At 60.2% G+C, this 62849-nt stretch overlaps 1 protein-coding gene and 1 pseudogene across 1 annotated transcript; one reads left to right on the plus strand and one right to left on the minus strand.

Annotated features, from left to right (window-relative positions):
• Nucleotides 1–31809: 31809 nt before the first annotated feature.
• On the plus strand, nt 31810–44911 carry LOC128136637 (endoplasmic reticulum aminopeptidase 1-like; annotated as a pseudogene).
• A 6872-nt stretch (nt 44912–51783) lies between these two features.
• LOC128136638 (uncharacterized) lies at nt 51784–53923 on the minus strand. Its single transcript, XM_052776560.1, has 5 exons — nt 53849–53923; nt 53392–53577; nt 52929–53031; nt 52516–52575; nt 51784–52183 (listed from the first exon to the last, which is right to left on the minus strand). The coding sequence occupies exons 1-5, from the start codon at nt 53921–53923 to the stop codon at nt 51978–51980; spliced, it is 630 nt and encodes a 209-aa protein (XP_052632520.1). The 3' UTR covers nt 51784–51977.
• Nucleotides 53924–62849: the final 8926 nt, after the last annotated feature.

Genomic DNA, 62849 nt, shown 5'->3' on the forward strand with positions numbered 1-62849 from the left:
CAGGGTTTCTCCAGAACCTCTCAGGGGCACTCGTAGGGCCAAGCAGACCCTCCAGAGAAGGCCAGGGTTTCTCACAGCCTTTATAGGAGTACGCGTGGGGCCAAGCAGACCCTCGAGAGAAGCCCGTGGTTTCTCACAGCCTTTATAGGTGGACATGTGGGGCCAAGCAGACCCTCGAGAGAAGCCCAAGGGTTCTCACAGCCCTCGCAATGGCAAGTGTGGGGCCAAGCAGACCCTCCAGAGAAGCCTATGGTTTCTCCAAACCTACTCAGGGCTACACGTAGAGCCAAGCAGACCCTCCAGAGAAGGCCAGGGTTTCTCACAGCCTTTATAGGTGTACACGTAGGGCCAATCAGACCCTCCAAAGAAGCCTGTGGTTTCTCACAGCCTTTATAGCTGTACGCGTGCGGCCAAGCAGACCCTCCAGAGAGGGCCAGGGCCTCTCACAGCCCTCGCAGGGATAAATCTTGAGCGAAGCAGATCCTCCAAAAGTCCCAGGGCCTGTGCAGCACCTCTCAGGGGCACGCGTGATGCCAAGCAGACCCTCCAGAGATGACCTGCATTTCACCAAGCCCTGTCAAAGGCACACGTAGGGAGAAGCAGACCCTCCAGAAAAGGGCAGGGCCTCTCACAGCCCTTTCAGGGACATGCTTGGGGCCAAGCAGACCCTCCAGAGAAGCCAGCGCCTCTCACAGCCCTCGGAGGGGCACGCATGGGGCAAAGTAGACCCTCCAGAGAAACCCAGGGATTCTGCAGAACCTCTCACGGGCAGACATAGGGCCAAGCAGACCCTCCAAGAGAAGCTCAGGCCCTCTCCAAGACCTCAGAGGGGCACGCGTGGGGCCAAGGAGACCCTCCAAGAGAAGTTCAGGCCCTCTCCAAGACCTCAGAGGGGCATGCGTGGGTCCAAGCAGACGCTCCAGAGAAAGCCAGGGCCTCTCACAGCCCTGGCAGGGATAAATCTTGAGCGAAGCAGATCCTCCAAAAATCCCAGGGCCTGTGCAGCCCCTCTCAGGGGCATGCGTGGGGCCAAGCAGACCCTCGACAGAAGCCCAGGGTTTCTCCAGAACATCTCAGGGGCACACACAGGGCCAAGCAGACCCTCCAGAGAAGGCCAGGGTTTCTCAAAGCCTTTATAGGTGTACGCGTGGGGCCAAGCAGACCCTCCAGAGAAGCCCGTGGTTTCTCACAGCCTTTATAGGTGGACATGTGGGGCCAAGCAGACCCTCGAGAGAAGCCCAAGGGTTCTCACAGCCCTCGCAATGGCAAGTGTGGGGCCAAGCAGACCCTCCAGAGAAGCCTATGGTTTCTCCAAACCTACTCAGGGCTACACGTAGAGCCAAGCAGACCCTCCAGAGAAGGCCAGGGTTTCTCACAGCCTTTATAGGTGTACACGTAGGGCCAAGCAGACCCTCCAAAGAAGCCTGTGGTTTCTCACAGCCTTTATAGCTGTACGCGTGCGGCCAAGCAGACCCTCCAGAGAGGGCCAGGGCCTCTCACAGCCCTCGCAGGGATAAATCTTGAGCGAAGCAGATCCTCCAAAAGTCCCAGGGCCTGTGCAGCACCTCTCAGGGGCACGCGTGGGGCCAAGCAGACCCTCCAGAGATGCTCTGCATTTCACCAAGCCCTGTCAAAGGCACACGTAGGGAGAAGCAGACCCTCCAGAGAAGCCCAGGGTTTCTCCAGAACCTCTCCGGGGCAAACATAGGGCCAAGCAGACCCTCCAGAGAGGACCAGAGCCTCTCACAGCCCTCAGAGGGGCACTCGTAGGGCCAAGCAGAACCTCGAGGGAAGCCCGTGGTTTCTCACAGCCTTTATAGGTGTACGTGTTGGGCCAAGCAGACCCTCCAGAGAAGGCCAGGGTTTCTGCAGAACCTCTCAGGGGCACACACAGGGCCAAGCAGACCCTCCAGAAAAGCCCAGGGTTTCTGCAGAACCTGTCAAGGGCACACGTAGGGAGAAGCAGACCCTCCAGAAAAGGCCAGGGCCTCTCACAGCCCTCTCAGGGGCACGCATGGGGCCAAGCAGACCCTTCAGGGAAGCGGCAGAGTTTTCCAGAACCACTCATGGGCACACGTAGGGCCAAGCAGACCCTCCAGAGGAGCCCAGGGCCTCTCACAGCCCTAGCAGGGGCATGCGTGGGGCCAAGCAGACCCTCCAAGAGAAGCTCAGGCCCTCTCCAAGACCTCAGAGGGGCACGTGTGGGGCCAAGGAGACCCTCCAAGAGAAGTTCAGGCCCTCTCCAAGACCTCAGAGGGGCATGCGTGGGTCCAAGCAGACGCTCCAGAGAAAGCCAGGGCCTCTCACAGCCCTGGCAGGGATAAATCTTGAGCGAAGCAGATCCTCCAAAAATCCCAGGGCCTGTGCAGCCCCTCTCAGGGGCATGCGTGGGGCCAAGCAGACCCTCGACAGAAGCCCAGGGTTTCTCCAGAACCTCTCAGGGGCACACACAGGGCCAAGCAGACCCTCCAGAGAAGGCCAGGGTTTCTCACAGCCTTTATAGGTGTACGCGTGGGGCCAGTCAGACCCTCCAGAGAAGCCCGTGGTTTCTCACAGCCTTTAGAGGTGGACATGTGGGGCCAAGCAGACCCTCGAGAGAAGCCCAAGGGTTCTCACAGCCCTCGCAATGGCACGCGTGGGGCCAAGCAGACCCTCCAGAGAAGCCTATGCTTTCTCCAAACCTACTCAGGGCTACACGTAGGGCCAAGCAGACCCTCCAGAGGAGCCCAGGGCCTCTCACAGCCCTAGCAGGGGCATGCGTGGGGCCAAGCAGACCCTCCAGAGAAGCTCTGCATTGCTGCAAGCCCTCTCGAGGTCGCGCATGGGGCCAAGCAGCCCTCCAGAGAAGCCCAGGGTTTCTGCAGAACCTGTCAAGGGCACACGTAGGGAGAAGCAGACCCTCCAGAAAAGGCCACAGGGCCTCTCACAACCCTCTCAGGGGCCCGCACGGGGCCAAGCAGACCCTCCAGAGAAGGCCAGGGTTTCTCAAATCCCTCGTAAGGGTACGAGTCAGGGCAAACAGGCCCTCCAGAAAAGGCCAGGACCTCCCACAGCCCTTGTACGGGCACGTGTGGGGCCAAGCAGACCCTCCAGAAAAGCCCAGGGTTTCTCCAGAACCTCTCAGGGGCACTCGTAGGGCCAAGCAGACCCTCCAGAGAAGGCCAGGGTTTCTCACAGCCTTTATAGGTGTACGCGTGGGGCCAAGCAGACCCTCCAGAGAAGCCCGTGGTTTCTCACAGCCTTTATAGGTGGACATGTGGGGCCAAGCAGACCCTCGAGAGAAGCCCAAGGGTTCTCACAGCCCTCGCAATGGCAAGTGTGGGGCCAAGCAGACCCTCCAGAGAAGCCTATGGTTTCTCCAAACCTACTCAGGGCTACACGTAGAGCCAAGCAGACCCTCCAGAGAAGGCCAGGGTTTCTCACAGCCTTTATAGGTGTACACGTAGGGCCAAGCAGACCCTCCAAAGAAGCCTGTGGTTTCTCACAGCCTTTATAGCTGTACGCGTGCGGCCAAGCAGACCCTCCAGAGAGGGCCAGGGCCTCTCACAGCCCTCGCAGGGATAAATCTTGAGCGAAGCAGATCCTCCAAAAGTCCCAGGGCCTGTGCAGCACCTCTCAGGGGCACGCGTGGGGCCAAGCAGACCCTCCAGAGATGCTCTGCATTTCACCAAGCCCTGTCAAAGGCACACGTAGGGAGAAGCAGACCCTCCAGAGAAGCCCAGGGTTTCTCCAGAACCTCTCCGGGGCAAACATAGGGCCAAGCAGACCCTCCAGAGAGGACCAGAGCCTCTCACAGCCCTCAGAGGGGCACTCGTAGGGCCAAGCAGAACCTCGAGGGAAGCCCGTGGTTTCTCACAGCCTTTATAGGTGTACGTGTTGGGCCAAGCAGACCCTCCAGAGAAGGCCAGGGTTTCTGCAGAACCTCTCAGGGGCACACACAGGGCCAAGCAGACCCTCCAGAAAAGCCCTGGGTTTCTGCAGAACCTGTCAAGGGCACACGTAGGGAGAAGCAGACCCTCCAGAAAAGGCCAGGGCCTCTCACAGCCCTCTCAGGGGCACGCATGGGGCCAAGCAGACCCTTCAGGGAAGCGGCAGAGTTTTCCAGAACCACTCATGGGCACACGTAGGGCCAAGCAGACCCTCCAGAGGAGCCCAGGGCCTCTCACAGCCCTAGCAGGGGCATGCGTGGGGCCAAGCAGACCCTCCAGAGAAGCTCTGCATTGCTCCAAGCCCTCTCGAGGTCGCGCATGGGGCCAAGCAGCCCTCCAGAGAAGCCCAGGGTTTCTGCAGAACCTGTCAAGGGCACACGTAGGGAGAAGCAGACCCTCCAGAAAAGGCCACAGGGCCTCTCACAACCCTCTCAGGGGCCCGCACGGGGCCAAGCAGACCCTCCAGAGAAGGCCAGGGTTTCTCAAATCCCTCGTAAGGGTACGAGTCAGGGCAAGCACGCCCTCCAGAAAAGGCCAGGACCTCCCACAGCCCTTGTACGGGCACGTGTGGGGCCAAGCAGACCCTCCAGAAAAGCCCAGGGTTTCTCCAGAACCTCTCAGGGGCACTCGTAGGGCCAAGCAGACCCTCCAGAGAAGGCCAGGGTTTCTCACAGCCTTTATAGGTGTACGCGTGGGGCCAAGCAGACCCTCCAGAGAAGCCCGTGGTTTCTCACAGCCTTTATAGGTGGACATGTGGGGCCAAGCAGACCCTCGAGAGAAGCCCAAGGGTTCTCACAGCCCTCGCAATGGCAAGTGTGGGGCCAAGCAGACCCTCCAGAGAAGCCTATGGTTTCTCCAAACCTACTCAGGGCTACACGTAGAGCCAAGCAGACCCTCCAGAGAAGGCCAGGGTTTCTCACAGCCTTTATAGGTGTACACGTAGGGCCAAGCAGACCCTCCAAAGAAGCCTGTGGTTTCTCACAGCCTTTATAGCTGTACGCGTGCGGCCAAGCAGACCCTCCAGAGAGGGCCAGGGCCTCTCACAGCCCTCGCAGGGATAAATCTTGAGCGAAGCAGATCCTCCAAAAGTCCCAGGGCCTGTGCAGCACCTCTCAGGGGCACGCGTGGGGCCAAGCAGACCCTCCAGAGATGCCCTGCATTTCACCAAGCCCTGTCAAAGGCACACGTAGGGAGAAGCAGACCCTCCAGAGAAGCCCAGGGTTTCTCCAGAACCTCTCCGGGGCAAACATAGGGCCAAGCAGACCCTCCAGAGAGGACCAGAGCCTCTCACAGCCCTCAGAGGGGCACTCGTAGGGCCAAGCAGAACCTCGAGGGAAGCCCGTGGTTTCTCACAGCCTTTATAGGTGTACGTGTTGGGCCAAGCAGACCCTCCAGAGAAGGCCAGGGTTTCTGCAGAACCTCTCAGGGGCACACACAGGGCCAAGCAGACCCTCCAGAAAAGCCCAGGGTTTCTGCAGAACCTGTCAAGGGCACACGTAGGGAGAAGCAGACCCTCCAGAAAAGGCCAGGGCCTCTCACAGCCCTCTCAGGGGCACGCATGGGGCCAAGCAGACCCTTCAGGGAAGCGGCAGAGTTTTCCAGAACCACTCATGGGCACACGTAGGGCCAAGCAGACCCTCCAGAGGAGCCCAGGGCCTCTCACAGCCCTAGCAGGGGCATGCGTGGGGCCAAGCAGACCCTCCAGAGAAGCTCTGCATTGCTGCAAGCCCTCTCGAGGTCGCGCATGGGGCCAAGCAGCCCTCCAGAGAAGCCCAGGGTTTCTGCAGAACCTGTCAAGGGCACACGTAGGGAGAAGCAGACCCTCCAGAAAAGGGCAGGGCCTCTCACAGCCCTTTCAGGGACATGCTTGGGGCCAAGCAGACCCTCCAGAGAAGCCAGCGCCTCTCACAGCCCTCGGAGGGGCACGCATGGGGCAAAGCAGACCCTCCAGAGAAGCCCAGGGATTCTGCAGAACCTCTCACGGGCAGACATAGGGCCAAGCAGACCCTCCAAGAGAAGCTCAGGCCCTCTCCAAGACCTCAGAGGGGCACGCATGGGGCCAAGGAGACCCTCCAAGAGAAGTTCAGGCCCTCTCCAAGACCTCAGAGGGGCATGCGTGGGGCCAAGCAGACGCTCCAGAGAAAGCCAGGGCCTCTCACAGCCCTGGCAGGGATAAATCTTGAGCGAAGCAGATCCTCCAAAAATCCCAGGGCCTGTGCAGCCCCTCTCAGGGGCATGCGTGGGGCCAAGCAGACCCTCGACAGAAGCCCAGGGTTTCTCCAGAACCTCTCAGGGGCACACACAGGGCCAAGCAGACCCTCCAGAGAAGGCCAGGGTTTCTCACAGCCTTTATAGGTGTACGCGTGGGGCCAGTCAGACCCTCCAGAGAAGCCCGTGGTTTCTCACAGCCTTTATAGGTGGACATGTGGGGCCAAGCAGACCCTCGAGAGAAGCCCGTGGTTTCTCACAGCCTTTATAGGTGTACGCGTGGGGCCAAGCAGACCCTCCAGAGAAGGCCAGGGTTTCTCACAGCCTTTATAGGTGTACGCGTGCGGCCAAGCAGACCCTCCAGAGAAGCCTATGGTTTCTCCAAACCTACTCAGGGCTACACGTAGAGCCAAGCAGACCCTCCAGAGAAGGCCAGGGTTTCTCACAGCCTTTATAGGTGTACACGTAGGGCCAAGCAGACCCTCCAAAGAAGCCTGTGGTTTCTCACAGCCTTTATAGCTGTACGCGTGCGGCCAAGCAGACCCTCCAGAGAGGGCCAGGGCCTCTCACAGCCCTCGCAGGGATAAATCTTGAGCGAAGCAGATCCTCCAAAAGTCCCAGGGCCTGTGCAGCACCTCTCAGGGGCACGCGTGGGGCCAAGCAGACCCTCCAGAGATGCCCTGCATTTCACCAAGCCCTGTCAAAGGCACACGTAGGGAGAAGCAGACCCTCCAGAGAAGCCCAGGGTTTCTCCAGAACCTCTCCGGGGCAAACATAGGGCCAAGCAGACCCTCCAGAGAGGACCAGAGCCTCTCACAGCCCTCAGAGGGGCACTCGTAGGGCCAAGCAGAACCTCGAGGGAAGCCCGTGGTTTCTCACAGCCTTTATAGGTGTACGTGTTGGGCCAAGCAGACCCTCCAGAGAAGGCCAGGGTTTCTGCAGAACCTCTCAGGGGCACACACAGGGCCAAGCAGACCCTCCAGAAAAGCCCAGGGTTTCTGCAGAACCTGTCAAGGGCACACGTAGGGAGAAGCAGACCCTCCAGAAAAGGCCAGGGCCTCTCACAGCCCTCTCAGGGGCACGCATGGGGCCAAGCAGACCCTTCAGGGAAGCGGCAGAGTTTTCCAGAACCACTCATGGGCACACGTAGGGCCAAGCAGACCCTCCAGAGGAGCCCAGGGCCTCTCACAGCCCTAGCAGGGGCATGCGTGGGGCCAAGCAGACCCTCCAGAGAAGCTCTGCATTGCTCCAAGCCCTCTCGAGGTCGCGCATGGGGCCAAGCAGCCCTCCAGAGAAGCCCAGGGTTTCTGCAGAACCTGTCAAGGGCACACGTAGGGAGAAGCAGACCCTCCAGAAAAGGCCACAGGGCCTCTCACAACCCTCTCAGGGGCCCGCACGGGGCCAAGCAGACCCTCCAGAGAAGGCCAGGGTTTCTCAAATCCCTCGTAAGGGTACGAGTCAGGGCAAGCAGGCCCTCCAGAAAAGGCCAGGACCTCCCACAGCCCTTGTACGGGCACGTGTGGGGCCAAGCAGACCCTCCAGAAAAGCCCAGGGTTTCTCCAGAACCTCTCAGGGGCACTCGTAGGGCCAAGCAGACCCTCCAGAGAAGGCCAGGGTTTCTCACAGCCTTTATAGGTGTACGCGTGGGGCCAAGCAGACCCTCCAGAGAAGCCCGTGGTTTCTCACAGCCTTTATAGGTGGACATGTGGGGCCAAGCAGACCCTCGAGAGAAGCCCAAGGGTTCTCACAGCCCTCGCAATGGCAAGTGTGGGGCCAAGCAGACCCTCCAGAGAAGCCTATGGTTTCTCCAAACCTACTCAGGGCTACACGTAGAGCCAAGCAGACCCTCCAGAGAAGGCCAGGGTTTCTCACAGCCTTTATAGGTGTACACGTAGGGCCAAGCAGACCCTCCAAAGAAGCCTGTGGTTTCTCACAGCCTTTATAGCTGTACGCGTGCGGCCAAGCAGACCCTCCAGAGAGGGCCAGGGCCTCTCACAGCCCTCGCAGGGGTAAATCTTGAGCGAAGCAGATCCTCCAAAAGTCCCAGGGCCTGTGCAGCACCTCTCAGGGGCACGCATGGGGCCAAGCAGACCCTCCAGAGATGCTCTGCATTTCACCAAGCCCTGTCAAAGGCACACGTAGGGAGAAGCAGACCCTCCAGAGAAGCCCAGGGTTTCTCCAGAACCTCTCCGGGGCAAACATAGGGCCAAGCAGACCCTCCAGAGAGGACCAGAGCCTCTCACAGCCCTCAGAGGGGCACTCGTAGGGCCAAGCAGAACCTCGAGGGAAGCCTGTGGTTTCTCACAGCCTTTATAGGTGTACGTGTTGGGCCAAGCAGACCCTCCAGAGAAGGCCAGGGTTTCTGCAGAACCTCTCAGGGGCACACACAGGGCCAAGCAGACCCTCCAGAAAAGCCCAGGGTTTCTGCAGAACCTGTCAAGGGCACACGTAGGGAGAAGCAGACCCTCCAGAAAAGGCCAGGGCCTCTCACAGCCCTCTCAGGGGCACGCATGGGGCCAAGCAGACCCTTCAGGGAAGCGGCAGAGTTTTCCAGAACCACTCATGGGCACACGTAGGGCCAAGCAGACCCTCCAGAGGAGCCCAGGGCCTCTCACAGCCCTAGCAGGGGCATGCGTGGGGCCAAGCAGACCCTCCAGAGAAGCTCTGCATTGCTGCAAGCCCTCTCGAGGTCGCGCATGGGGCCAAGCAGCCCTCCAGAGAAGCCCAGGGTTTCTGCAGAACCTGTCAAGGGCACACGTAGGGAGAAGCAGACCCTCCAGAAAAGGGCAGGGCCTCTCACAGCCCTTTCAGGGACATGCTTGGGGCCAAGCAGACCCTCCAGAGAAGCCAGCGCCTCTCACAGCCCTCGGAGGGGCACGCATGGGGCAAAGCAGACCCTCCAGAGAAGCCCAGGGATTCTGCAGAACCTCTCACGGGCAGACATATGGCCAAGCAGACCCTCCAAGAGAAGCTCAGGCCCTCTCCAAGACCTCAGAGGGGCACGCGTGGGGCCAAGGAGACCCTCCAAGAGAAGTTCAGGCCCTCTCCAAGACCTCAGAGGGGCATGCGTGGGTCCAAGCAGACGCTCCAGAGAAAGCCAGGGCCTCTCACAGCCCTGGCAGGGATAAATCTTGAGCGAAGCAGATCCTCCAAAAATCCCAGGGCCTGTGCAGCCCCTCTCAGGGGCATGCGTGGGGCCAAGCAGACCCTCGACAGAAGCCCAGGGTTTCTCCAGAACCTCTCAGGGGCACACACAGGGCCAAGCAGACCCTCCAGAGAAGGCCAGGGTTTCTCACAGCCTTTATAGGTGTACGCGTGGGGCCAGTCAGACCCTCCAGAGAAGCCCGTGGTTTCTCACAGCCTTTATAGGTGTACGTGTGGGGCCAAGCAGACCCTCCAGAGAAGCCCGTGGTTTCTCACAGCCTTTATAGGTGTACGTGTGGGGCCAAGCAGACCCTCGAGAGAAGCCCGTGGTTTCTCACAGCCTTTATAGGTGTACGCGTGGGGCCAAGCAGACCCTCCAGAGAAGGCCAGGGTTTCTCACAGCCTTTATAGGTGTACGCGTGCGGCCAAGCAGACCCTCCAGAGAAGCCTATGGTTTCTCCAAACCTACTCAGGGCTACACGTAGAGCCAAGCAGACCCTCCAGAGAAGGCCAGGGTTTCTCACAGCCTTTATAGGTGTACACGTAGGGCCAAGCAGACCCTCCAAAGAAGCCTGTGGTTTCTCACAGCCTTTATAGCTGTACGCGTGCGGCCAAGCAGACCCTCCAGAGAGGGCCAGGGCCTCTCACAGCCCTCGCAGGGATAAATCTTGAGCGAAGCAGATCCTCCAAAAGTCCCAGGGCCTGTGCAGCACCTCTCAGGGGCACGCGTGGGGCCAAGCAGACCCTCCAGAGATGCCCTGCATTTCACCAAGCCCTGTCAAAGGCACACGTAGGGAGAAGCAGACCCTCCAGAGAAGCCCAGGGTTTCTCCAGAACCTCTCCGGGGCAAACATAGGGCCAAGCAGACCCTCCAGAGAGGACCAGAGCCTCTCACAGCCCTCAGAGGGGCACTCGTAGGGCCAAGCAGAACCTCGAGGGAAGCCCGTGGTTTCTCACAGCCTTTATAGGTGTACGCGTGGGGCCAAGCAGACCCTCCAGAGAAGGCCAGGGTTTCTCACAGCCTTTATAGGTGTACGCGTGCGGCCAAGCAGACCCTCCAGAGAAGCCTATGGTTTCTCCAAACCTACTCAGGGCTACACGTAGAGCCAAGCAGACCCTCCAGAGAAGGCCAGGGTTTCTCACAGCCTTTATAGGTGTACACGTAGGGCCAAGCAGACCCTCCAAAGAAGCCTGTGGTTTCTCACAGCCTTTATAGCTGTACGCGTGCGGCCAAGCAGACCCTCCAGAGAGGGCCAGGGCCTCTCACAGCCCTCGCAGGGATAAATCTTGAGCGAAGCAGATCCTCCAAAAGTCCCAGGGTCTGTGCAGCACCTCTCAGGGGCACGCGTGGGGCCAAGCAGACCCTCCAGAGATGCCCTGCATTTCACCAAGCCCTGTCAAAGGCACACGTAGGGAGAAGCAGACCCTCCAGAGAAGCCCAGGGTTTCTCCAGAACCTCTCCGGGGCAAACATAGGGCCAAGCAGACCCTCCAGAGAGGACCAGAGCCTCTCACAGCCCTCAGAGGGGCACTCGTAGGGCCAAGCAGAACCTCGAGGGAAGCCCGTGGTTTCTCACAGCCTTTATAGGTGTACGTGTTGGGCCAAGCAGACCCTCCAGAGAAGGCCAGGGTTTCTGCAGAACCTCTCAGGGGCACACACAGGGCCAAGCAGACCCTCCAGAAAAGCCCAGGGTTTCTGCAGAACCTGTCAAGGGCACACGTAGGGAGAAGCAGACCCTCCAGAAAAGGCCAGGGCCTCTCACAGCCCTCTCAGGGGCACGCATGGGGCCAAGCAGACCCTTCAGGGAAGCGGCAGAGTTTTCCAGAACCACTCATGGGCACACGTAGGGCCAAGCAGACCCTCCAGAGGAGCCCAGGGCCTCTCACAGCCCTAGCAGGGGCATGCGTGGGGCCAAGCAGACCCTCCAAGAGAAGCCTAGGCCCTCTCCAAGACCTCAGAGGGGCACGCGTGGGGCCAAGGAGACCCTCCAAGAGAAGTTCAGGCCCTCTCCAAGACCTCAGAGGGGCATGCGTGGGTCCAAGCAGACGCTCCAGAGAAAGCCAGGGCCTCTCACAGCCCTGGCAGGGATAAATCTTGAGCGAAGCAGATCCTCCAAAAATCCCAGGGCCTGTGCAGCCCCTCTCAGGGGCATGCGTGGGGCCAAGCAGACCCTCGACAGAAGACAAGGGTTTCTCCAGAACATCTCAGGGGCACACACAGGGCCAAGCAGACCCTCCAGAGAAGGCCAGGGTTTCTCACAGCCTTTATAGGTGTACGCGTGGGGCCAGTCAGACCCTCCAGAGAAGCCCGTGGTTTCTCACAGCCTTTATAGGTGGACATGTGGGGCCAAGCAGACCCTCGAGAGAAGCCCAAGAGTTCTCACAGCCCTCGCAATGGCACGCGTGGGGCCAAGCAGACCCTCCAGAGAAGCCTATGCTTTCTCCAAACCTACTCAGGGCTACACGTAGGGCCAAGCAGACCCTCCAGAGGAGCCCAGGGCCTCTCACAGCCCTAGCAGGGGCATGCGTGGGGCCAAGCAGACCCTCCAGAGAAGCTCTGCATTGCTCCAAGCCCTCTCGAGGTCGCGCATGGGGGCAAGCAGCCCTCCAGAGAAGCCCAGGGTTTCTGCAGAACCTGTCAAGGGCACACGTAGGGAGAAGCAGACCCTCCAGAAAAGGCCACAGGGCCTCTCACAACCCTCTCAGGGGCCCGCACGGGGCCAAGCAGACCCTCCAGAGAAGGCCAGGGTTTCTCAAATCCCTCGTAAGGGTACGAGTCAGGGCAAGCAGGCCCTCCAGAAAAGGCCAGGACCTCCCACAGCCCTTGTACGGGCACGTGTGGGGCCAAGCAGACCCTCCAGAAAAGCCCAGGGTTTCTCCAGAACCTCTCAGGGGCACTCGTAGGGCCAAGCAGACCCTCCAGAGAAGGCCAGGGTTTCTCACAGCCTTTATAGGTGTACGCGTGGGGCCAAGCAGACCCTCCAGAGAAGCCCGTGGTTTCTCACAGCCTTTATAGGTGGACATGTGGGGCCAAGCAGACCCTCGAGAGAAGCCCAAGGGTTCTCACAGCCCTCGCAATGGCAAGTGTGGGGCCAAGCAGACCCTCCAGAGAAGCCTATGGTTTCTCCAAACCTACTCAGGGCTACACGTAGAGCCAAGCAGACCCTCCAGAGAAGGCCAGGGTTTCTCACAGCCTTTATAGGTGTACACGTAGGGCCAAGCAGACCCTCCAAAGAAGCCTGTGGTTTCTCACAGCCTTTATAGCTGTACGCGTGCGGCCAAGCAGACCCTCCAGAGAGGGCCAGGGCCTCTCACAGCCCTCGCAGGGATAAATCTTGAGCGAAGCAGATCCTCCAAAAGTCCCAGGGCCTGTGCAGCACCTCTCAGGGGCACGCGTGGGGCCAAGCAGACCCTCCAGAGATGCTCTGCATTTCACCAAGCCCTGTCAAAGGCACACGTAGGGAGAAGCAGACCCTCCAGAGAAGCCCAGGGTTTCTCCAGAACCTCTCCGGGGCAAACATAGGGCCAAGCAGACCCTCCAGAGAGGACCAGAGCCTCTCACAGCCCTCAGAGGGGCACTCGTAGGGCCAAGCAGAACCTCGAGGGAAGCCCGTGGTTTCTCACAGCCTTTATAGGTGTACGTGTTGGGCCAAGCAGACCCTCCAGAGAAGGCCAGGGTTTCTGCAGAACCTCTCAGGGGCACACACAGGGCCAAGCAGACCCTCCAGAAAAGCCCAGGGTTTCTGCAGAACCTGTCAAGGGCACACGTAGGGAGAAGCAGACCCTCCAGAAAAGGCCAGGGCCTCTCACAGCCCTCTCAGGGGCACGCATGGGGCCAAGCAGACCCTTCAGGGAAGCGGCAGAGTTTTCCAGAACCACTCATGGGCACACGTAGGGCCAAGCAGACCCTCCAGAGGAGCCCAGGGCCTCTCACAGCCCTAGCAGGGGCATGCGTGGGGCCAAGCAGACCCTCCAGAGAAGCTCTGCATTGCTCCAAGCCCTCTCGAGGTCGCGCATGGGGCCAAGCAGCCCTCCAGAGAAGCCCAGGGTTTCTGCAGAACCTGTCAAGGGCACACGTAGGGAGAAGCAGACCCTCCAGAAAAGGCCAGGGCCTCTCACAGCCCTTTCAGGGACATGCTTGGGGCCAAGCAGACCCTCCAGAGAAGCCAGCGCCTCTCACAGCCCTCGGAGGGGCACGCATGGGGCAAAGCAGACCCTCCAGAGAAGCCCAGGGATTCTGCAGAACCTCTCACGGGCAGACATAGGGCCAAGCAGACCCTCCAAGAGAAGCTCAGGCCCTCTCCAAGACCTCAGAGGGGCACGCGTGGGGCCAAGGAGACCCTCCAAGAGAAGTTCAGGCCCTCTCCAAGACCTCAGAGGGGCATGCGTGGGGCCAAGCAGACGCTCCAGAGAAAGCCAGGGCCTCTCACAGCCCTGGCAGGGATAAATCTTGAGCGAAGCAGATCCTCCAAAAATCCCAGGGCCTGTGCAGCCCCTCTCAGGGGCATGCGTGGGGCCAAGCAGACCCTCGACAGAAGCCCAGGGTTTCTCCAGAACCTCTCAGGGGCACACACAGGGCCAAGCAGACCCTCCAGAGAAGGCCAGGGTTTCTCACAGCCTTTATAGGTGTACGCGTGGGGCCAGTCAGACCCTCCAGAGAAGCCCGTGGTTTCTCACAGCCTTTATAGGTGTACGTGTGGGGCCAAGCAGACCCTCCAGAGAAGCCCGTGGTTTCTCACAGCCTTTATAGGTGTACGTGTGGGGCCAAGCAGACCCTCGAGAGAAGCCCGTGGTTTCTCACAGCCTTTATAGGTGTACGCGTGGGGCCAAGCAGACCCTCCAGAGAAGGCCAGGGTTTCTCACAGCCTTTATAGGTGTACGCGTGCGGCCAAGCAGACCCTCCAGAGAAGCCTATGGTTTCTCCAAACCTACTCAGGGCTACACGTAGAGCCAAGCAGACCCTCCAGAGAAGGCCAGGGTTTCTCACAGCCTTTATAGGTGTACACGTAGGGCCAAGCAGACCCTCCAAAGAAGCCTGTGGTTTCTCACAGCCTTTATAGCTGTACGCGTGCGGCCAAGCAGACCCTCCAGAGAGGGCCAGGGCCTCTCACAGCCCTCGCAGGGATAAATCTTGAGCGAAGCAGATCCTCCAAAAGTCCCAGGGCCTGTGCAGCACCTCTCAGGGGCACGCGTGGGGCCAAGCAGACCCTCCAGAGATGCCCTGCATTTCACCAAGCCCTGTCAAAGGCACACGTAGGGAGAAGCAGACCCTCCAGAGAAGCCCAGGGTTTCTCCAGAACCTCTCCGGGGCAAACATAGGGCCAAGCAGACCCTCCAGAGAGGACCAGAGCCTCTCACAGCCCTCAGAGGGGCACTCGTAGGGCCAAGCAGAACCTCGAGGGAAGCCCGTGGTTTCTCACAGCCTTTATAGGTGTACGTGTTGGGCCAAGCAGACCCTCCAGAGAAGGCCAGGGTTTCTGCAGAACCTCTCAGGGGCACACACAGGGCCAAGCAGACCCTCCAGAAAAGCCCAGGGTTTCTGCAGAACCTGTCAAGGGCACACGTAGGGAGAAGCAGACCCTCCAGAAAAGGCCAGGGCCTCTCACAGCCCTCTCAGGGGCACGCATGGGGCCAAGCAGACCCTTCAGGGAAGCGGCAGAGTTTTCCAGAACCACTCATGGGCACACGTAGGGCCAAGCAGACCCTCCAGAGGAGCCCAGGGCCTCTCACAGCCCTAGCAGGGGCATGCGTGGGGCCAAGCAGACCCTCCAGAGAAGCTCTGCATTGCTCCAAGCCCTCTCGAGGTCGCGCATGGGGGCAAGCAGCCCTCCAGAGAAGCCCAGGGTTTCTGCAGAACCTGTCAAGGGCACACGTAGGGAGAAGCAGACCCTCCAGAAAAGGCCACAGGGCCTCTCACAACCCTCTCAGGGGCCTGCACGGGGCCAAGCAGACCCTCCAGAGAAGGCCAGGGTTTCTCAAATCCCTCGTAAGGGTACGAGTCAGGGCAAGCAGGCCCTCCAGAAAAGGCCAGGACCTCCCACAGCCCTTGTACGGGCACGTGTGGGGCCAAGCAGACCCTGCAGAAAAGCCCAGGGTTTCTCCAGAACCTCTCAGGGGCACTCGTAGGGCCAAGCAGACCCTCCAGAGAAGGCCAGGGTTTCTCACAGCCTTTATAGGTGTACGCGTGGGGCCAAGCAGACCCTCCAGAGAAGCCTGTGGTTTCTCACAGCCTTTATAGGTGGACATGTGGGGCCAAGCAGACCCTCGAGAGAAGCCCAAGGGTTCTCACAGCCCTCGCAATGGCAAGTGTGGGGCCAAGCAGACCCTCCAGAGAAGCCTATGGTTTCTCCAAACCTACTCAGGGCTACACGTAGAGCCAAGCAGACCCTCCAGAGAAGGCCAGGGTTTCTCACAGCCTTTATAGGTGTACATGTGGGGCCAAGCAGACCCTCCAGAGAAGCCCGTGGTTTCTCACAGCCTTTATAGGTGTACGTGTTGGGCCAAGCAGACCCTCGTGAGAAGGCCGTGTTTTCTCACAGCCTTTATAGGTGTACGCGTGCGGCAAAGCAGACCCTCCAGAGAAGCCCAAGGGTTCTCACAGCCCTCGCATGGGCACACGTAGGGGCAAGTAAACCCTCCAGAAAAGCCCAGGAACTCTCCAAACCCTGTCAGGTGCACAAGTAGGGAGAAGCAGACCCTCCAGAGAAGCCCAGGGTTTCTGCAGAACCTCTCCGGGGCAAACATAGGGCCAAGCAGACCCTCCAGAGAAGGCCAGGGTTTCTCACAGCCTTTATAGGTGTACATGTGGGGCCAAGCAGACCCTCCAGAGAAGACCGTGGTTTCTCACAGCCTTTATAGGTGTACATGTGGGCCAAGCAGACCCTCAGAGAAGCCTATGGTTTCTCCAAACCTACTCAGGGCTACACGTAGGGCCAAGCAGACCCTCCAGAGAAGCCTGTGGTTTCTCACAGCCTTTATAGGTGTACGCGTGCGGCCAAGCAGACCCTCCAGAGAAGGCCAGGGCCTCTCACAGCCCTCGCAGCGATAAATCTTGAGCGAAGCAGATCCTCCAAAAGTCCCAGGGCCTGTGCAGCACCTCTCAGGGGCACGCGTGGGGCCAAGCAGACCCTCCAGAGATGCCCTGCATTTCACCAAGCCCTGTCAAAGGCACACGTAGGGAGAAGCAGACCCTCCAGAGAAGCCCAGGGTTTCTCCAGAACCTCTCCGGGGCAAACATAGGGCCAAGCAGACCCTCCAGAGAGGACCAGAGCCTCTCACAGCCCTCAGAGGGGCACTCGTAGGGCCAAGCAGACCCTCGAGAGAAGCCCGTGGATTCTCACAGCCTTTATAGGTGTACGTGTGGGGCCAAGCAGACCCTCGAGACAAGCCCGTGGTTTCTCACAGCCTTTATAGGTGTACGTGTTGGGCCAAGCAGACCCTCGAGAGGAGCCCGTGGTTTCTCACAGCCTTTATAGGTGTACGCGTGCGGCCAAGCAGACCCTCCAGAGAAGCCCAAGGGTTCTCACAGCCCTCACAGGGGCACGCGTGGGGGCAAGTAAACCCTCCAGAAAAACCCAGGATCTCTCCAAACCCTGTCAGGTGCACATGTAGGGAGAAGCAGACCCTCCAGAGAAGCCCAGGGTTTCTGCAGAACCTGTCCGGGGCAAACATAGGGCCAAGCAGACCCTCCAGAGAAGGCCAGGGTTTCTCACAGCCTTTATAGGTGTACATGTGGGGCCAAGCAGACCCTCCAGAGAAGCCCGTGGTTTCTCACAGCCTTTATAGGTGTACATGTGGGGCCAAGCAGACCGTCCAGAGAAGCCTATGGTTTCTCCAAACCTACTCAGGGCTACACGTAGGGCCAAGCAGACACTCCAGAGAAGCCTGTGGTTTCTCACAGCCTTTATAGGTGTACGCGTGCGGCCAAGCAGACCCTCCAGAGAGGGCCAGGGCCTCTCAGAGCCCTCGCAGGGATAAATCTTGAGCGAAGCAGATCCTCCAAAAGTCCCAGGGCCTGTGCAGCACCTCTCAGGGGCACGTGTGGGGCCAAGCAGACCCTCCAGAGATGCCCTGCATTTCACCAAGCCCTGTCAAAGGCACACGTAGGGAGAAGCAGACCCTCCAGAGAAGCCCAGGGTTTCTCCAGAACCTCTCCGGGGCAAACATAGGGCCAAGCAGACCCTCCAGAGAGGACCAGAGCCTCTCACAGCCCTCAGAGGGGCACTCGTAGGGCCAAGCAGACCCTCGAGAGAAGCCCTTGGATTCTCACAGCCTTCATAGGTGTACATGTGGGGCCAACAGACCCTCGAGAGAAGCCCGTGGTTTCTCACAGCCTTTATAGGTGTACATGTGGGGCCAAGCAGACCCTCCAGAGAAGCCCGTGGTTTCTCACAGCCTTTATAGGTGTACGCGTGCGGCCAAGCAGACCCTCCAGAGAAGCCCAAGGGTTCTCACAGCCCTCGCAGGGGCACACGTGGGGGCAAGTAAACCCTCCAGAAAAGCCCAGGATCTCTCCAAACCCTGTCAGGTGCACACGTAGGGAGAAGCAGACCCTCCAGAGAAGCCCAGGGTTTCTGCAGAACCTCTCACGGGCACACGCAGGGCAAAGCAGACCCTCCAAGAGAAGCTCAGGCCCGCTCCAAGACCTCGGAGGAGCACGCCTGGGGCCAAGCAGACCCTCCAGAGAAGGCCAGGGTTTCTGCAGAACCTCTCCGGGGCACACACAGGGCCAAGCAGACCCTCCAGAAAAGCCCAGGGTTTCTGCAGAACCTGTCAAGGGCACACGTAGGGAGAAGCAGACCCTCCAGAAAAGGCCAGGGCCTCTCACAGCCCTCTCAGGGGCACGCATGGGGCCAAGCAGACCCTTCAGGGAAGCGGCAGAGTTTTCCAGAACCACTCATGGGCACACGTAGGGCCAAGCAGACCCTCCAGAGGAGCCCAGGGCCTCTCACAGCCCTAGCAGGGGCATGCGTGGGGCCAAGCAGACCCTCCAGAGAAGCTCTGCATTGCTCCAAGCCCTCTCGAGGTCGCGCATGGGGCCAAGCAGCCCTCCAGAGAAGCCCAGGGTTTCTGCAGAACCTGTCAAGGGCACACGTAGGGAGAAGCAGACCCTCCAGAAAAGGCCACAGGGCCTCTCACAACCCTCTCAGGGGCCTGCACGGGGCCAAGCAGACCCTCCAGAGAAGGCCAGGGTTTCTCAAATCCCTCGTAAGGGTACGAGTCAGGGCAAGCAGGCCCTCCAGAAAAGGCCAGGACCTCCCACAGCCCTTGTACGGGCACGTGTGGGGCCAAGCAGACCCTGCAGAAAAGCCCAGGGTTTCTCCAGAACCTCTCAGGGGCACTCGTAGGGCCAAGCAGACCCTCCAGAGAAGGCCAGGGTTTCTCACAGCCTTTATAGGTGTACGCGTGGGGCCAAGCAGACCCTCCAGAGAAGCCCGTGGTTTCTCACAGCCTTTATAGGTGTACGTGTGGGGCCAAGCAGACCCTCGAGAGAAGCCCAAGGGTTCTCACAGCCCTCGCAATGGGAAGTGTGGGGCCAAGCAGACCCTCCAGAGAAACCTATGGTTTCTCCAAACCTACTCAGGGCTACACATAGGGCCAAGCAGACCCTCCAGAGAAGCATGTGGTTTCTCACAGCCTTTATAGGTGTATGCGTGCGGCCAAGCAGACCCTTCAGAGAAGCCCAGGGTTTCTCAAATCCCTTGTATGGGTACGCCTGGGGCCAAGCAGACGTTCCAGAGAAGCTCAGGGTCTCTCCCTGCACTTGCAGGGCACACTTGAGGCCAAGGAGATCCTCCAGAGGGGCCCAGGATCTCTCCCAGCCCTCGGAGGGGCACTCATGAGGACAAGCAGAGCCTCCAGAGAAGGCCAGGGTTTCACAAATCCCTCAGAGGCACATGAGGGGCCAAGGAGACCCTACAAGAGAAGACCAGGGCCTCTCACAGCCCTCTCAAGTGCACGCTTGGGCCAAGAACCCTCCAGAGAAGGCCAGGGTTTCTCACAGCCCTCGCAGGGTCACACGTAGGGCCAAGCAGACGTTCCAAAGAAGCCCAGGGCCTCTCACAGCCCTCGCAGGTGCACGCGTGGGGCCAAGCAGACCCTCCAGAGAAGCCCAGGGTCTCTCGCAGCCCTCACAGGGCACTCACAGGGCCAAGCAGACCCTCCAGGGAAGCCCACGGCCGCTCCCAGCCCTCGCAGGTCCCCTGCAAGGTGCTATAGGGACGCCGCAAGGGTCTGGGGAGAAGCCTGGCTCCACAGGGCCATGTGCGGGCCCTGCTGGGGCTCCTGTGGGGGCCTGGGGGACAGCAGGGCTCCCCAGGGGTGCAAGTGGGACCCAGTGCAGTCCCTCCATCTGTCTGGGTGGCAGCAGGGCTCCACGGCTCCTCGTGCGGGGCTGGCGGAGTAGGTCTCCTACGGGTGCCTGGGGGGTGACAGGGACGTGGCGGTACGGCGGAGAAGAGCTCAAACAGCACATGAAGTTCCACAGTCTCTTTATCAATGGTGGGGAGACACGCAGGCCGGCTGCGCTCGGGGCTCTGCTTGCGCCCTGCAGGATGCGCGTTTCCTTCCTGGGTCGCAGTCCAAAGCGCCGCCGCACGTGGCTGCTGCTTGCGGCTTCACAGCCAGCACGCCCACGGGAGCCGCAGGCCGTGGCCCTCCTGTCCCCTTCCCCATGAAACGGGAGTGCTGGGGAGTGCGGGCGGCCATCCAGGCCGGGATCTGGAGAGGGCTGGGCAACGCAGGGTGCGGTGGTGTGTCCTGCACGGCCCTGGGCTGCTGGCAAGCGGGCAGCTCCAGCTGCTCAGGTGGAGCCAGCGTGCAGAGCACCCCGGGCTCAGCTCTGCACACAGCTCCGGCAGCACAGCCAGCCGTCTCCCAGGGCGCGGGTCGTCCTCCTCCATGCCCTCCGGAACCGGTAGCGCAGCGCTCGCAGGCTGAATCCGGAGGGAGGCTCTTCCACCGCAGTGCCCAGCATCTGCAGGGTTTGAAGTGCCAGGGAAGAGACCGAGGGGCTGCTGTCGTTCGCCTTGCCTTGAAGGGCTGGGACGGAAAGGAACGGAGCCGAGGTCAGAGCCCGGATCTGCGGGGACCTAAGGAGCCCCTCCAGCCAGGGCCACCCCCGCCCCCGCAGCTCTTGCCAAGACCAGCAGGGAGGCAAGGGCACCGGCATCGGCCAGGGCCAGCAGGGAGGCAGGGGCACCGGCATCGGCCAGAAGGGGCTGCCCACCGCTGCCCCACGTGCCCCTGCAATCTCCCCCAGCTATGTCCACGCCACCCCTCACCCGCGCAGGGAGCAGAGCCCTCCCCGGCCGGGGCAGGGATTTGAGCTCCCTACCCAGGGTCTTTCCTCCTCCCTGCCAGCCCCCACTCACCCTCGTAGATGACCTGCAGCTTCTCCTGGTGCCCATCCCTCAGCCGCTGCCCAGCGAGCCCTAGGCACACGCAGCCCATCACAGATCCCGCTGGCCTGCCCGCCCCACCGGCCCAGCTCCCCCCCACCGGCCCCACAGGCCTGGCCACGCGCCCTCCTCCCCTTGGGCAAGGCTGACCCCAGGGCGGTCCCCTGAGCGTGGAGCCCAGGAAGGCTGCCAGGGACCCGACGAGGCTCCCGCCAGCCCCCCCTGTGTGGGCAGGAGTGGGAGAGGGCGGCAGGAAGCCCCGTGGACGCCCAGCCCCGCATCGGGCAGCCGGGGCTCTGCAGCCGCCCGGCGGATTCGTCAGCAGCCGTGGCTGGAGCTAAGCCACCGGCGGGCAGGGAGGGACCCTCGGCTCACCAAGGAACCTGACGGCTGCCTCGCGCAAGGGTTCCTGTGGGCTCTGCAGGTACGGCAGGCTCTGGTCCAGGTACTCCTCCGCTCTGCTGCTGTTCTCTGCCGGCTGGTGAGAGCACCAGGGGACAGGGTTGGCGCAGAGCCTCCCCTGAGGCCCAGGCTGGCCTCCCCGACCTTCCCGTGCCCGGACACCCACGACGTCCAGCCAGCAGCGGGCTGGTGCTGGGCTTTGGAGGGAGCAGAGGACAGGGTGCTCCCCAGGGTGCTGCGGTGCCACCCTGCTGCCAAGGCCCAGCGGGGCACCCCTGGGCTCCGGGGGGGGAAAGGGAGCCTGTGTGCGGTGCAGGCAAGCGGCGCAGGGGCACGGCTGCCAGCAGCGCAGGGGCACGGCTGCCAGCCCCACGCGCTGGGCACCGGGGGAGAGGGGCTTCTCCAGGCTGGCTGTGGGGCTTCGGGGCCGTCCTTACCAGGCACTCAGCAACCCTCCAGGTCTGCTCCGTCTCCAGCAGCTTCCGGAGCTGCCTCCGCTTCAGGAGCTTGGCAGCTCCAAGGAGGGCTTCCCGAGAGGCCTGCAGAGCACCAGAGACTGGGAGATGGCACCGCCGCCCAGGGGCCAGGACCTGGCGGTCCCTGGGCAGAGCGAGAGCCGGGGGCTGGCAAGGGGTGGGGGTCCACACCCTGGCCTTAGACACCTGCAGCACGCTGGGAAGCCCACAGGGGCTCCGGGGCGTAGGTCTTTGTGGCTGCGCACTGCTGCCAAGCTCTGCTGCGTCAGGCAGGGCAGGGGTAGGAAGAGCCCCTGCCCGCCTTCTCAGCTGCTGCCAGCTCTGCGGCCGCAGGCAGGGAGGGGCTCTGAGCCCTCCCCAGGGACTCCGGAGGTTGGGCCCCGACTGAGGCACATTCCAAGCGCTTGGAAATGCCCACCTGAGCTACGCTGTGGTCCTCGTCGTGCAGGTGGAAGAACAGGGGCATCAGGCTCCTCCGCACCTCCTTGCTCATCTGCTTCGCGTGGGTGCCGACTGCGACCTCCACCGCATCTCTGCAGAGGAGGATGGAGTGCTCGCGCACGGAGCTGGACTCCTAGGAGGAGAGAAGGAGGAGGGGAGGACCTCAGTCCTGGCTCCTCCAAGCCCACGGTGAGGAGACGAACGCTTGTGGCCCTCCCTCTGCGGCGAGGAGAGGAACTCGCAGGCCGGCGGGCACGTGCGGAGAGGGACGCACCGGCCCCGGGCCGCGCACGCGAGCCCCCCCCCGCAGGCATGCTAACTGAGCCTCTGTTCTCCCGCCGCCTTACATTTTCAAAGAGCGGCAGGAGCGCCGCCAGCAGCTGCGGAGCGATGGGGACAGCCGTCTGCCTGTCCACCAGGCCGAGCGTGTTCCTGAGGACAGTCAGGGCCGCCGTCCTGATGCCGCAGTCATCGTCCTGCAGTCGCTGCGTGACCTCTGGCAGCAGGCCTTGCAGAGTCGCTGCCTACGCCAAACAGGCGATCTCATTTTGTGGCCGCAAAATGAAACCGCGCTGGCAAACCCGCTCTGTGTGTAGAGGGTGCGGCGCCGGTCGGGCAGACGTCCGTGTGCGGCACAGCCCGGGACCTGGCCTGAAGCGCTCGGGGGCCGCCCGACGGGGGACGGGGGACGGGGGACGAGGGGGCAGCGGTCACCCTTCCTGCCGCTCCCACCGCTCCCACCGCTCCCGCCGCTCCCGCTTCCCGGCACAGCCCGAGCAAGCTGCTGCACACACCACCACCCGCAGCCCAGCCCCAGGCGGAGACCCTCGCTGTGCCCGGCTGCCCCTGCTCACCTTCTCGGGTCTCCCAGACAGCATGGCGAGGCCCGTGACTGCCATCCTGCGCAGCACCAAGCTCTCGCTCCGCAGGTGGAACTGGAGGATGTGCAGGGCGTCGCCATCGACACGCTCAAAGTCGTCGTCGTCCAGGAGCTGAAACGCACCAGGCAGCGGAGTGAGAGCCTGGCACGGCCAGCAGCAGAGCTCCCGGGTGGCTTGGGGCAAGGCCCTCACCGCCTCGCCTCTGCCCTCTGCCTCATGCCCGCAGCCCAGCTTTCCCCCGCCTGCCCTCAGAGAGGCAGCGCTCGCCACCAGGCCCACCTCGATGAAGACGGCCATGGTGCCGATGTCCTGGCAGGCCCAGAGGCCTCGGAGCACCTGTGCGGACAGGGAGGCGCAGCAGGCCAGTGCTTCATGCCGCAGCACCCTGGCCGGGGGGAAGAAAGGCATTGGCGGCAGCCAGCTGGACAGGCAAACCTCTCTGGGACTGTGCCGCCAGCCCCAGCCATTCACCCCCAGGCCAGGCCAGGCCAGGCCAGGCCAGGCCAGGCCAGACGGGGCAAGGCTGCCTTCGTGCCTTGCCTTGGCTGCTTGTGCCCCACCGCCCGTGAGGAAGGCGATTGTTGCGGGGGGGTCCTTCAGCCCGAGGGTAGAAACGCCGGGGGAGACGAGGACAACTGAGAAGGCTCTCACCTGGTCAGCACGGCGATACCGCTGGAGTAGGTCTCGGGGCTCAGGAGCGCGTCCCAGGCGCCCTGCCTCCCGACGTCTTCGGCCAGGGAGGCGCCGCCCAGGCAGTGGAACAGGGCTCGCATGGTGCTCACCGTGCTCCTGCACGCAGAGCAAACCACGGTCACCCGTGGAGCCCCGGCCCCAGCTCTGGGCCCGGGGCAGAGACCAGGGAGCGGGGACAGAGCACCTGATGGGGCGGACTGGAGGATGGCTGGCCTCCCTGCTCCGGCTGCCAGCGGTGCAGCAGCCCCGCCCCGGGCTCTTCAAGCTGAGGGAGGTCTGGAGGACCACGGCCATGAAGAGCTCGTCGACAAGTGCACGCACGCAGTCTCGGCTGGAGGGCACCAGGAAGATCTCGTGCATGGCACCAGCTACCTACGGAAAACAACCAGGGAGCGCTCTCGCCGCAGAGATGTCCCGCGGCACTGCCTGGGGCTGGGGGCCTCAGGCGCTGCCCTGAGCTGAAGGAGATAGATGCCAGGGCAGAGCCCGGAGGCCAGCCGTGGGGGGCTCTCGGGGCTCGGCTCCCTTTCGTAGCGCAGGCACGCAAGCCGAGCCTTCGTGCTCCAGAGGGAAGGGCCCAGACGGCCCCACGGGCCCTGCTGGCTGCCCGGGGCTCGCCCTCCCCAGCGCCACAGCCTGCTCTACCCGGGCAGCCCCCCCGCCCCGGGCTTCCCGGCGGCCGAGCAGGCAGGTGGCGGCGGCGAGGAGGGAGGAGAGCTGCCGAGGGCAGCAGAGGCAGGGGCAGGCTGCCTGCCCGTGTGCTGCGGGGCCGAGCAGCACGTGCTGCCCTGCCCGGCTGTGGCCCCGAGGACCCTGGCCCAGGCGCCCCTGGGGAGGTCCGGGTTTGGGGGCAGGCAGAGAGGGGGGGACAGGCTGGAGAGGGGCACGCAGCCCCGGGCGGGGGGAGCAGGCCTCATCCAGACACTCACAGCCAGGAAAGGCCAGCGGCTGCATTCTTCCGTGTGGCCGCGCTGGCTGGCGTCTTCCTGCTGGAGCAGCAGCCTCCTCAGCACGCTCTCCACCAGGCAGGGCTCAGAGGCCAACATCCTCCACATGGCCCTGGCAGTGCTGCAGAGACCGAGCGTGCCGTCAGGGGGGCCGCCTCAGCCACCTGCCCTTCTGCCCGGGCAGGCCCCAGAGGTCCTGAGCTGCCCCCGAGGCTGACGGGCCACCTACCTGTCACAGTGCGGGGAAGCCCGCAGCAGGCCGGCGGTCACCTTCCAAGGGTTCAGGTGGGCCACCTGGACGAGGGTCGTCCTCAGGATGTCCTGGAGCGGCTTCTCGCTGAGGTGCACCAGCTGCACGTGGATGGTCTGCGTGATCTCTTCCACCTGGCGGAGGCAGTGGGGTGCAGCGGGGTGGAGCGCAGCCACGGGCCCAGCTGCCACCGAGAACCGCTTCCCTCCCGTCGCTCCTTGCTGGCCGCAGAGGCCGCTCGCCCGCCCGCCCGCCCACCCGCCCGCCCGTCGGGCGCTCCCGAGCCCGGGACTTGGGGCGGGGGAAACGGCCCCCGCAGGGCACGTGCACAGGGCGACCCGGCCGCACGCTGCCTACCTCCACCAGCTCCGAGCACGAGTGTCTCAAGACCACCTCCAGCACGTTGGCAACCGTCTGGGTGTCAGAGACCCTGGGGTGCCCCATGTTGCTCAAGACCGTCAGGAGGAAGTCGCTCCTCTCCTTCGGGAGGAGGAAGCTCCCAAACACCTGAGGGAGGGAGGGAGGGAGGGAGGGAGGGAGGGAAGAGGTGTCGCAGTGAGTGCCCTGCTGGCGGGGCACGGCTGAGCAGCAGGGGTGGCTGTGGAGCGAGGAAGCGGGGGCGGCGCTGGCCTCCTGCCCCAGGACAAGGGCCAGCAGCAGGAGCTGCTCCGGAGGGATTGCAGCCATGGGGTGTGTGGAGAGGAGAGGGAGCTGCCCTGTGGGCCGAAGGAGGGGCACGGGGGGGCGAGGTCACGGTGCGCTAGCTCTGCTGGCCACCAGAGCTCGCGGTGGCCAGGGCAGCTGGAGCTGCTGCACTGATGCTGGGTTAAAGCCTCAGGAAAGCTCCTCCCTGCGGAGAGGCGGTGGGACCCCGCAGCCCGATCGGCGGGAGGCCGTGCCGTTCCCCGCGACGGCTGACGCAGCGGTTCGCCCGAGCAAGGAGAGAAGCGCGGGAGAAGCTCGTTACCGTCGTCTCATCAGCGGGCTCCTTGGGCCAAAAAGTGCTAGCGCTTTCCCGCTGCATCGGTAGCTCTCGATCCTCCCGTGCTGCCTGGCAGCCTGGGCAGGAGGGGAAACACACAGTGAGCTGGAGGCAGCAGGCGAGGGTGCGAGGGAGAGCTCTGCGCCTGGCTCTCCGTTCCGTGGGGAGCCAGACACGTGGCAGTGCGCCCGCTTCCAGGGGGAGGAGGGGAAACCCTCCCTCTTAGGCTGCAGAAGGGCACGAGAGCTGGGTCTGGCTGCCTGCTCGGGAGGAGGAGAGAAGCCCGAGAGGCTGCTGCCGCAGGGTCTCCAGCCCAAGGGTTCTCGGGACGGGCCCCAAGCCGCCCGTCCGAGGCGGGCTGCCTAGGCCCTGGGCTTGGCGCAGCATGGCTGCTCCCCTGCTCCAGCCTCGCAGGAGTTTGCCGCTCCTTCCTCTAGCAGAGGAGGGGGGCTGAGGCGGTGCGGCGCCTCGCCTGGGCCCGTGTGGCTGGAAGGCCCCAGCATCTCTCACCCTGTCGCAGCAGAATGAAGCTGTGCAAGGCACCGAGCGCCTCCGCAGCCGCGCAGCTGATCTCCTGGTCCTCCTCGGCACAGCACAGAGTGACGTGCCCCATCAGCTGCCCCAGGATTTCCACAGGCTCCTCTTTGAAGAGGAAGAAGTCGCTTTTTCTGAAGGGCACGGCCTGTGGGAGAGAGGAAGGAGCGGTAGCAGGGCCAAGCTGCAGCCGATGGGACGAAAGCCCTCACCCCCGTGAGCGGGCCCCGGGCCGAGTGCCGCGTGAGCCAGAGCTCTGGAGGGCTCTGCCCTGCGCTGCGCCCCGCGGAGGCACGGCCTGCGGCAGCTGTGGCAGGGCAAGGAGCGTGCTGCCTCCCCACGCAGGGAGCCCTGGAAGGGTTTTGCCTTCCCTCCCCGTGAGCCCGTGGGACTGGGGTGCCTGCTGGAGACTTGAGACCCTGGCTCTGCTGGTCCTCCACACCCCCATTCAGCTGCGGGAGCCCTCCTTCCCCACCTGCGGGACTGCCCACCTCCGCAAAAGTGTGCAGCCACGCACCCTCTCCTCCTGCCGGGTCCTTCTGGCAGGCTGTCTCAAGGCCTGGCACCGTCCTTCCCGGGAAGGGAAGGGGAGGCGAAGCGAGGCAAGGCAAGGCAAGGGAAGGCAAGGCAAGGCGAGGCGAGGCGAGGCAAGGCAAGGGAAGGCAAGGCAAGGCAAGGCAAGGCAAGGGAGCACCTGCGGGGCTGCAGCAGGAGCCCCGGGGCCAGGGGGCCGGGAGCGGGCAGTGGCAGTGGGGAGGGGAAGGGCCTGAGCGCCCCGCAGGCCTTCCACGCTGAAGCAGCTGGGCAGCAGCCCAGGGGAAGGAGGGCTGCCGGAGCTGGGCCTGCAAAACGCTCCCACGGCCCGGGACGGAGCTGGCTCCCGAGAGAAAAGGCACGGGAGAGAGCAGCTCCCAGGGAGAGGGGCAAAGAGGCTGGCACACGGCTGAGCCTTACCGAATGCCCTGCCCTGCGGCCAGGCTTCCCTCGCAGGCAGCCCAGAGCTACCGGCTACTCTGGGGCACCGGGGAGGGGCGAGGGGTGCCAAGAGGTGGCCTGCGCCACAGGCCCCTTACCTCCAGCATCAAAGAGGACATCCAGATCTGGCTCAGGCGGACAACCCTCCCCACAGCCCTCTGGCGCCTAGCCACTTCCTGGGACGCCATGAAGGGCAGCAGGACCTGAGAAGGGAAAAGCTGTTGGCCTTGGGAAACGACGGCGGCTCCTGGAGCGGTGGCTCTGCCAAGCACCTGGCGGGGCTTCGGCAATGTGCTGCCAAGGCTTCCCCCGGGCAGGAGGAAGGCCTGGAACGCGGCGCGGCCGCCCCGCCACCTCAGGGACCGCTGCCGACCGTTGGTGACCTGCTGCGCTCAGGGAGGCAGCCGGATCCCCAGCCGCCTCTGTCCCCTTCCACGCGCTACCCCAAAAATAGCCGCGTGTCCCTTCTCCAGGAGGACGGGAACCTGCAGGGGGGCCTGCGCCAGGGAGGCCGGGCCACGGCCCCTGGGGAGGCCAGAAGAAGAGAGCTTCAGGGCCGGGCTCCCCTTGCACCGCGGCCACGTCCTGGCAGACCTCCGGCCTGCTGCTGTCTGGGGAGGAGAGCGTGAAGGGGGTGGGCAGCAAGGGCAGTGGCTCGGCGGTGCCAGCTGCCGGAGCAGGGGGCCTGGGAAGGACGCTCAAGACTCTTTCCGCTGCTTTGGCTCGGGGCTGGGGCACGCACGCTCCAGAAGGTCGCGTCGCTGCAGGGTAAGGCAAGCGAGAGAGCCCGCGAGCTCTGCTCTCGGCAAGCGCCTGACCTGCAGGATCCTCTCCGCTGTCACCTCGCTGGAGCTCAGCCAAGCGCCGTACGTCAGCACCTCCAGCACGCTGTCCAGAGTTCTCAGGATCTGTGAGGGGGCACAGCGGGTGAGGTGCTTGCACCGGCCCTTCTTCCTTGCAGGAAGCTGGCTCGAGTTGCTTGCATCTGAAGCGGGCCTCAGCCCAGGACAGGCCTCCGGGTCTCCCTGCTCTTCCTTCTTCTCCTGTCGTCTTCCAGCAGCCAAAGCCAACTCGGAAGACGAGCACAGGGACTGACCGGCGGGCTCTCCGTAGCTCAGCCCACGCTCACCTCAGCATCGAGCGAAGCATGTTCGCTGTCCATCTGCTGCGCTGGAGGAAGATGGCAGATGCTGTGGATGCAGGGGCCGAGGTGCTGTGCCAGCAGGCCTTCCGTCTCTTTGCTGCAAGGAGAGAAGGTGCCGGGTGGACGCCGAGGCTTCCACGTCCGGCAAGGTGGCCGCAGCCATCGGGGCTGGCAGTCCCCAGGGTGGTACCCATACGAGGCGGTGAAGGGACGCGTGGAGGCAATCTCCTCCCTCCCCTCTGCCGCTAAGCCGGGGACAGAGGGCAGTCCCGGCCGGCGGAGCCCGAACGCAGCCTCTCAAGCCGAGAGGCACCAGGGAGCCCCGGAGCACCCTCCGCCCTCCCACCTGGCCCACCGACAGGCCGAGCGCAAGGGAGAGCGCCGGCCCCAAGACAGTGCCGCCGGGGTCCTGCCAGGAGAGGGGATGCCTGGTGCCATCGGGCCCACGCCGTGGGGAGGCCCTGGCCCGGCCAGAGTCTGGGGTAGGTACCTCACGGCAGCGACGGCAAGCCCGGCTTGCTGCCACATCACGGCGTCTGTGCTGCGAGGGGCCTCCTTTCGCCGTAGCACCTGGGGAGGGAGAGCACGGCCGGGATGGGGCACGGGAGCTGCCGGTGCCCGGCCCCAGTCCGCAGCCGGCACCGGCACCCGGAGCGGTGGCCCCGTGGCAGGCAGGGCTGTCGCCACGGAGGCCTGTCTCGCCCTCTCCCTGTGCCCAGATGCCCGAGTGCTGGCTGCCCTTAGCGCCGGGCCGGTGCTCGGCCAGCTTTGCCCCCCTCCCTCAGCCCCACGGGGCGCTCCCTCACCTCTATTTTCTCCAGCAGCTCACGTGCTGCCGAGGAACTGGGCCGGTACCTGCCCTGCAGCCAGGCTCCGCAGAGCGTGCGGATGGCGGCCAGAAACCTCCGCTTCGAGGCCTCTTCCTGACAGCGAGGGAGAAGAGAGACAGAGAGGGAGGGTGAGGGGGCAGAAGCACGGCCAGCAGGAGCAGGGGCTCAAGGGGCTGCAGGGATGGCGGCGGGGGCCGGCAGGGGAGCAGCTCTGCCCGGCCAGCAGCCCTCCGAGAGCCCGCGCGCAGGCAGCAGGCACGGCAGCACCCAGCTGGGAGCTGCCGGCAGAGCCTCGCTGCTGACAAAGTCTGCAGTTACCCTGCCGGTGCTGTGGAGAAAGGCCAAGAAGCAGTCGAGGGCTTCCTTCTCCTCGCCCTCCAGCTGGCAGCAGGAGGCGGTAGCAGCTGCACCTGATGAAGAACAAGAGCGGGGAGAGCTGTAGGCAGGGGCAGGAGGCAGAGGGAAGAGAGCGGCTCTCTCTCCGGCCCTGCGCCCGCTGCCCGGCACGCAGCGAGACTCGGGCCAGGGTGCCGATGCCCCTGGCGTCTCCCCCAGGACGCCGCTAGCAGCAGGGCAGGAAAGTTCCCAGCCCTGCAGCTGCGCTGCCTCCTGCCAGCCTGGCTGCCTCTCCCTGCCCTGCTCTGGGTCCTGAGGCAGGAGTTGGTCCCCCGGGGTCCTGTCGATGCTCACTTGTGGCGGGGATGCTGGAGCTCTCGTCCTCCTCCGCACGTGCGGCAGGGCTAGTGGAGCCCAAGTCCTCGCTGTGCAGCTCACGCTGCCCAGGCCTTTCTGACCGCCGCCGCTCCTCTGCGGCCACCCTAGCCCTTTCACCCTCTGCCGCCCTGGGTGCACGGCTCCTGCGGGGGGAACGTCTGTGGGGAGACGGAGGAAGGGGCTGAGGGTGGGGAGGGGGCAGCCCACGGCGAGCGGCCCCATCCCAGCGCTGCCTGGCTGGAGCAGGCAGGTGGTGGGGCGGAGGAGCCGGGCAGGGACGGGGGGGATCTCCTGCAGCATGCCGTCTGCCAGCAGGCACCACCCCAGCCCTGGCGCCAGCTCTCCTGCCCCCAGCCCCTTCTGGAAGGGCCTCCCTGCTGGGCCCCAGCCCCTTGGGGTCCCTGTGGCGCTGGCCCCGCCCCAGCCCTGCATTCTTACCTGGTGGAGACGGCGGAACCTTGGGGAAACCCCCGGTGCGCCAGGGGCCGAAGGGAACCACGTGCTCTGTGCATAGAGCCTCTCGCACGAGCTGCGGGACTCATGTCCTGTCCTCGGCAGAGTCCCGGACGCTGTGGGGCTGCCGCGCCGGCGCTGGGCATCACTAGCTGCCGCAAGAGGAGGTCACAAAGGGCCCTATTACCCGCCAACCGGGGCAGGGCGTCCCCCCCGTGACACGGGCTCTCCCAGGGGAGTTGACCCGCCGCTGTCTCCGGCCGCAGCCTCCGGTCCCTCTGCGCGCCTCCCCTGCCACAGGCGGGACTCCCCAGCGCTGGCGCTCCCCCTTTGGATGGAGGCCTTGTGACGGTCTGACAAATTAGAGTCAATGTCTCAAACGTTCGTTCAAGAGCTTTGGTGGAGAAGGCGGTCTCTGTAAAAACGCCGGAGGTTTGGCAACAGGACAATGTGGCCGGAGGAGAGGGCCCTGCGGACCGCGCTTCTCCCGAGCCGCAATTCCTTGTCTTAAGGGACCAGGAGAAGGAGCACAGCATATGCGCCTGGAGGAGGGGGCCCCACGGAGGATGGGACTGTGCTTCTAGCTTAAGCGGTCATGCCAGCAGGGAAAGAGAGGCAACGCCCCAATGAACCCCCCGCAAAGCTCACCGACTAATTCCAGAGAACGACAGGAACGGGAACTGCGCGTGTCGAGACCACCGACTAACACCCTATAAAAGAAGGGAGAACGAGTTCTCAGTGCGCTCCCTCGGGAACTGGATCTCTACGCTGGCTGGACCAGCGCTGGACCTGGGACTGGTGAAACCCTTTTCTTCTCTTTCTTTCTTCCTTCCTTCCTTCCTTTCTTCCCTTCTCTCTTTCTCTCTCTCCTTCTTTTTCTTCTCTCTTTTCCACAGTCCCTACGCCTCATCCTTTCAAACATAAACCGTTGACCGAGTCTGAGACTAGGAGCGGATCCAGCCGCCCCTGGGCTCCTCTTTGAGAAGGAGGCCAGAAAGCAAGGCGGTCTGCTCTGAACCTCGTGACTCAACGGGAGGGCTCTCCTTCTGACACAGTTTCACGTTCCTTTGTCCACTTCTTTTTCTACACCTCCCTTCTCTTTTCAAACAGCGGCTTAATGACATGATGCAAGGTTCATGTTGATGAGTTCACTTGTACTTGGGCAAGGCTAGCTCGGCTGAATCAATGTTGATTGTTGTTTGAACTCCCCTGGTGTTGTTTCACCTTAATTCTGACAAAGGAAATCCACAAACCTGAGACGCTCCAACTTTGGGACGCAACATCTTAGTTGGCGTCACGGACAGGATTTCCCTTGTTGGAAGGGAGTTTCTAACGGGATAGCAGACCTCCACCCGGAGAACGGGTGGGGAGGATCTGGGAAGGATCTCTCAACAATAAGTCGGGAGGGATGCGAGCAGTGGCAGGCATAGAGACCCGGGAAACATCTGTGTCTGACCGTTCCCCTGCTTTAGACAGCCTAACTGGGCCGTGTCCCTCAGAGTGTTCCCAGCGCTGCCAGGGAGTCTCTGAAGGCAGCGGTGGATCTCCGAGCTGCAAGTGTGCCCAGCTGGAAGAACTCTCCAAACAAGTAGCTCTGTCACAAGAGGAGCTCAACAGGCAGCGCAGCCTCTGGAAACGTGAGCGGGAGATCGATCCGTGGTATCGCGCGCTGTCCCAAGCTGAGCGACAGCCCTGCCTCGGGGCTTTACAAGGGGAAGGTTAGCCTGAATTCAGCCTCGAGCTGACTGACCCAACGTGTATGGAAGGGTTAAAAGATGGAATTTTGGTCCGTGGATGAACACCGAGTAAGAAATAGATACCTAAAGACGCAGTCAGCACAGGGAACAGATAGTTTATTGCCTATTGTTTGAAATGCTGACCATAGGGATAAGAAAGTAGAGCAAGGTTAGGGGAGGTAGTACGTGCAATAATGGAGGAATACAAGGCACCACACGTAATTTTGCTTCCCTTGCAAAAGCCCTGCTATTGGTTAGAGCATAGTGGACGTGACTGATGGATTATGGTATTTTGCCACGTGCACAGAGCCCATGAACCAATAGAAGGGATGACTATGGCACGTGCAGCGTGCCTGGCCAGCGGGCGCATGTGCCATAGGCTTCCTATGTTGCAATCGAGGCATGTTTCAACACTCATTGGCCGCGAGTGTCGACACCCGTTCCTCTGCAAATGTATAAAATACCGGAGTTTTCCAAAGAGCAGTGGGCTGGTGTATGGCAGGGTCACCATTGCCTCCGTGGGGACACCCACGTAAAGCTGGCACCTACGGACTGCTGGACTGGGCTCGCGGCGCAAGGCGGCACAAGAATGTACGGAATGTACGGATGGTTCATCTTCTTCTTCACAGTCCTTGGGTCGGTATGTTAATAGTTTTTTCGCTTTGTAAAACACCCGTAGCATAACACACGTGCGTAGTTAATAAAAAGCTTGCTTTTTCCCTTATAGTCAGTATGTGTGTATTACCTTCTTGGGAATCCTCAAAACCACCCTAAAACACCCAAGTAACTCACAAGGCAAAGGAGACTGGACCCTTCCTTGTCTCTGCTGCGAGCAGAGGGAAGAACCTTCCCCTGAAGTGCCCCTGCGTAATAGATTCAGTGCTCTTGGGGCGGAGGATGAAGACCGCACGAGTAAGAGACAGGATCCAGGAGAAGCCGACCACACAGAGCTGATCCACCCATCCAGCCGCACGAGAACCCCTGCCACCAGAAAAGCACATCAAGTACGAGTAACTGGAGATTCCTTACCGAGGGGCACTCGGCAAGCACCCGCTTGCCGTCCAGACAACTTCTCCCGAGGGCTTTGCTGCCTAGCAGGGGCTCGCATTCGCAATGTCACCGAGGGGCTGCCGAGCCTGGTGAACCCCACGGATTGTCATCCGCTCCTACTTTTCCAGGTAGGGTGCAGCAACGCTGCGACGAGGCAACTTGGAACAAAACAAGACTGTATGTGCCTTGGAGCAATGTGAAAGTGAGCTGGAGCACAGGTGGTGTTTTCACCTGTCCTCCCAGTGAAAGGAATGGGTTTAGGAAGGAAGAGATGAAGCGAAAAGGTGAATGCCTGGCTGTGTGGCTGATGCCATACTCAAGGTTTTGGCTTCTATGACAATGGATCTGCCTTTGAGAAGCTGGGTCTGTTGGGAGCTGATGGGATTCACCTGACCGAGTGGGGCAAGAGGGTCTTTGCCAACAAGCTGGCCAGACTGATAAGGAGAGCTTTAAACTAGAGTTAGCAGGGGAAGGGGATGGAGTTTTGAGCGACAGAGGAGCCGGGTGCTGCTGATGGATTAGGAGGCAGCAGGGGAACACCTGTGAGGCGCCTCCGAGGAATTAGGGCACGCTCCTCTAGGAAGGTGACATGGTCAACAGCCCATCAGAAGTGCCTCTGCACTGACGCACGCAGCACGGGTAACAAACAGGAGGAGCTGGAAGCCGTGCTGCAGATAACAAGCTACAATCTAGTCGCCGTCACTGAAACGTGCTGAGAGGAATCACACGACTGGAGCATTGCAGACGATGGCTATAAAGTGTTCAGAAGGGACGGGCAAGGAAGGAGAGGTGGGAGAGTTGCCCTCGATATAAAAAGTGGATTGACTACACAGAGCTGCCAAGCAGCGTGGGGCCAAGCACATCCTCCAGAGAAGGCCAGGGCCTCTCCAAGACCTCTCAGGGGCACACGTGGGCAAAGCAGGCCCACCGGAGAAGCCCAGAGCCTCTCACAGCACTCGGAAGGGCACTCATGGGGCCAAGCAGACCTTCCAAGGAAGGCCAGTGCCTGTCCAGGTCGTCGCAGAGGCACACGTGGGGCCAAGTAGCCCCTGCCGAAAAGCCCAGGGCCTCTCACAGCCCTAGCAGGAGCAGGTGTGGGGCGAAGCAGACCCTGCAGAGAAGCCCAGGGTTTCTCAAATCCCTCATAAGGGCACGCATGGGGCTAAGCAGACCCTCCAGAAAAGCCCAGGATTTCTCCAAACCCTGTCAGGGGCACACGTAGGGAGAAGCAAACCCTCCACAGAAGGCCAGGGCCTTCCACAGCCCTCGGAGGGGCACGCGTGGGGCCAAGCAGACCCTCCAGAAAAGCCCAGGGTCCCTCCAAACCCTGTCAGGGGCACACGCAGGGAGGAGCAGACCCTCCACAGAAGCCCAGGGCCTCTCACAGCCCTCACAGGCATAAACCTTGAGCGAAGCAGATCCTCCAAAAATTTCAGGGCCTCTCCAACCCCTCTCAGGGGCACACGTGGGGCCAAGCAGACCCTCCAGAGTAGCCCAGGGTTTCTCAAATCCCTCGTCAGGGTACGAGTCAGGGCAAGTAGACCCTCCAGAGAAGCCCAGGGTCTCTCGCAGCCCTTGGAGGTGCACTCATGGGGCCAGGCAGACCCTCTAGAGAAGCTTGGCGGTGCCAGGGGCGGCAGCAGGCCTTTGCCCTGGGACGCAGTGAGTCTTCCCCGAGCACGTCGTCCCGCTGCGTTACCTCCTCCTCGTCCATGCAAAGCTCACCACCCCGGCCTTCGCCGGGACCACCACCGCAGCGGTTCCAGCTGTGCGGCACAGCCAGGGCCCGCGCATCAGCCAGGCTGCCGTCCAGGCTGGGAGCGCCTGCGCGGCGCGGCAGGCGTCGGGAATGAAGCAGCAGCCCTTGGAGCAGGTGGCCTTCCTCGGCGGGCACTGCTGCGGTCTCGGCATCCAGCACCTGGCAGAGTTCTGGGATGGAGCGCTCGCGTAATCCTTGACACGCAAAAGTTTTTGGGAGTACCTCTGGTTATTTCGTAGGTGGGAAACGGCTCTGTTTTCACACCTCGGGGGAGCGAGCACTGCACCTACAAAGGTCTGTGACTGAAACCCTTTGTTTTTCCCCTGCTTAGAGTGCTTGCAGCAACACAGTTGAGCCGACAGCTGCACGAATGGCCTTCCCGTTGTGACGGAAAAGGACTTAACTGCAAGGTTCAAGCAAACGACTTGAACTTCACTCACAGACTTAACTGCAAGGTTCAAACAAACAACTTATTTGAACTTCACTTACAGACTTAACACGCCACTATTACAGGTTTATACAGATACAATGGAGGAATGCACTACTGCAATTTTTTAAGGCAGGAGTAGTACATTATTACAACCACAAGCAATTCACAACCACAAACGCATTTACAAACTTAAAGCATGAACAATATTCACTTACCCCTGCAGGTAACGGCTCTCAATCCCAGGGAAGTTACCTTGACCGGCGTCCCGATCAAGGGGGTGGGAGGGGGGGGTGTATGTGTGTTTCCTTCGCAAGCCAACTGCATAGTTGGAGAAGTGACTCCCCCCATTTCCAACCTGAATCTTAGAGTTTTAATCCCCCGACTTGTGGAATGGTGTGTATAACCATGTCTGAGTGGATTATGATAGATGCCTAAATGGATTATGTGTATCTGAGTGGAGTTTCCCCTTTCCTTCATTGGTCTGTGATTGTTTGAATACACAAGGTTGTCATTTGAAACTGAAGCTGAAACCCTCCGGTACTGGGGGTTTTTTGCCTTGCTTCCTCAGCAACTGAATAGTGGTTGGATTGAGACTCAGGGCATACTGTTTGTTAAGGGATTTCAAGGCTCAGTTCAGGTTTTGGTTCTTTGAATGGTGCGGCCACTGCCCTGTTTACTTTAGGGTTTATCAGACAACCCAGGGCTAAGCTGTCTACACAGCTCCCCGTGAGTCGTCTCTGCAGAGAGACAGGGCCTCAAGGCAACCCAAGGCTGGGTCGCTTTTGTAACCCCCCCGCCCCCCATGAGTCGCCTGTGTGCACTAGACATGGTGAAACTCGTTTGTGAACTATGAGCTGGACAATCCACACCCCCATGTTTCGACGAACCAGCCTTCCAAGCCAGGTTTTCAATTAAGGTGAGGAGGGAACCAAAGCACCTCGCACTGTCCAATACCCCAGTTGTAGGTGGATACTTTTAATGGTGTGCTGTTGATTGATGACCATTGAAAGGAGAAAGCAAAAGGAGAACGGAATATCCAGGCAGTTGCTGTTAATGGGAATGGTGATCTGAACGTTACCGCAGGTCTTTTATGGGAGTGTGTGGTGCTGCTGCTGGTGGTCTTGGCACAAGGTTGAAAAGGAATGAATAAAATAATGCGTGTGGCTTCCTGCTTCTCAGCAGAGGTGCAAGAATGATCAGCACAATGTGTGTCTATAATCTTTATTTTACTCACAAAATGCTTTCCATGTTGATCTTATATTTTAAGATTAATGATGAAATACATATGAATAAGTACACGATTCATGTGTATTAACTTACTTGTCAGATAAGCAGGAGTGTCTCTGTGAAAAAAAAAACCAAACTTTGGAGCTCAACAAAAATCTCGGCACGAAAGTGCCATATATGTAATAGCAACAAATATTGTTTGCCATTATAAATATGTATGCATATAGAGGGTGAACTACATTTTGTACATTTGATCTTACTTTGGGTGTAAGAGATTCTTCATAATTTCTTCTGTACTACTAGTTGCTAGTTTGCAAGGAAACTAAGCCTTATAGCTGAGGGAACAGCACCACCACCACCCCCGCCCGGTACTTTTCAGATATGAAACACTTTGAAAGTTGGTATAAGAAATCAATTCTTTTGTAGAGAAATGGATAAAATAATGAATAAGGAGTGGGTGCCAGTGTTACAGTTCAGTGTGGCTAAACAGGTTCCAGGTCTAAGTTAGTTAGCTAAGGCCCTCTGTAACCAAGAGGCGAAAATGGATACCTCCACCACACGACCCATTTTATGCTTAACTAGATATCTGCGGTACCTGATTCACGATCTGGAGAAGTTCACTTCTCTCGTGTAAGAACGTCTGCTGAGATTTATACCGCTTCTACTCAGCTGAAGTTGTGTGAGATTAATTCAGTCAGTGCGCTGGCAGACACTGAGGATAACTGAAGCAGTGAACAGTATTTTTGTTTTTCTAGTTTTGCCAATGTAGAACTAAGTAATGCTTACGAATGAAACTGCCTGTATATACACATGTGTATTGGCTTTGTGTGGCAAGGTTTTGCTAGCAGGGGCGGTTACAGGGGTGGATTCTGTAAGAAGCTGCTGGAAGCTTCCCCTATGTCCGACAGAGCCAACACCAGCCGGCTCTAAGATGGACCCACTGCCAGCCAAGGCCGAGCCCATCAGCGGTAGTGGTAATGCCTCTGTGATAACATTTTTAAGAAGGAAAAAAAGGTTGCGGGACAGACACAGAAACGGCAACCAGAGAGAGAGTGAGAACATGTAAGAGAAACAGCCCCGCAGACGCCCAGGTCAGTGCAGAAGGAGGGGGAGGAGATGCTCCAGGCGCCGGAGCAGAGATTCCCCTGTAGCCCGTGGGGAAGACCATGGTGAGGCAGGTTGTCCCCCTGCAGCCCATGGAGGTCCACGCTGGAGCAGATCTCCACCTGCAGCCCATGGAGGACCCCACACTGGAGCAGGTGGGTGCCCGAAGGAGGCTGTGACCCCGTGGGAAGCACGCGCTGGAGCAGGCTCCTGGCAGGACCTGCGGATCTGTGGAGAGAGGAGCCCACGGAGCAGGTTTTTTGGCAGGACTTGTGACCCCTGTGGGGGACCCACGCTGGAGCAGTGTGCTCCTGAAGGACTGCACGCCGTGGAAAAGACCCATGCTGGAGCGGTTTGTGAAGAACTGCAGCCCGTGGGAAGGACCCACGTTGGAGAAGTTCATGGAGGACTGTCTCCCATGTGAGGGACCCCACGCTGGAGCAGGGGAAGAGTGTGATGAGTCCTGCCCCTGAGGAGGATGAAGCGGCAGAAAATAACGTGTGATGAACTGACCGTAAACCCCATTCCCCGTCCCCCTGCGCCGCTGGGGGGTTTGGTAGAGAATCCGGGAGTGAAGCTGTGCCCAGGAAGAAGGGAGGGGTGGAGGGAAGGTGTTCTGAGATTTGGTTTTATTTCTCATTACCCTACTCTGGTTGCTTGGTAAGAAATTGAGTTAATTTTCCCCAAGCTGAGTCTGTTTTGCCCGTGACGGTAATCGGTGAGTGATCTCTCCTGTCCTTATCTCGACCCACAAGCCCTTTGTTATATTTTCTCTCCCCTGTCCAGCTGAGGAGGGGGGAGTGGTAGAAGAGCTTTGGTGGGCACCTGGTGTTCAGCCAGGGTCAACCCGCCACAACATGTGTGTGTTTTTGTTCTCTGTGTGGGGAAGAATAGCCACGGGGATGACTCATTTCCAATGTATCTTTGAAATGTAATGTAGTCTCTTTAAAATGTAGTCTCTTTAAAAGGTAGTCCCTTTAAACTGAGGAGAAACACAACAATTGGTGGCGCCAAGGTCCTCACAGGTGGTGCTACTGGGTGATGAGCTGTGCCTGTTCTTTAGGTGAAGTCTGTGAATATAATGCCCCGGCTTGTTAAGGACCATTTTGATACCACCGTCAAGATGACTACGTACCTTGTGGCCTTTATTGTTTCAGATTTTAAATCCATCAGCAAAATAACCGGTCATGGAGCTAAGGTAACTGTGTCTCATTTTGTAAGAGCTTTTTTGTGTTTAAGTCTGTGTGAATACATAATGGTTTCCTTTTCAGTTAAATCATTGGATTTATGTATCTCGATGTTTTACAGGAATGAAAGGAGAGAATTAAATTGGTTTTGTAATTGGATGATGAGTTTGCACACTGAGCTTTGTTAGTTGCAGAAGATTTTGGTAACGGGCTTGCTTTTTGTATCGTTATATGCATTGGTAACATAGTTTGTTTCATGTAAGATTATATAATCAAGGGCAAATGAAATACAGTTTTCATGGAGAATCAGCACTAAAATAAACCTGTGTCAGTTGAACGACTCTAACGTGGTAGGGGTGGAAATTGTAGAAGTCTTTGTAGGGGCATAGTGGTTCTGGTGGGCAAGTTTTAAAACTTGTGTTCCTAATTCTGATAATATTTTTATGCAAATGTTTTAGTAACTGGTGTATGAGAACTGTTAAGTGTGTGCTCTAGGGTCCCTTTTTGTGGTCATTTAAGTAACTGGGATGAAGAACAACTTCTGTCAGCTTTTGATGCTGGTATTGGAAGCGCTGCCTTCTTGTCTGCTGTAGATTTCCATGTCCACGGTGCCAGACAAGATCAACCAAGCTGACTATGCGTTGGATGCGGCAGTGAAACTTTTAGACTTGTACGAGGATTACTTCAGCATTCCATATCCTCTACCTAAGCAAGATAAGTGTTAAATAACTTAATGTATTTGAGAACATTATTAAGCATAGAGAGTAAAATAGCAGTAAAAATCAGTAATTTAGAGTGTTAAGACTGGGCAAAGTTTGGCTCACAGACTTTTAAACTGGCTGCTTCACAGAACTTAAGGACAGATTGAAAAGCTTCACTGAGAACTTCAAATCCTTGTGCTCTGTCTGGAGATTTTTTTAAAGTATGCTTTTGTGATTACATTTAAGAGAGCCCTTAGAAGTGTGTGTGATACATGTGCCTGTGTGGGAGCAATCAGGAAGTGGGATGAGCGAGCTCTTTATGGATTAAAATGATACTAGTACTATTTTAATGTTTTTTCTAGGTTTAGCAGCTATTCCTGACTGTCGGTCTGGTGCTATGGAAAACTGGGGATGGCCCACATACCAGGAATCTGTGTTGTTGTACAACCCTGAAAAGTCCTCAGCATCTTCTAAACTTTGGATTAGTAGTATGGTAATAGCCCATGAGCTGGTTCGTCAGGCGGGATCTGGGGAAGAATAAGGAGTTTGAATGGGCATGAGGAGGGGTCAGGGACGATGGATTCTGTGTGGGTAGGGGGATCTTGGAGCTATAAGCTGAAAATAGTTGCTTTGGCTTGAAGGTGCTCTTCTGTGAATCATGAGGACTGTTTCTGGTGAAGGAGTCCCGGCAGGCTGCATAGACGCGGAGGGCTGTAAACGTAAATGTGTTCAGTTCAGCGGCTGCAATGCTGCGGGGCCTTTGCACCACTGTCAGCCCTTGAAATTAATTGCAGGCCACCAAAATAGGCACATAAAAGTTTGGAAAGGTTAGCTGTTTCGTATGTGGCTCTCCTGCCAAAAGTGGTTTCTTTACAAGGTTTCTTGGAACGTGAGTGGAAGCCAGTGTTTTAGCGTATTACCATTAAAATGAGAAATGCAGTGGGAAGACGCCAGAGCAAGCTGTATCACTACAAAAAGTTCCTTAGAGGTCAATAGCATACTATAAATGCAGTTTCTTACAGGTCAGTAGCAGCTTTTAGGATAAATTGTGTATTTAATTTCAGAAGCTCTTCCCCCCTCCCTCCCGCAGGGGTTTGGCAACCTCGTTACCACGGAGCGGTGGCATGATCTGTGGTTAAATGTAGGGTTTGCAAAGTTTATGGAGTTCGTGTCAGTCAGCATTACCCATTGAGAACTGAGAGTTGTAAGCAGCAGTTATGGTATTTTTATTTTGTAACTGCCTTCTAAATCCACTAGTTAAGGATAAAGACCAAGCAGATTTTTGCTGTGAACTACTTTTAAATTTCTGTTTGTGAGGATTATCTGATGTTAACTCTGAAGAGTAGGGATGTTGATTTGCCTACATGTACATGTTTTCAGGAACTTATGATGGAATTTAATGATTGCAGTGAAAGTGTATTCTTTTTTCAAAGACATTTAGACTTCCAAAAGTGTAACGAAATTATTTTATCTTATTTCATCAAATAGGGTGAGAGTTGAAAAGACGAAAATCCTTCCACTAGCTTTATCAGAGGTCCGATACATGAAATTTTCTACCAAAGTGAGAAGAACAATGCATCTGGGCAGAATTTTGCCATAGCACTGCAGTGGCATGATAATAGGGAAATTCACCATTTGGGGGGGGGGGGGGGGGGGGGGGGGGAGTAATTTGTTTTGTGGTTACTGACCACTCTGTCGGAATGTGCAGGTGTCTTTAAGTCTCACTAGCTCAACTAATTTTAGAATCACAGAATGATAGAATGGAATCACAGAATGGTTTGGGTTGGAAGGGACCTTTAAAGGTCATCTTGTCCAATGCCCCTCCGCAATGAGCAGGGACATCTTCAACTAGATCAGCTATTTAAGTTAGTTTAGAACACTGGGACTTATTTGGCTGTATTATTGTTGGGGGGGGGATTATGCTCTGGAATAAAAGAAAGATATGGTTTGCTTTCTTTGTATGATTTAAAGATCACGTGGAATGGACTGAAAAGTGAATGAATAGGGGTTCAGTGGTCACTGAGCAAAATGTAGTAGTAATATTTGGTTTTGCCTCCTATTAGGAAGACTATTTCTTAAGGAGATGTTTTTATGCCATGGCAGTGGATGCATTAAATTCCTCACAACCTCTGTCTACTCCTGTGGAAGGTCCAGCTCAAATTTTAGAGATGTTTGATAATGTTTCTTATGAGAAGGTAAAATACAAAACTGTTACTGATTTCAGTTGTACTGCTTGTACTATACAGTTGTATTTTACTGATTTCGACCCTACATAGAATACCTGGCACACGGTATTAATGGGTTTATGACTTGAATAGTTCCTTGTCCAAAACACCTGGGTGGATTCAAATGGCAGTTGCCTTTTCGATTTCTAAATGAGGAAGCCTTTACTTCTTCTATCTGTTCTGTAACAACTTAGTCTTAAACCATTCTGGGGGGCTCTTAACCCAAGGAGCATTTTTCACTGGAGCATTATACGGTGCTGGCTTGTATAGTAATTAGAAAAATAATAGCGTAACTTACTCAATCAGTGATATTTTTAAGAGTGACGATCACACAAACCCAAAGAAGTACTGTTTCAATATACATAAAACCCAATTACTTTTTAATCAGAGACACATACAAAAGTGTACCGTTATGCAGATGAGTGGCACGCTGAAATTCTTCTGAAGCAAGCCTCTTGCTAGCGAAGGAGTAGTTTCGTAAACACTTTGTCACTCTTTTTCTCAGGGATCTTGTATATTAAATATGCTGAGGGACTACCTGACTGCTGATGTGTTTAAAGCTGGACTTGTGCAGTACCTGCAGAAATACAGCTATTGAAATACAAAAAATGAAGATCTGTGGAACAGCATGATGAATGCAAGTATTCTTCATTTTCTTATTTGTGTTTTTAGATTTCATCACTTCTCGTGAATGATGTGTCTCTCTAATATATTCCTGAAGACTGCGACCAGTACTTACGATTATGACATCAAAGAAAGATGACCAAAACTTTTTTTTCCCTTTCAGATTTGCCCTACAGGAGGTACTAACAAAAATGAACCACAAGGTGATGGCTGTTGCAGAAGAAGCCAACAGTCATCTTCATATGCAGTAAGCATCTAGTTTTTTATCCGTCAGTATTTAGGAATTTGACACGTATCTGTGCCCTCACGTTTATTCTGTGCTGTGGCATTGATACATGCACCTTCCAAAAGCATTCTTTGCCACTTAAGCATGGTTCTGGGGAGAGTGTAAGTTTCTTCAGTTCCATTGGAAATCTGTATTTTTCTGTGATTGGACAGAAATTCTGCTCCTGTGCCCAGGGCTGACTGAAAAACAGCAGTACTTCAGGAGTTGCCATTAACTCCATGAAAGTGTGCACAAGAAAACCAGATGGAGACGTCATGATATCCAGTCCAAACATACCTCTATAGAGCTTACAAATACCCAGCAGCTTGTACAGAGTTCTTACACACCCATTTCTGAGGCAAGGGGAGTCAAAAGAATCTCAGTAGACATAATAAGGGGGGGATGAAGGATGATGTTTAGCGCTTACATTGTCGAAATTAGCTGAGGCAAAGACAGTCTTTGATAAGAAGAGCTAGTCCCAAGGACCAGCCAATGAGGTAAAGACAGCTCCCGATAAGAAGCAGGAGCAGGCCCCAAGAGCCAGCTAAGACTGGTCTTGCGGCTTGGGTGAATAGCAAGAAATGGCTGAGCCTGCGCAAGAAAAAAGGTTACTAGCGGTGACGAAGAGGAGTCATCTATCTCATCTCTGCGACCACCAGACGACCACCATAAAGAGGCACTGCGTGAGCGCAGTTGAGAGGAGACTATGGAAATGACCTCTCGGAGCTAATTTAATAGAAGCGGGGATAGGTCATGCATATGTATAGGCGTATTGTGAATATGTAACACTTGACTGTATAAACTTGAGACAAACTGCCGAGTCGGGCGCGCACGACTTGGGTGGGACTACCCCCCGTGCGGCCCAACGCTGAATGAACATACCTACTTTACGATCTCACTGATTGCGGAGTCTGTTTTCTGCACGTCATTTCTGTTTCACTGTCAGTGTACTCCGTCTTCCACTTCTTACTTGTCTGCTTTTTCCCTTGCTACTAAAAACAAGCACTGGACTAAAGGAGAAACTCTTGATGTGAGGGCAACGATGGGCACTTGGACACTGCAGAAAGGTTTTCCCCTGCTAACTCTCACAGTGAGAGGGAAGAATGTCCACCTGCAGCAAGAGTACTACGTGACAGGGGTAGATTCTCCTTCATCCACAGGGTAAACAAAATGGGGAATCTCAGCACGCAAACGGAAGTACTCTCGAATGGCAGACAGTGATGTATGCTAAGAGCTTTTACTGTTGTTTCTTAAGGAACGCTCCCTGAGCTGTTTGGTTGTGAGTCTGTCCCTGTGTAGCTCAGGATCAGCAGCACTCGTAGGCGTCGTTGGACCCTGCGTGCCCTGGCCGAGGTGCCAGCAGCTGCAGAGCTGCAGTGCCTGGGCTTCTGGGTGAGCTGGGTGAGCCTGTGCTGGAGACGTGCTAGTGGAACTAGGCTGGAAAGTTCATATTGTGGCAGCTTCAGTGTCAGCGATCTGCCAGGCAAACTAAATGAAAGGTAGCGAGATGCACCTGGCACTGCACTGAAGTCAGAAGTGCGAGCGCAGCCTGTTGCTGCTACTGTGTGGGCAAAAGATTTACTCGGTGGTTAGACTGGGACAAGTTGGAGAAACTTTTGCAAAGTTCTTCCTTTAAACAAAGCACTTCTGTTTTGCAGTAGGTACCTGTGGCACATTCCACTAACCTCCACTACCAGTAAATCTGACACTGTTCAGAGATTTTTGATGACAACTAAAGCAGGTAATTTCTTTGACTAATTAGGCGATTAATTTATTCAAAGTTTGTTTGCAAGCCTTTTAGTTTTGCAGGTTTTTTTTTCAGAATGCGGAACTGGAACAACTAGTCCCAGAGAAGCAAATACTTGTCAGCTCAATAATATCACTATAACGATCTCTTAATATTTTCAGAAACCGTGCTGCTGTGTTCTTTAAATCACTGAAATGAGAGTAACAGTATTACTGGGTATAGTACTAGGATGTGTTTGAATCACTAAGAAAAAAAGGAGTTACCCTTTTGTTTCCAGACGTTATTATCCTTCCGGAAGAGGTGGAGTGGGTTAAATTCAAGGGGGGACATGAATGGGAATGGTGCACTATGAAGATGATGGGTGGGATCATCTGATCAACCTTTTGAAAGAGAACTATACAGTGATTAGCAGCAAAGACAGAGCAAGTCTCATTAACAGTGTATCCAGGTCGTGAGGTAAGGCCTTCTGTCCAAGTCTGAAAAACATACTAATTCTGTATTTGTGAGTATATACCACTGAAGAAGGAAGTGTTGATAATGTATATAGTATTCATTAAATCTGTTAAATAGACTGAGAGCATATTCTTTTCTTGCTTACAGCAGTGTAAACCCAGGATTTCTCTTGGTTACAGTGGACTTATCTAAGCCGGCTAAGTGAAACGTGTCGTCTTCAGTAAAGACATGTTAATGGAAGGATGCCAGTGTGAAGTGATGGACTAGGATAATGTTTTTGCACCTGGAAAGGTGCTGCTGCCGTTTCTCAGTTAGAAACAAGGCTATTACAGTCATAAAGATGTGACGCAATGGTGATTAGAGCTCAGCGCAACGACATGCTTTGTTGCCCATAATCTCACGGTCACAGTGGAGTACGTAGCACGCACAGCGTGCGGCGTCTGCGCTGGAGGAAGAAGCGATCGCTGCTACCAACTCCCAACTACGTTTTCAGAGCTCTGCCCCCCGAAATACACACTTGAAGCGTGACCTGTAGATTCTGCAATAACAGTTAATCCACACTCGCGTAAACACTAGAGCGGTTAGACAGACCGCACGCACCCGTTTGCGTTCACAGACCAAGCCTACCTGTTCCAATTGTTTCGTGCAATTCGTAGTACTTGAGAATTTCCCCATAGTCACCTGCAGACATTCCGAGAGGAACAGGGATCTGGCGATTCTTCTCAGCACCTGCAAGGAGAAAGCGGGAGCAGGCGTTCGCGCGTTTCCACTCCCAGCATGAGCGGCGGAACGCGCCTGGGGCAGCTCCGGTGGCCCGGGGAGGTGCCGCTTGCTACAACCCCAGCAGCAAACTCACTAAACGAACAACTCGGAAGGCCCAGAGGCCGAAGGCACGAAACGCCAGCGCCGTTCACCGGAGCTCCGCGGCGGGGGCCCTCCGGCGGCCGGGGCGGCCCGGCGAGACGCGTAGAGCGGGCACTGCCTGTCAGGGCACCGGCGAGAGGCCGCTGCTGCCGAGGAGGAGCGGGCACCGGGGGAGAGCAGCGCTCACCAGCTGGGCGGCCGCCGCCTGCGCGGCCGTTAGCGTTCAAATCTCCCCGCTTCCGGCCGGGGCCCCCCCCGCGGGGCCAATCAGCGCTCAGCGCTTGACCGGAGCTAGGCGGGGGCGCGGCGTGCATGACGGGAGGGAGGTCGAGACGGAGGGGAGGTGGTGTGAGCGCCGCCATGGCGGGAGGGTCTCCGCTGCCATCTCGTTGCCGACGGGGACGGCCTCGGCCGCGCCCGGCCCCGACAGAGACGGGGAGCAGCGCCCGCTCCCATCGGGAAGCCCGCTCCCCCGTACCGACGGCGGGGACTGGCGTGGGCTCCGCGCCGCCGGGTCTGCTGCCACGCACAGGATGGCCGCCCGGCCCGCCGCCCCGGGGAGACTACGTCTCCCAGCATGCTCCGCGGGTCCGGCCTTCCGTGACGGGAGGGCCCTTCCGCCGCCAGGCCCGGCCCGGCCCCCGGCCGCGCTGCAGGCCCCGCTCCGCCTCGGAGCAGCCCGGGGCAGGTGAAGGAAGCGAACAGAAACACGGGGTTTGCTCTCTTCAGGCAGGGGCTGGCGGTCTGCCTTTGCTGCGGCCGGCCGTTCCCCTGCCAGGCCGTTCGCCTCACAGCATACCAGAGGCCTCGGCCTACAGCCACAAGCAAAACCAGGAAAACGGGGCGGGGGGGGAAGGTTGGTGAACGTCTTAGTTCTGTAACCTGTCTCTCCTTTGGAATCCTCCCAGACAGGTTAAACCTTTCCTGAATGAAGACCCTGTCCTGCTTTCAGCTGGGGTAGAGTTAATTGTCTTCCTAGTAGCTGGTACAGTGCTATGTTTTCGCGCTAGGTATGAGAAGAATGCTGATAACACACTGATCTCTCCACTTGTTGCTAAGTCATGTTTAGTCTGAAGTCAGGGATTTTTCAGCTTCTGATGCCCAGCCAGCAAGAAGGCTGGAGGGGCACGAGAAGTTGGGGGGGGCCACAGCCAGGGCACCTGACCCAAACTGGCCACAGGGCTATTCCAGACCATGTGACCTCATGCCCAGTACATAAACTGGGGGGAGTGGGGGGTGGGGGGATCGCCACTCAGGGTCTAACTGGGTGTCTGTTAGCGGGTGGTGAGCAATTGCATTGTGCATCACTTGTGTATTCCAGCCCTTTTAGGATTACTGTTGTCATTTTATTAGTGTTATCATTATCATTATTGTTTCTTCTTTTCTGTTCTATTAAACTGTTCTTATCTCAACCCACGAATTTTACTTTTTTTTTTCCAATTCTTTCCCCCATCTCACTGGGGGGGGGGGGAAGTGAGTGAGCGGCTGCGTGGTCCTTAGTTGCTGGCTGGGGTTAAACCACGACAGACCCTCATTTTTGAGAGTAAGGTTTGATTCTCTCCTGAATAAAAAAGAGGAAGAAGGATGTTTTGGGGAGAGAGAATGGAGCCCTTCCTTGCGGGCAAGACAAGTGGTGTCTTTTCTAGATGGGGTGTCACCTTCTGTTCTTCATCAGCCAATTAACGGTTCCTTGCGTCCCCATTCATACAGTCACCCACATCAAAAACCATTGACTAATTTCACTCCTGTATTTTCCGTCATCTCCTACATGGCTATCGCAGGTGGAAGACACTGAACGGGAGAGGTGAGTGTGGCTCATTACCGGTGTTGACTGACAGAAGGCAGAAGACCTTGGTGCTGAGGGTTAACCCCGGCAGGCTGCGAAGCTCCAGGCAGCAGCTGGCTTGGATTGGGGGAAGAGGAAAGGGAGGGTAAAAGCAAGCAGCCTGGTGAGTCAGGATGAAAACAGTTTCACAAGCAAAGGAGAAGTGGAAGAAGAGAGAAAGAAAAGAAAACAAAGCAAGTAATGCAAAGGCAAGAGGCAAGCACCTACCACCACCCGTGGGGTAGACCTGTGCCCAACCACTTGCCAAGCAAAAGCTGGCTAACCTCCCGAAAACCCCTCCCCTCCCTTTTGACTGCTGAGGGCGGCGTGATGTGGCACGGAATATCTCTTTGGGTAGCTGGGGTCGTCTGCCCGGTTGTGTGCCGTCCCCACCTATTCACTGGGGCGGCAGAGCGAGGTGTGGAGAAGTCCTTGAGGCCGTGCAAGCACTGCTCGGCGGCAGCCAAACCATCAGTGCGTTATCAGCGCTGTTATGGTCACAAGTCTAAACCACAGCGACACGGGAGCTGCTGCAAAGAAAATGACCTCGATCCCGTGCACTTGGGAAAACAGGCGACGACCTTTGAACATCTCACTTCTGCCGTACACCCCAGAGATGTGTGTGAACATTGTCTAGTTGTCCGGGCGGTAACGCTTCTGGGGTGTAGCCACAGGCTCAACGCCTGTCAAGTGCTCATCGTGTTTGAGTATTACTAGTCTTAACGGACATGCCGAAACATGGCAATGAAAAGAACGAAACCACGTTGCTCTGAGCTTCCGGCACTGAGCATTTCCGAAACACTGATAAAACTGAACTTCGCAGTAATTGTAAAAAGAACTGAAAATGTAAGCATTTTAAGCGGATGAGAATGTCTGGCGATAGTGATGGAGCAGCTGGGCCTGCACCTGCCATTGAAGCGTTGTGGGCAATTGCTAGCCTGCTGGCAGTCGCCAGCTCTGCTTGACGTGCCTTCTCGAGAAGGTGTTTTGGGAACAGTTGGCTTTCTCTGAGCTGCAGCTCCTGAGAACTCATGGTGTCTAGCTGTGGTCTGACCCTGCAGGGTCCCGTCCCTGTCCCCCTGAGGGTCCAGATCCCATCCCCCTGGGGGGCCCTGTCCCGTCCCAGGGACAATGGACAGCGAGGTATTGTCTGACATCGAGAGGCTGCTGTCATGGCGGGCCACAGGCATGGCTGACTATGGCTCCATTTCGTATTGGGGGCCTCCACCCCTGCCCACACTCCCACTGGTGGGGCCCACTCTCCACACGTCGAGCACCCCATGGGTGCCTGGGGAAGCAATGCCGCTCAGGTGAGAAGAAGGTGGAGAAGCAACGGGCACCAACATGCACAATTTCCTACATGTACAGAGCTAGCGGGCTTGCCCGGGACCTGGTCAGGGACCTGCTGCCGAACACAGAAGCCCAGGGCATCTCACAGCCCTAGCAGGGGCACGCGTGGGGCCAAGCACACCCTCCAGAGAAGCCCAGGGTTTCTCCAGAACCTCTCAGGGGCACTCGTAGAGCCAAGCAGACCCTCCAGAGAAGGCCAGGGTTTCTCCAGAACCTCTCAGGGGCACTCGTAGGGCCTAGCAGACCATCCAGAGAAGCTCTGCATTGCTCCAAGCCCTCTCAGGGGCAAGCGTGGGGCCAAGCAGACCCTCCAGAAAAGCCCAGGGTTTCTGCAGAACCTGTCAAGGGCACACGTAGGGAGAAGCAGACCCTCCAGAAAAGGCCAGGGCCTCTCACAGCCCTCTCAGGGGCACGCATGGGGCCAAGCAGACCCGTCAGGGAAGCGGCAGAGTTTTCCAGAACCACTCATGGGCACACGTAGGGCCAAGCAGACCCTCCAGAGAAGCTCTGCATTGCTCCAAGCCCTCTCGAGGTCGCGCATGGGGCCAAGCAGCCCTCCAGAGAAGCCCAGGGTTTCTGCAGAACCTGTCAAGGGCACACGTAGGGAGAAGCAGACCCTCCAGAAAAGGCCACAGGGCCTCTCACAACCCTCTGAGGGGCCCGCACGGGGCCAAGCAGACCCTCCAGAGAAGGCCAGGGTTTCTCAAATCCCTCGTAAGGGTACGAGTCAGGGCAAGCAAGCCCTCCAGAAAAGGCCAGGACCTCCCACACCCCTTGTACGGGCACGTGTGGGGCCAAGCAGACCCTCCAGAAAAGGCCAGGGTTTCTCCAGAACCTCTCAGGAGCACTCGTAGGGCCAAGCAGACCCTCCAGAGAAGCCCAAGGGCTCTCACATCCCTCGCAATGACACGCGTGGGGCCAAGCAGACCCTCCAGAGAAGCCTGTGGTTTCTCACAGCCTTTATAGGTGTACGCGTGCGGCCAAGCAGACCCTCCAGAGAGGGCCAGGGCCTCTCACAGCCCTCGCAGGGATAAAGCCTGAGCGAAGCAGATCCTCCAAAAGTCCCAGGGCCTGTGCAGCACCTCTCAGGGACACGCGTGGGGCCAAGCAGACCCTCCAGAGAAGCCTGTGGTTTCTCACAGCCTTTATAGGTGTACATGTTGGGCCAAGCAGACCCTCCAGAGAAGCCCGTGGTTTCTCACAGCCTTTATAGGTGTACACGTGGGGCCAAGCAGACCCTCGAGAGAAGCCCAAGGGTTCTCACAGCCCTCGCAATGGCACACGTGGGGCCAAGCAGATCCTCCAGAGAAGCCTAGGGTTTCTCCAAACCTACTCAGGGCTACACGTAGGGCCAAGCAGACCCTCCAGAGAAGGCCAGGGTTTCTCACAGCCTTTATAGTTGTACCTGTGGGGCCAAGCAGACCCTGCAGAGAGGACCAGAGCCTCTCACAGCCCTCAGAGGGGCAGTCGTAGGGCCAAGCAGACCCTCCAGAGAAGCCCGTGGTTTCTCACAGCCTTTATAGGTGTACGTGTTGGGCCAAGCAGACCCTCCAGAGAAGGCCAGGGTTTCTGCAGAACCTCTCAGGGGCACACACAGGGCCAAGCAGACCCTCCAGAAAAGCCCAGGGTTTCTGCAGAACCTGTCAAGGGCACACGTAGGGAGAAGCAGACCCTCCAGAAAAGGCCAGGGCCTCTCACAGCCCTCTCAGGGGCACGCATGGGGCCAAGCAGACCCTTCAGGGAAGCGGCAGAGTTTTCCAGAACCACTCATGGGCACACGTAGGGCCAAGCAGACCCTCCAGAGGAGCCCAGGGCCTCTCACAGCCCTAGCAGGGGCATGCGTGGGGCCAAGCAGACCCTCCAGAGAAGCTCTGCATTGCTCCAAGCCCTCTCGACGTCGCGCATGGGGCCAAGCAGCCCTCCAGAGAAGCCCAGGGTTTCTGCAGAACCTGTCAAGGGCACACGTAGGGAGAAGCAGACCCTCCAGAAAAGGCCACAGGGCCTCTCACAACCCTCTCAGGGGCCCGCACGGGGCCAAGCAGACCCTCCAGAGAAGCCCGTGATTTCTCACAGCCTTTATAGGTGTACATGTGGGGCCAAGCAGACCCTCCAGAGAAGCCCGTGGTTTCTCACAGCCCTCGCAGGGGCACGCGTGGGGGCAAGTAAATCCTCCAGAGAAGTCCATGGTCTCTCACAGCCCTCATAGTGGCAAGCATGGGGCCAAGCAGACCCTCCAGAAAAGCCCAGGATCTCTCCAAACCCTGTCAGGTGCACACATAGGGCCAAGCAGACCCTCCAGAGAAGACCAGGGTTTCACAAATCCCTCGCAGGGGCACACGTAGGGCCAAGCAGACGTTCCAAAGAAGCTCAGGGCCTCTCACAGCCCTCGCAGGTCACCTGCAAGGTTCTATAGGGACGCCGCAAGGGTCTGGGGAGAAGCCTGGCTCCACAGGGCCATGTGCGGGCCCTGCTGGGGCTCTTGTGGGGGCCTGGGGTACAGCAGGGCTCCCCAGGGGTGCAAGTGGGATCCAATGCGGTCCCTCCATCCGTCTGGGTGGCAGCAGGGCTCCACGGCTCCTCGTGCGGGGCTGGCGGAGTAGGTCCCCTACGGGTGCCTGAAGGGTGACAGGGAGGTGGCGGTACGGCGGAGAAGAGCTCAAACAGCACGTGAAGTTCCACAGTCTCTTTATCAATGGCGGGGAGACACGCGGGCCGGCTGCGCTCGGGGCTCTACTTGCGCCCTGCAGGATGCGCGTTTCCTTCCTGGGCCGCAGTCCAAAGCGCCACCGCACGTGGCTGCTGCTTGCGGCTTCACAGCCAGCACGCCCACGGGAGCCGCGGGCCGTGGCCCTCCCGTCCGCTTCCCCATGAAACGGGAGTGCTGGGGAGTGCGGGCGCCCATCCAGGCCGGGATCTGGAGAGGGCTGGGCAACGCAGGGTGCGGTGGTGTGTCCTGCACGGCCCTGGGCTGCTGGCAAGCGGGCAGCTCCAGCTGCTCAGGTGGAGCCAGCGTGCAGAGCACCCCGGGCTCAGCTCTGCACACAGCTCCGGCAGCACAGCCAGCCATCTCCCAGGGCACGGGTCATCCTCCTCCATGCGCTCCGGAACCGGTAGCGCAGCGCTCGCAGGCTGAATCCGGAGGGAGGCTCTTCCACCGCAGTGCCCAGCATCCGCAGGGTTTGAAGCGCCAGGGAAGAGACCGAGGGGCTGCTGTCGTTCGCCTTGCCTTGAAGGGCTGGGACGGAAAGGAACGGAGCCGAGGTCAGAGCCCGGATCTGCGGGGACCTAAGGAGCCCCTCCAGCCAGGGCCACCCCCGCCCCCGCAGCTCTTGCCAAGACCAGCAGGGAGGCAAGGGCACCGGCATCGGCCAGGGCCAGCAGGGAGGCAGGGGCACCGGCATCGGCCAGAAGGGGCTGCCCACCGCTGCCCCACGTGCCCCTGCAATCTCCCCCGGCTCTGTCCACGCCACCCCTCACCCGCGCAGGGAGCAGAGCCCTCCCCGGCCGGGGCAGGGATTTGAGCTCCCTACCCAGGGTCTTTCCTCCTCCCTGCCAGCCCCCACTCACCCTCGTAGATGACCTGCAGCTTCTCCTGGTGCCCATCCCTCAGCCGCTGCCCAGCGAGCCCTAGGCACACGCAGCCCATCACAGATCCCGCTGGCCTGCCCGCCCCAGTGGCCCAGCTCCCCCCCACTGGCCCCACAGGCCTGGCCACGCGCCCTCCTCCCCTTGGGCAAGGCTGACCCCAGGGCGGTCCCCTGAGCGTGGAGCCCAGGAAGGCTGCCAGGGACCCGATGAGGCTCCCGCCAGCCCCCCCTGCGTGGGCAGGAGTGGGAGAGGGCGGCAGGAAGCCCCGTGGACGCCCAGCCCCGCATCGGGCAGCCGGGGCTCTGCAGCCGCCCGGCGGATTCGTCAGCAGCCGTGGCTGGGGCTAAGCCACCGGCGGGCAGGGAGGGACCCTCGGCAGGCTCGTGGCTCACCAAGGAACCTGACGGCTGCCTCGCGCAAGGGTTCCTGTGGGCTCTGCAGGTACGGCAGGCTCTGGTCCAGGTACTCCTCCGCTCTGCTGCTGTTCTCCGCCGGCTGGTGAGAGCACCAGGGGACAGGGTTGGCGCAGAGCCTCCCCTGAGGCCCAGGCTGGCCTCCCCGACCTTCCCGTGCCCGGACACCCACGATGTCCGCCAGCAGTGGGCTGGTGCTGGGCTTTGGAGGGAGCAGAGGACAGGGTGCTCCCCAGGGTGCTGCGGTGCCACCCTGCCGCCAAGGCCCAGCGGGGCACCCCTGGGCTCCGGGGGGGGAAAGGGAGCCTGTGTGCGGTGCAGGCAAGCGGCGCAGGGGCACGGCTGCCAGCAGCGCAGGGGCACGGCTGCCAGCCCCACGCGCTGGGCACCGGGGGAGAGGGGCTTCTCCAGGCTGGCTGTGGGGCTTCGGGGCCGTCCTTACCAGGCACTCAGCAACCCTCCAGGTCTGCTCCGTCTCCAGCAGCTTCCGGAGCTGCCTCCGCTTCAGGAGCTTGGCAGCTCCAAGGAGGGCTTCCCGAGAGGCCTGCAGAGCACCAGAGACTGGGAGATGGCACTGCCGCCCAGGGGCCAGGACCTGGCGGTCCCTGGGCAGAGCGAGAGCGGGGGGCTGGCAAGGGGTGGGGGTCCACACCCTGGCCTTAGACACCTGCAGCACGCTGGGAAGCCCACAGGGGCTCCGGGGCGTAGGTCTTTGTGGCTGCGCACTGCTGCCAAGCTCTGCTGCGTCAGGCAGGGCAGGGGTAGGAAGAGCCCCTGCCCGCCTTCTCAGCTGCTGCCAGCTCTGCGGCCGCAGGCAGGGAGGGGCTCTGAGCCCTCCCCAGGGACTCCGGAGGTTGGGCCCCGACTGAGGCACATTCCAAGCGCTTGGAAATGCCCACCTGAGCTACGCTGTGGTCCTCGTCGTGCAGGTGGAAGAACAGGGGCGTCAGGCTCCTCCGCACCTCCTTGCTCATCTGCTTCGCGTGGGTGCCGACTGCGACCTCCACCGCATCTCTGCAGAGGAGGATGGAGTGCTCGCGCACGGAGCTGGACTCCTAGGAGGAGAGAAGGAGGAGGGGAGGACCTCAGTCCTGGCTCCTCCAAGCCCACGGTGAGGAGACGAACGCTTGTGGCCCTCCCTCTGCGGCGAGGAGAGGAACTCGCAGGCCGGCGGGCACGTGCGGAGAGGGACGCACCGGCCCCGGGCCGCGCACACGAGCCCCCCTCCCCGCAGGCATGCTAACCGAGCCTCTGTTCTCCCGCCGCCTTACATTTTCAAAGAGCGGCAGGAGCGCCGCCAGCAGCTGCAGAGCGATGGGGACAGCCGTCTGCCTGTCCACCAGGCCGAGCGTGTTCCTGAGGACAGTCAGGGCCGCCGTCCTGATGCCGCAGTCGTCGTCCTGCAGTCGCTGCGTGACCTCTGGCAGCAGGCCTTGCAGAGTCGTCGCCTACGCCAAACAGGCGATCTCATTTTGTGGCCGCAAAATGAAACCGCGCTGGCAAACCCGCTCTGCGTGTAGAGGGTGCGGCGCCGGTCGGGCAGACGTCCGTGTACGGCGCAGCCCGGGGCCTGGCCTGAAGCGCTCGGGGGCCGCCCGACGGGGGACGGGGGACGGGGGACGAGGGGGCAGCGGCCACCCTTCCTGCCGCTCCCACCGCTCCCGCCGCTCCCGCTTCCCGGCACAGCCCGAGCAAGCTGCTGCACACACCACCACCCGCAGCCCAGCCCCAGGCGGAGACCCTCGCTGTGCCCGGCTGCCCCTGCTCACCTTCTCGGGTCTCCCAGACAGCATGGCGAGGCCCGTGACTGCCATCCTGCGCAGCACCAAGCTCTCGCTCCGCAGGTGGAACTGGAGGATGTGCAGGGTGTCGCCATCGACGCGCTCAAAGTCGTCGTCGTCCAGGAGCTGAAACGCACCAGGCAGCGGAGTGAGAGCCTGGCACGGCCAGCATCAGAGCTCCCGGGTGGCTTGGGGCAAGGCACCAGGGCTAGTCACAGCCCAGACGGGAGGCAGGAGGGCCCGCAGAGAGCCCTCACCGCCTTGCCTCCGCCCTCTGCCTCATGCCCGCAGCCCAGCTTCCCCCCGCCTGCCCTCAGAGAGGCAGCGCTCGCCACCAGGCCCACCTCGATGAAGACGGCCATGGTGCCGATGTCCTGGCAGGCCCAGAGGCCTCGGAGCACCTGTGCGGACAGGGAGGCGCAGCAGGCCAGTGCTTCATGCCGCAGCACCCTGGCCGGGGGGAAGAAAGGCATTGGCGGCAGCCAGCTGGGCAGGCAAACCTCTCTGGGGCTGTGCCGCCAGCCCCAGCCATTCCCCCCCAGGCCAGGCCAGGCCAGGCCAGGCCAGACGGGGCAAGGCTGCCTTCGTGCCTTGCCTTGGCTGCTTGTGCCCCACCGCCCGAGAGGAGGGCGATTGTTGCGGGGGGGTCCTTCAGCCTGAGGGTAGAAATGCCGGGGGAGATGAGGACAACCGAGAAGGCTCTCACCTGGTCAGCACGGCGATACCAGTGGGGTAGGTCTCAGGGCTCAGGAGCGCGTCCCAGGCGCCCTGCCTCCCGACGTCTTCGGCCAGGGAGGCGCCGCCCAGGCAGTGGAACAGGGCTCGCATGGTGCTCACCGTGCTCCTGCACGCAGAGCAAACCACGGTCACCCGTGGAGCCTCGGCCCCAGCTCTGGGCCCGGAGCAGAGACCAGGGAGCGGGGACAGAGCACCTGATGGGGCGGACTGGAGGATGGCTGGCCTCCCTGCTCCGGCTGCCAGCGGTGCAGCAGCCCCGCCCCGGGCTCTTCAAGCTGAGGGAGGTCTGGAGGACCACGGCCATGAAGAGCTCGTCGACAAGTGCACGCACGCAGTCTCGGCTGGAGGGCACCAGGAAGATCTCGTGCATGGCACCAGCTACCTACGGAAAACAACCAGGGAGCGCTCTCGCCGCAGAGATGTCCCGCAGCACTGCCTGGGGCTGGGGCCCTCAGGCGCTGCCCTGAGCTGAGGGAGATGGATGCCAGGGCAGAGCCCGGAGGCCAGCCGTGGGGGGCTCTCGGGGCTCGGCTCCCTTTTGTAGCGCGGGCACGCAAGCCGAGCCTTCATGCTCCATAGGGAAGGGCCCAGACGGCCCCACGGGCCCTGCTGGCTGCCCGGGGCTCCCCCTCCCCAGCGCCACAGCCTGCTCTGCCCAGGCAGCCCCCCCGCCCCGGGCTTCCCGGCGGCCGAGCAGGCAGGTGGCGGCGGCGAGGAGGGAGGAGAGCCGCCGAGGGCAGCAGAGGCAGGGGCAGGCTGCCTCCCCGTGCGCTGCGGGGCCGAGCAGCACGTGCTGCCCTGCCCGGCTGTGGCCCCGAGGACCCTGGCCCAGGCGCCCCTGGGGAGGTCCGGGTTTGGGGGCAGGTGGAGAGAGGGGGACAGGCTGGAGAGGGGCACGCAGCCCCGGGCGGGGGGAGCAGGCCTCATCCAGACACTCACAGCCAGGAAAGGCCAGCGGCTGCATTCTCCCGTGTGGCCGCGCTGGCTGGCGTCTTCCTGCTGGAGCAGCAGCCTCCTCAGCACGCTCTCCACCAGGCAGGGCTCAGAGGCCAACATCCTCCACATGGCCCTGGCAGTGCTGCAGAGACCGAGCGCGCCGTCAGGGGGGCCGCCTCGGCCACCTGCCCTTCTGCCCGGGCAGGCCCCAGAGGTCCTGAGCTGCCCCCGAGGCTGACGGGCCACCTACCTGTCACAGTGCGGGGAAGCCCGCAGCAGGCCGGCGGTCACCTTCCAAGGGTTCAGGTGGGCCACCTGGACGAGGGTCGTCCTCAGGATGTCCTGGAGCGGCTTCTCGCTGAGGTGCACCAGCTGCACGTGGATGGTCTGCGTGATCTCTTCCACCTGGCGGAGGCAGTGGGGTGCAGCAGGGTGGCGCGCAGCCATGGGCCCAGCTGCCACCCAGAACCGCTTCCCTCCCGTCGCTCCTTGCTGGCCGCAGAGGCCGCCCGCCCGCCTGCCCGCCCGCCCGTCAGGCGCTCCCGAGCCCGGGACTTGGGGCGGGGGAAACGGCCCCCGCAGGGCACGCGCACAGGGCGACCCGGCCGCACGCTGCCTACCTCCACCAGCTCCGAGCACGAGTGTCTCAAGACCACCTCCAGCACGTTGGCAACCGTCTGGGTGTCAGAGACCCTGGGGTGCCCCAAGTTGCTCAAGACCGTCAGGAGGAAGTCGCTCCTCTCCTTCGGGAGGAGGAAGCTCCCAAACACCTGAGGGAGGGAGGGAGGGAGGGAGGGAGGGAAGAGGTGTCGCAGTGAGTGCCCTGCTGGCGGGGCACGGCTGAGCAGCGGGGGTGGCTGTGGAGCGAGGAAGCGGGGGCGGCGCTGGCCTCCTGCCCCAGGACAAGGGCCAGCAGCAGGGGCTGCTCCGGAGGGATTGCAGCCATGGGGTGTGTGGAGAGGAGAGGGAGCTGCCCTGTGGGCCGAAGGAGGGGCACAGGGGGGCGAGGTCACGGTGCGCTAGCTCTGCTGGCCACCAGAGCTCGCGGTGGCCGGGGCAGCTGGAGCTGCTGCACTGATGCTGGGTTAAAGCCTCAGGAAAGCTCCTCCCTGCGGAGAGGCGGTGGGACCCCGCAGCCCGATCGGCGGGAGGCCGTGCCGTTCCCCGTGACGGCTGACGCAGCGGTTCGCCCGAGCAAGGAGAGAAGCGCGGGAGAAGCTCGTTACCGTCGTCTCGTCAGCGGGCTCCTTGGGCCAAAAAGTGCTAGCGCTTTCCCACTGCATCAGTAGCTCTCGATCCTCCCGTGCTGCCTGGCAGCCTGGGCAGGAGGGGAAACGCACAGTGAGCTGGAGGCAGCAGGCGAGGGTGCGAGGGAGAGCTCTGCGCCTGGCTCTCCGTTCCGTGGGGAGCCAGACACGTGGCAGTGTGCCCGCTTCCAGGGGGAGGAGGGGAAACCCTCCCTCTTAGGCTGCAGAAGGGCACGAGAGCTGGGTCTGGCTGCCTGCTCGGGAGGAGGAGAGAAGCCCGGGAGGCTGCTGCCGCAGGCTCTCCAGCCCAAGGGTTCTCGGGACGGGCCCCAAGCCGCCCCTCCGAGGTGGGCTGCCTGGGCCCTGGGCTTGGCGCAGCACGGCTGCTCCCCTGCTCCAGCCTCACAGGAGTTTGCCGCTCCTTCCTCTAGCAGAGGAGGGGGGCTGAGGCGGTGCGGCGCCTCGCCTGGGCCCGTGTGGCTGGAAGGCCCCAGCATCTCTCACCCTGTTGCAGCAGAATGAAGCTGTGCAAGGCACCGAGCGCCTCCGCAGCCACGCAGCTGATCTCCTGGTCCTCCTCGGTACAGCACAGAGTGACGTGCCCCATCAGCTGCCCCAGGATTTCCACAGGCTCCTCTTTGAAAAGGAAGAAGTCGCTTTTTCTGAAGGGCACGGCCTGTGGGAGAGAGGAAGGAGCGGTAGCAGGGCCAAGCTGCGGCCGATGGGACGAAAGCCCTCGCCTCCGTGAGCGGGCCCCGGGCCGAGTGCCGTGTGAGCCAGAGCTCTGGAGGCCTCTGCCCTGCGCTGCGCCCCGCGGAGGCACGGCCTGCAGCAGCTGCGGCAGGGCAAGGAGCGTGCTGCCTCCCCACGCAGGGAGCCCTGGAAGGGTTTTGCCTTCCCTCCCCGTGAGCCCGTGGGACTGGGGTGCCTGCTGGAGGCTTGAGACTCTGGCTCTGATGGTCCTCCACACCCCCATTCAGCTGCGGGAGCCCTCCTTCCCCACCTGCGGGACTCCCCACCTCCGCAAAAGTGTGCAGCCACGCACCCTCTCCTCCTGCCGGGTCCTTCTGGCAGGCTGTCTCAAGGCCTGGCACCATCCTTCCCAGGAAGGGAAGGGGAGGCAAGGCGAGGCAAGGCAAGGCAAGGGAAGGCAAGGCAAGGGAAGGGAACACAAGGGAACGCAAGGCAAGAGAAGGCAAGGGAAGGGAAGGCAAGGGAAGGGAAGGCAAGGGAAGGGAAGGCAAGGCAAGGCAAGGCAAGACAAGGCAAGGGAGCGCCTGCGGGGCTGCAGCAGGAGCCCCGGGGCCAGGGGGCCGGGAGCGGGCAGTGGCAGTGGGGAGGGGAAGGGCCTGAGCGCCCCGCAGGCCTTCCACGCTGAAGCAGCTGGGCAGCAGCCCAGGGGAAGGAGGGCTGCCGGAGCTGGGCCTGCAAAACGCTCCCACGGCCCGGGACGGAGCTGGCTCCCGAGAGAAAAGGCACGGGAGAGAGCAGCTCCCAGGGAGAGGGGCAAAGAGGCTGGCACACGGCTGAGCCTTACCGAATGCCCTGCCCTGCGGCCAGGCTTCCCTCGCAGGCAGCCCAGAGCTACCGGCTACTCTGGGGCACCGGGGAGGGGCGAGGGGTGCCAAGAGGTGGCCTGCGCCACAGGCCCCTTACCTCCAGCATCAAAGAGGACATCCAGATCTGGCTCAGGCGGACAACCCTCCTCACAGCCCTCTGGCGCCTAGCCACTTCCTGGGACGCCATGAAGGGCAGTAGGACCTGAGAAGGGAAAAGCTGTTGGCCTTGGGAAACGATGGCGGCTCCTGGAGCGGTGGCTCTGCCAAGCACCTGGCGGGGCTTCGGCAACGTGCTGCCAAGGCTTCCCCCGGGCAGGAGGAAGGCCTGGAACGTGGCCCAGCCGCCTCGCCACCTCAGGGACCGCTGCCGACCGTTGGTGACCTGCTGCGCTCAGGGAGGCAGCCGGATCCCCAGCCGCCTCTGTCCCCTTCCACGCGCTACCCCAAAAATAGCCGCGTGTCCCTTCTCCGGGAGGACGGGAACCTGCAGGGGGGCCTGCGCCAGGGAGGCCGGGCCACGGCCCCTGGGGAGGCCAGAAGAAGAGAGCTTCGGGGCCGGGCTCCCCTTGCACCGCGGCCACGTCCCAGCAGACCTCCGGCCTGCTGCCGTCTGGGGAGGAGAGCGTGAAGGGGGTGGGCAGCAAGGGCAGTGGCTCGGCGGTGCCAGCTGCCGGAGCAGGGGGCCTGGGAAGGACGCTCAAGACTCTTTCCGCTGCTTTGGCTCGGGGCTGGGGCACGCACGCTCCAGAAGGTCGCGTCGCTGCAGGGTAAGGCAAGCGAGAGAGCCCGCGAGCTCTGCTCTCGGCAAGCGCCTGACCTGCAGGATCCTCTCCGCTGTCACCTCGCTGGAGCTCAGCCAAGCGCCGTACGTCAGCACCTCCAGCACGCTGTCCAGAGTTCTCAGGATCTGTGAGGGGGCACAGCGGGTGAGGTGCTTGCACTGGCCCTTCTTCCTTGCAGGAAGCTGGCTCGAGTTGCTTGCAGCTGAAGCGGGCCTCAGCTGCCCGCCCTCTGATGCCCGGGAGAGGCCTCTGGGTCTCCCTGCTCTTCCTTCTTCTCCTGTCGTCTTCCAGCAGCCAAAGCCAACTCGGAAGACGAGCACAGGGACTGACCGGCGGGCTCTCCGTAGCTCAGCCCACGCTCACCTCAGCATCGAGCGAAGCACGTTCGCTGTCCGTCTGCTGCGCTGGAGGAAGATGGCAGATGCTGTGGATGCAGGGGCCGAGGTGCTGTGCCAGCAGGCCTTCCGTCTCTTCGCTGCAAGGAGAGAAGGTGCCGGGTGGACGCCGAGGCTTCCACGTCCGGCAAGGTGGCCGCAGCCATCGGGGCTGGCAGTCCCCAGGGTGGTACCCGTACGAGGCGGGGAAGGGACGTGTGGAGGCAATCTCCTCCCTCCCCTCTGCCGCTAAGCCGGGGACAGAGGGCAGTCCCGGCCGGCGGAGCCCGAACGCAGCCTCTCAAGCCGAGAGGCACCAGGGAGCCCCGGAGCACCCTCCGCCCTCCCACCTGGCCCACCGACGGGCCGAGCGCGAGGGAGAGCGCCGGCCCCAAGACAGTGCCGCCGGGGTCCTGCCAGGAGAGGGGATGCCTGGTGCCATCGGGCCCACGCCGTGGGGAGGCCCTGGCCCGGCCAGAGTCTGGGGTAGGTACCTCACGGCAGCGACGGCAAGCCCGGCTTGCTGCCACATCACGGCGTCTGTGCTGCGAGGGGCCTCCTTTCGCCGTAGCACCTGGGGAGGGAGAGCACGGCCGGGATGGGGCACGGGAGCTGCCGGTGCCCGGCCCCAGTCCGCAGCCGGCACCGGCACCCGGAGCGGTGGCCCCGTGGCAGGCAGGGCTGTCGCCACGGAGGCCTGTCTCGCCCTCTCCCTGTGCCCAGATGCCCGAGTGCTGGCTGCCCTTAGCGCCGGGCCGGTGCTCGGCCAGCTTTGCCCCCCTCCCTCAGCCCCACGGGGCGCTCCCTCACCTCTATTTTCTCCAGCAGCTCACGTGCTGCCGAGGAACTGGGCCGGTACCTGCCCTGCAGCCAGGCTCCGCAGAGCGTGCGGATGGCGGCCAGAAACCTCCGCTTCGAGGCCTCTTCCTGACAGCGAGGGAGAAGAGAGACAGAGAGGGAGGGTGAGGGGGCAGAAGCACGGCCAGCAGGAGCAGGGGCTCAAGGGGCTGCAGGGATGGCGGCGGGGGCCGGCAGGGGAGCAGCTCTGCCCGGCCAGCAGCCCTCCGAGAGCCCGCGCGCAGGCAGCAGGCACGGCAGCACCCAGCTGGGAGCTGCCGGCAGAGCCTCGCTGCTGACAAAGTCTGCAGTTACCCTGCCGGTGCTGTGGAGAAAGGCCAAGAAGCAGTCGAGGGCTTCCTTCTCCTCGCCCTCCAGCTGGCAGCAGGAGGCGGTAGCAGCTGCACCTGATGAAGAACAAGAGCGGGGAGAGCTGTAGGCAGGGGCAGGAGGCAGAGGGAAGAGAGCGGCTCTCTCTCCGGCCCTGCGCCCGCTGCCCTGCACGCAGCGAGACTCGGGCCAGGGTGCCGATGCCCCTGGCATCTGCCCCAGGAGAAGAGTACACTCATCCAAGCCATGAGACGCCAGCTTCTCAAGGAGTATGCCATGAGAGACAGTGTCAAAGGCTTTACTAAAGTCCAGGTAGACAACATCCACAGCCTTTCCCTCGTCCACTAGGCGGGTCACCTGGTCATAGAAGGAGATCAGGTTGGTCAGGCAGGACCTGCCTTTCGTAAACCCATGCTGACTGGGCCTGATCCCCTTCTTATCCTGGACTTGCCATGGGAGGGCTCTCAAGACAAACCATCCCATAATCTTCCCCGGCACCGAGGTCAGGCTGACAGGCCTGTAGTTCCCCGGATCCTCCCTCCGACCCTTCTTGTAAATGGCAAGCCTCCAGTCCTCTGGGACCTCCCCCGTTGACCAGGATCGCCGATAGATGATAGAGAGTGGCTTGGCAAGGACCTCCGCCAGTTCCCTCAGTACTCTTGGATGGATCCCATCGGGTCCCATAGATTTGTGAGTGTCCAGATGGCGTAGCAGGTCACTAACCGTTTCCTCCTGGATTAAGGGGGGTATGTTCTGCTCTTCATCCTTACCTTCCAGCTCAGGGGGTGGAGTGCCCTGGGGATAACTGGTCTCCCTATTAAAGGCTGAGGCAAAGAAGGCATTAAGTACCTCGGCCTTTTCCTCATCTCTGGTGGCTACATTCCCTTCTGTGTCCATTAAAGGAAAGATATTCTCCTTGGGATTCTTTTTACTGTTAACATATTTGTAAAAACATTTTTTGTTGTCCCTTACAATAGTGGCCAGACTTAGTTCTAGCTGAGCTTTTGCCTTTCTAATTTTCTCTCTGTATGATCTAACAAGATCCCTGTACTCCTCCCGAGTTGCCCGCCCTTTCCTCCAGAGATGATAAACTCTCCTCTTTTTCCTGACTCCTAGCACAAGCTCCCCGTTCAGCCAGGCCGGTCGTTTTCCTCGGCGGTTCGACTTGCGGCGCATGGGAATAGCCTGGTCCCGAGCCATTAAGATTTCCTTCTTAAAGAATGTCCATCCCTCCTGGACCCCTTTGCCCTTCAGGACCGTCTCCCAAGGGACTCTCTCAACCAGTGCCTCGAAGAGGCCAAAGTTTGCCCTCCGGA

Source organism: Harpia harpyja, chromosome Z (genome assembly GCF_026419915.1).
Source record: "Harpia harpyja isolate bHarHar1 chromosome Z, bHarHar1 primary haplotype, whole genome shotgun sequence".
Lineage (NCBI taxonomy): Eukaryota > Metazoa > Chordata > Aves > Accipitriformes > Accipitridae > Harpia > Harpia harpyja.

Bases quoted from the DNA above. Each gene is read 5' to 3' on its own strand.
- LOC128136638 (XM_052776560.1), bottom strand. From the start codon at position 53,923: ATGAGCAAGGAGGTGCGGAGGAGCCTGACGCCCCTGTTCTTCCACCTG. The intron at 53,032-53,391 runs GTAAGGACGGCC...TGCTCTCACCAG, and splicing joins GGAGGGTTGCTGAGTGCCTG to CCGGCGGAGAACAGCAGCAG. The intron at 52,576-52,928 runs GTGAGCCACGAG...GCGTGTGCCTAG, and splicing joins GGCAGCCGTCAGGTTCCTTG to GGCTCGCTGGGCAGCGGCTG.